Genomic DNA, 68,722 nt, shown 5'->3' with positions numbered 1-68,722 from the left:
ATAATGGAGGAAATTAGAAGAAAGAGAAATTTTGATTTTTATTTAGAGATAATTATTTTAGATATTATCTTAAAGATAGTTATATTTATTTTGAATAATTATCACTAGATAATTATTATTTTAATTGTTGATCATGTTTTTAATTTTCACATGTGCTAAAATAAAAATGGTGAGTGGGGGCTGAATATTTTTGTGGGTTTTTTTTTCAATACCTCGGAAAACTTATTTTCATGGTCTTTAGGTGTTAGTGTGGGAGATTTTCTTTTAAAAATTGATTTATTTTTTGTTAAGGGGGCGTTTGGTAGGAGCCTCGTTTGGTAGCCCCCTAAGGTTTCACTTAATTTAAGTGTCAAGGAAAAATTTAAATTGTCCCCTAATTCTTAAGAGAGTGGCGTGATCAGCTTAGGGCTTTGAGGGTAGAATTTTCATTCTTTTTCTCTCTTGACAGATGGTTGAATTAATTCTGAAATTTTGTATTTTAATACATATTTAAGTGATAAGAAAATTGAGTTTAGGTGATGATAAGTGATAAGATGAAGAAATAAAACTCTCTCCTATCTCCTAATGCTATGTGCATATCATGGGAGTTTTAGGGGCTAAACTTCTTCTTTTCAAATCCTATATATAGAGACCTCTATGATGAAGTTTTTCATTCAGAAATTTCATCTCATTCCTTTCTTCTTTGTGGCTGAATTTTCCTTTCCTTTCATTAGAGAAATTCTTCTGTTTTTCTTCCTTGTTCAAGAGCATCATCAAGGGTGAGTTTTTATGAAACTTTTCCTTCTTTCTTTTCTGATTCCATGAGCTGAGTGTTTTGGGTTGTAACTTGAGGTTTTAGAAAAATCATTTCATCATCTACTTCTTTCTTTTTGAAAATCATGAAATATGTTACTTTGAAAAATTGTTTCCTGAACCTTTCTTTCCCTATATTAGGCTGCAGGTTTTAAAAGGACCAAGTCTCTTGAGGTTGTTTTGTTGTGCATGGCATAATGCATTTGTAAGAGTTGATTTGAAGTGGCAATGTGATGGTTATTTGTCTCATGTAATTGTCCTATCTTACAAAGGTGTTTTGAATTGCAAGTGGTGATGGGACAATGGCTGGCCTGTCTTACGAGACATTTTGATCGATCCACTGTTGACAGTTGCATGTAGTTTGCACTCTAAGTTACTAACCATATCTTTGTTGATGATAACATGATTATATTTGAATATGATGCTTAACATGTATTTCTTGTTCTTTATTTGATTGTTTTATTTTATGAGTTAACTATTTTTTGTTTGTTGTAGGGTAGGAAGATGGAAAACCCTGGAGTCCATGATTTATTTCATATCTGAGACGGTACCAGGGGTGGTTGCTCATAGGATCAACGAGAAGCTTAAGGCGGTGAAGACGGAGATCTATCACTTCTTCTTCGACGTGAAAGCTACAGGCAACCCTGGTTGTTATCTAGTATTTTGGAATTTTAGTTTTCTTTTGGTTTTTTGAAGCACATGGCTACAAGATAACTAACTATTTTGAATTGCTATTATATCTATATAATTTGGGTACATTGTTATGGATATTGCTTTTAAATGTTGATTTTTGAAATTGATTTTATCAAACGAGCCATGGGAATATCTTGTTGATCTTGTGCATCTTGCCCCAACTCCCAACCTGTTTGCTACATCATTTCTGGGCTTCCCAGATATGATTTCCAGCTTGTGAAATTAGTTCACACTGTTTTGATTGGCTGCTGTTCTTTCACTTTGCTGCTTGGAATCGGGTCATTTCAGACCCTCCCTTAGCTCCGCTGCTGTGTCGTGATCTCTTTTTCAGGTTGGTGTGACAACTTGTCTGGATGTTGGTTTTAGTGGCTGGGGGCTTTCTTACTCTTGGTTTTAATTGGTTTGGCTGTATGTGGGGAAGGGGCAGTTGCTTCTTCTTCTGGTTTCTTCTATACCAGATGTTGTGTTAGGATTTTCTTTGTTTATGCTTGATCTTTTGTTAGTGTAATTCAAGTTAGCTTACTTGAGAGAGTTTATTCTCAAGATTATCTCTTTTTAATATATTTCTCTTTTCTAAAAAAATTTAAGAAAGTTATAAAAAATTATGTAAACAATTCATATTAGAGAATGTTATATGGGTTGGGATACTATGTGTCAATCTTTTTAATTATTCCAAATTATCTTTGAAAAATTCCATGTGACAACAATTCTCTTTAACCAATACTGACATACACCATCCTCGCCCATTTAGGTTATGTTTGTCAGGATTTTAGCTTAAAGTTTATTTAATTAACTTAAAGCTTATTTAATTAGCTTAAAAATTCTTTTAAAGTGTTTGGTAAAAAATCATCTTATTTCAGTAGTTTAAAGTTTTTTCAATAAGCTACTTTAAGAAGCTTATAACTTATTAAATTTATTTTCATTTTTATCCCTTATCTTTTTATTAAAAAAATTTCACTACCCTTTTTATTTTTATAAAAACACTTAACTATAATTTTTACATTTTCTTGTCATCATTATAAATAAAATTAAACTTGAAGATTATATGTAAAAATTGTTTGAAAGTTGCTTAGAGCATATGTGACTGTACAGACTCACGTAAATAGTGGTACGAATTAAAAATTAAGAACAAACATTGGAGATGCTATAAGTAATCTCCTCTTGTTGTGGAAATATATGAAGCATATCTTGCCAAATAGGTTAATACGGCAGCTGTCCTTAATTTATAGGAACAGAGTGTAGAGTGTAGGAAAACAATGTAGTCAACTTTTGGTTAAGCAGGGGTGATACTTCAGTTTAGATTATATTCTTATTCTTTATTGGTGATTATTCTGTGGTGGAATTTTAATTACACATTATCATACACTGCTGCTGCAGATAGTTATACATGCAATTGGACCCACTACCTCATCCAATTGAATTGCACCCTGACAGATTGATATAAGTTGTACGTGTTTAGATAAGTTAATGAAAATGTGTTGTCTAAAAGACCCATGAGAAAGTTTGAGTTAAATAACCCGTCATCCAGTCACATTGGAGTTAAGTGAGTTGGAATTTTTATATAATTATATGTGATTGGATGACAGGTTATTTAACCCAAACTTTCTCATGCCTCATTTATCCCCTAAGCGAGTTTATGATTTATTTATGTTTTTATGAGCTTATTTTGACAAGCATTTTTTTTATTATCGTATGAGTAAATATACATTTATAAACATTTTTTTAGTTTATTTTAATAAGCTTCTCAATAAATTTATAAAAAACATCTTACATGATTAGTGTTTGTTAACATAAGCGTTTAATTGAAACGTGTACTCAAACACATCAAAAACTTGTTTTTGAAATCAATGGTGGATATTTTTTTAGCCATAGGATGAACTCTATGAAATTATGATTTACATATTAGTATTTTGTTTCTAATAAGCTTCTCCATATTTTGTTTCTAATGATGGCCCCCGGCCCTGCAAGTCTCGTTCGTACACATTTCTGATTCAGTTATGCAGTTAAAGAATCTCGTGGTTGGTGGGCAGTGGGATCTGCAGCGTTGTAGCACCATGTTACCCGAGTAGGCCAAGGCGCAATTCAATAGGGTCTTGCCTGTGATTGTTCCCAATGAGGAGGACCTCTGGTGCTGGAGCCATGGTAATTCAGGATACTATACAGTAAGGGAGGGTTATTCTTGGCTAAGGAAAGAAACTATATAGCGACCCCGGGTGTTGACTGGAACTGGTTATGGAAGAGCATGGTACCGGAGAAGGTGAAAATGTTTATGTGGCTTTCCTTACATCAGGCTCTTCCGGTTAATTCGAACAGATTCAAATGCCACCTATCTCCTACCGAAAGTTGTTCGCGATGTTCAAATGCAAGGGAAGATTGCTTGCACTGTTTAAGAGACTGTCCTCATTCAAGGGAGTTGTGAATGAAGATAGGGGCATGGTCTTGGCCTGATTTCACTTCCATGGACCTGGTGCATTGGATTACTTCGCAAGCCTGAGGGAGGAATGGTGTTAAGTTTATGGCAGGAGCATGGGGAGTGTGGAAATGGAGGAATAATATGATCCTTGATGATAATCCTTGGCCTCTCCATGTAGCGTGGCAAAAGCTGGTTCGTGATCATGATGATTTTCTTCATGCGTTGCAACCTGACCAAGTTTGTCTGGGGGCAGGTTTGATGAGTAATGTTTGGAAACCTCCTATGGATGACTTTCTTAAGCTTAATACTGATGGGAGTTTTCGTGAACCTGAAAATTGTATGGGAGGTGGCGGTCCTCTGCGAGACAAGGCGGGCTGCTGGATAACTGGCTTCATTCTCTTGGAAACAGGTGGGGATCCGTTCAGGGCGGAAGCACTTGCTCTAAAGCAGGGTCTCCTCATGGCATGGAACCATGGTTATAGAAGGATCTCTTGCGACGTGGACTGTAAGGACCTAGTTTCTGTTTTGGAAGATGTCAGCTTGGACCGTGTGAATCACCATTCTCAGGCTCCAATCCTTCGAGAGATTGTTCACCTCATGGCTAGAAATTGGCAAGTAACGGTTAGTTGGTTGCACCGTGATGGTAATGCAGCTGCGGACTGGCTCTCTAAACAGGGATATAACTTAGCATCACCGGGGATCCAAGAGATTCAGCAGCCGGCAAGCGAGCTTCAGCTCATCCTCCTTAAGGACTCTCTAGCTGTGTCGTAGTTTGTTTTGTTGTTTCGTTAATTTTCCGATGTATAAAAAAAAAGTATTTTGTTTCGCTGCTCCCTTGTCTCCTTCACATTAACTTTCATAAAACACATTTGCACTTTCTCTTAACGGGAGGCTAGCTAAGCTCGACATAAGAGCATCTCCAATGCTAGATTTTAGAGGTGAGTTCTTAAGTTAAGAACTAAGAATCAAGTTCTTAAACGTTGGAGATGGTTGACTTGGAGTTCTTAATTCTTAAAAATAAGAACTAGTTCTTATATAAGAACCTTTGTTTTATGAGTTCTTAGTATAATTTTTCTCTCTCTCTCTCATCCAAATTGTTTTATTACTTTATGAGTTTTGTTTTATTGTTTTATGAAAATAAAAGGTATAAATAATGTGGTATTGAGACAAAATGAATAATGCTAAGAACTCAAACTTAAGAATTTGCTGTTGGAGTGAAATATGCAAAAATTACTTAAGAGTTGCTTAAGCATTTGTGACAGTATGAGCCCACATAAATAGTGTTTAAGAACTCACCTCTAAGAACTAGCATTGGAGATGCTCTAAGGGTGCTAATCAACACCTAGTAAACAAGTTTTACTTAAACCCGTTTGGTTAAGTCTTTCTGTTTTCATTAAGTATGTTAAGGGAGTTTAACGTTATTTTTTGTTTTTTATATCTTATTTGACTTTAAATTGTTGTTAATAAAAATGACATTATGAATATGAAATGTTATTTTTAAAAAACTAGGAATGCGATATCTCTTATGTTTAACTTCTCCTTGAAGTAAATCAAATATAAAATTATGAGTATTCATCTTTATTACGATCCACATTTATCTCATTTACGGATTTTTTTAGTAATTTTAATCTAAAACTACTCTTATTTTATTCTATCCAAAGAATATTGGTTTTTTTTAAACTTACCATTACATATCATTTTTAAACATAAATCGATCATTTTAAACTTTATTCTATTAAATTTCATTATATCAAGTATGTTGTTTTTTTTAAGTAAAATGATTTCATATCATTATGAAAAACATCGAGTCCCAAACAAGGGGGCAATCCAAATAAAAGAGGGGCCCAAGACGTTTACAAAGAAGAAGAACAGACGCCCACCAAAATAATACCCAACACATACCCCAACCCAAAAACAACCTATAAAGATTGCACAAAAAGAAGGCTTTGAGAGGAAACTAGCGAGCAAGACAACACACTAAGACACTAAGAAGAGAACATCATCCTAAGTTCTTCCTCCAATCCACGAATAGCTTCGTGATCACTGCCTGGGTACACAAGACCCAAAACTTTCCCAAGAAGCCATGCCTTTTTAGATCTAGTAAAATACCTTCCAACAAAACCCACATTTGAGGACCCAGGCTCTAGCACCTCTACAGAGATAGGAATGTCAAACAAACCATTCCCCCCTCCAACAAAGGCAACGGTCCAGCACCATCAAATGGAACCACCGCCATTGACCGAGAGTGCTGCCCTCTCTTTTGCTTCTTAAGTCGCCCATGAGGCCCCTAGTACACATATCAAGAATGCTTTTACCAAATAATTTTTTTTCGAACGATAATTTAAACGGACTCATGCACAGTAAAGGTTTGGATGTAGTGAGCAGATGAAGCTAATTTTCCCATCCCACCCACCCCAATTTCCACCCTACCTAGTACCTACAACTCAAAAACCCTAAATTATCCTCCTTCAAAATAAGATTCCCCCACCCTTCTTTGACTCCCCCCACCCACACCACACTCTCACTCTCACTCCGAGTCAACCTTTCCTCTTTATCTTCTTCCATCTTTATCATCTTCAACCTTCAAAACTCATTCCTCTTCAATCCTCAAGTAAGCTTCTTCCCTTTCCTTTTCATTTTGTTTGTTCTTAGCTCCCCTTTTCCCATCATTTCTGCTTGACGAAGCTTTCACTATTACAACAGAGCTTTCACAATCGTAACAGGATCTATATCCGGGGTAGATATTAATAAGAAATATATACCGAGTTTAAGCTCTCAATGTTATTTAGGTTATTTTCAAGATTTAGAACCAATAGTCTTGTCTTGTTTTATGCGTTTAGTTTTCGAGATTAAGCTCCCGATAGCCTTTAACTTCGTTTTTTGTGAGTTTCAACATTTAGATACATGTAACTATTTCACAATGATGTTTAGGTTATAGTTCTGCGATTTAGAAACTAGTAGCTTTGAACTCAGTAGCTATTTCATGATGATTAGGTTAGTTCCGAGATTTAAAACCCGATAGTTATGTCATTTGTTTATGTTAATTTAGAGATTTAGAACCCGATAGCATCACAATAATTCCAGTAATATTATGGCTAGGACACGAGGACCTTTAGCCCGAGGTGGTGGTCGCGAAGCACGGGGACGCATACAGTAAGTGTGGATGGGAACCTCGTTTAAAGGTGATGATGTGGCTTCATGAGGTGCTTCATGTGCTCGGAGGGAAGGGAGTAAGTAGATTTTTTGCCTAATATTTGCCTCTTGTATCAGTCAAACTTACTTATTTGACAATTATCCTATTCTTGCCTTCCCTACACCATTATACATTATTATCCCATTCTTGCATTCCTACATTATTTGACAATTAACCTACTAATCAATTCAAATGTGTTCAAGCATTATCCTCCTATTCTTGCATTCCCTACACCATAATACATAGGCAAATGCTAAAAAAGATAACTAGGAGCACTCCAAAAGAAAAATGCTCAAATGTATCAAACACAGCTTGGAATGTGGCACTAATAGATACACTAAATGCAAGAGTTGAAGCGAAATGCAGATCTCTACATTAAATCAATCAAAGCAATTGCTTGTACAAAATGGCATTGAATCAATCAAAACAATTGCTAGTCCACTATCATCAACCTAAACTAACTCTTTACCAAGCTTATAAGAGACAAAAGCATCAAGACAAGCATTTTCAATCTGGGTTGTAGTCAACTCATCTGATTTCCAAAGGCATGGCCTCTTCACATCAACTGACTTCTTGATACCAAGGTCCTTTGCCAAACAATGCAGTTCAGGTAGTGAATCATACTTCTCAGGCCATTTCGCCTTCGCCAACTTCGCTACATCAACATAATTAAAATCCACCAGCCCATAAAACTCAAGCGCACCCATAAACCTCTTGATTCCAACCCCAACAAATGTGAACTTCGTCACGAAATCCCGGATCAACATCGGCGAAATATCCTTGTGACGCATATGGTAGATCAAACACTTGTTGTCAACACAAAATTGCATCATCAACGTCGGCCCCATGTCGCAGCCGAACCCTATCACGCTCCCAGGGGCAAGCGTCGACGAGACTTGGTCAATCCATTTATCTACAATACTAGCTCTGTTTGTCAGCACTGTTTCAATTTCAGTTTCATTGAATTCTACCAAATAGGTCACAGATTTCAGAACCAATCTGTCTGGAGTAACAGCAGTTTCTGAATTAACATCGGAATTGGAAGTAGGTTCATCAGAGTCATCATCAGAATCAGAATCAGAATCATCTTCATACTCGCCTTTATCGGGGCCCCTAGGAAGGATTGAGAGACTGCCGGAGGCGGGTGCGGTGGCGATAGGACGAGGACCCGGAATCTTGTTTTCCAGAAAAGCTTTCTCAATCTCGACGGCGGTTAGGAACGGGGTGGTGCCGGTGGTGGGGGGGACGTTGTTGACGGCGTCTGGATCCGGCGATGCGGCGGAGGAAAAATTGGCATCGCGGCGGTGGCTCGGAGAAGATGAGAACCCAGAGACTTGATGAAGGAGCGGCGGGAAGGAGGAGAAGCAGCGAGAAGCAGAGGCGGTGAAGAGGCTCTTGCGGCGGAGAATGTGGCTCATCATCATCGAGAACGGAAATTGAGAACTAAACCCTAAACCCAGGTTTGTTTGGAATTGTGAAATTGACGAGTGAAGCTTTTGAAATGATTTAAGTAGGAATGGAAGTGGGTTTGATTGCCTACATGGACTCATGATATATTCTATGTTAGGCCCAAGTTATGTAAGACTAAATTAATAAATAAAGAAGATTAAATATAATTAACATTTTCCAAGAGAAAAACATAAAATTATTTAATTATTGTACATTTAATTTGTACTGTACCCCCTCTGTTCCAGAAAATTTGTTATTTTGGACATTTTTTCAATATTTCAAAATGTTTGTTGTTTTAGAAAGCCAATGCATTTTTTGGTAATTTTTTTCACATATACCCTCATTTAATACATTTTCTCTCACTTATCACATTTCATATTAACCAACTACAACTCTTCTCTACTAATTACATTCTTCTCTATCTAAGTATAATTTAATAGTTGCGCATCATACTAGTAAAATTAAATAAGAACAATCTAGTCAAATTATACTATCAATAATTAATTTCTTACTCTTTATGCCACAACCTTAAACTACAAATTTTCTGGAACGGAGGGAGTAATATCTAAAAATTATATATTCATTAACTTATTTATATATTTAAGCATGTTAGATTATGGCTATGTTTGGCATGTTTAGCTGATAAGCTAGCTGAAAGCTGAAAAACTAGCTGAAAGCTTATAAGCTAGCTGATAGCTAAAAGCTGATAAGCTAGCTGAAAGCCGATAGCTGAAAGCTGAAAAGCTACGTGATTGAAACAAAAGTGTTTGGTAGAACTAGCTGTTAAACAAGCTGAAATTGTAAAATGACATAAAAAGACATACTTGTATAATTATTTTTAGGCTTAATTCCAGTTTTGGCCCCTGATGTTTTATAAATGTGCGGTTTGCACCCCTTGTGTTTAAAATGTGCGGTCAAGCTCCCAAATCTATCTAAACTGTGAGATTGATGCACTTCCGTATATATCCGTTTGGTTCCCGTCAGTTGACCAAACGGATTTGCCTTCATTAAATGACGTGGCGTCCACGTGTAACTAATTTTTTTTTTTTGGAAAATAAAACAATGGGTGTTATTTAGTTTGTGATTAGTACAAAAAGAATCATATGAATCGCAGGATTTTACACATGATTACAACCCCATAAAAATCACGACCATTTGGCAAATTGATGGTTTTGAGCCCATAACCATCTTTTTAGAGATGCGGGTTCCAGAATTCCTGAAAATAGTTCCTTGATGCTTCTCCATGTAAAAAAAATTCAATTGTGAATTTTTAGAGATGTGTTTGCCATTAAAACGCTGGTGGGGATGATCCATTGCTGAATTGGTCTTCAAAACCTACAACAGGATCCGTATATGACCTTAGAGCATCTCTAATGGTATGAACTTATTTTGGGACTTAACTCAATTTTTGTGGACCCAAATTGCCACATAGGATTTAAGACACCCATAAGGTCTTCATGCATATTTCACTCTAGTGGTTGGGATCTTATTTTACTTTTGACTGGACCCACAATATCCAATATATTTATATTATTTATTTCCCTCCCTAATTTTCACTTTGGTTATGGTATTGAAGGAGAGAGAAAAAATATTATTTTATTTAAGATCCCACATTTGAGAGTACCTGAGCTAAGACACGGATCTTAGCTTTTGCTAAGATATCATGCCATGTAGGATAACTCCAATAGTGAGATCTAATAAGATCCAGATCTTATTTTAAGGTCCCAAAATAAGGTCTCCATTGGAGATGCTCTTAAACAAGGCTCTTAAACAAGGCAACCTGCTTGTAACTAAAATTTCTTTAAGCTTTTTTTTTCATTAAAATAATTCCCCCAATTGATAAACCTGATTCCCCCAATTTTTCCCCAAATTTAACCCTAATCAGAATGAAGAGAAGAGCAAGGAAGATGAAGAGATCAAGAGTTTCTCAAAACCGCTAACTTAAACTATTCCTCGTCATCGTCCGTCATCAGTGTTCGTTCACCGTCTCTGCATCGCTTGCATCATCGTCGTTCTTCTCCCTTTTTTCCTTCGATTTGAGCTTCAGGGTTGAGGTAGAAAAACCTCAGATCTGGTCTCTTAGGTTTGAGCTTTTGACTTTATCTCTTCTTAGATTTGCTTGAAAAATCTGGGATTGGCGGATTGTTGGGTGCATCAGGTTCGAAGGGTTCTGGGAATAAAGGTGTTGAAGCTGAAGTTGAAGGTTGCTAGGTTGAAGATTGCTTGGTTGGTTGAAGGTTGCATTTTTGAAGAAGAAGAAGAGAGGACGAAGAAGTGTTGAGGTTGAAGGTTGTCATATGCTAGTAGCCTGGTACTGCTTTTGCGCTTTTGCATCTTCATTCTTCTTTAACCTCTTCTTCTTCTTCCTTTCTAAACCACCTTCTTCCCCACCACCAACAATCACACCATCTCACCATCATTATCTCACCCTCAACATGTGACACAGTGACTCAAATCTGAACCCTCTGCAACAACATCATCTCACCATAACCCCAAATTTGTAACCCAACCATCATCCCCAATCTCTGTCCAGCCACCTCAAATCCCTGCAAACCAAATAAACCCTAAAAATTGAAGTTCTCAATTCAACAAAATGAAGAACTAGTACTGGTTGAGGAGGGAGAACGAGGTCAAACGGAAAAAAAATGTTTAAAGGATTAGATGTCTGTGCCCATAAGAAATCGCGGAGCCACCCATTAATAGTAATGGAACTTTGCGCAAAGTTTCCTCCTGTGATATGAGTTACTACCCCTTGATCGCTTATACTACCCCAAACATCCCCAAACATCTGACTGCATTTTTCAACTGAAATGGAATATTACTACTGAAATTGCATTGTACATCCAAAATAGTCGTTTTATTACACGTGGACGCCACATCATTTAATGAAGGCAGATCCGTTTGGTCAACTAACAGAACCAAACAGATATAGACGGAAGGGCATCAATCTCAGAGTTGAGATAGATTAGGGAGCTTGACCGCACATTTTAAACATAGGGGGTGCAAATCGCACATTTGTGAAACATCAGGGGCCCAAACTGGAATTAAGCCTTATTTTTATATTTAACATTACTTTATTTTCACATTAATACCAATATGATATTAATATTAAAACTATTATCACTTTAAATATTTTTATTAGCTACAGTTATATATCATCTTAAAAATATAATTTTTATTTTTATTTATTTTTATTAATATAATATTTATAATACTTGTGGTGCGCAGCGGTGTGGCGGGAATGGTGGCGGAAACTGCATACGTAAGTGTGAGGGGAAAATAAGTTTAGTGTTTTTATAAATATATAAGGGTAATGATAGAATTTTAATAAAATAATAAGGATAAAAATGAGAATAAATTTAATAAGCTATAAGCTTTAAGCTATAAGCTACCTGAGATAGCTTATAACTTAAAGCTTTAAGCTACTAAAATAAGCTCCTTCACCAAACACTTTTGAAGAGCTTTTAAGCTAGTCAAATAAGCTATAAGCTAGCTGAAATGGCATGCCAAACATAGCCTTATATAATCAGTTAAACATATAAACCTTTTAAGAACGCAGCTGATGACCTATTAACTTTTGAGTTAGACGATATAATAATATTAATAAATTTTAGCTTTTTAGCCTATGAGTTTGTTGATATGTATACAAATATATTATTTTGTCTACTTGCAGGTCTTATACTACTTTCGTTCCTTATTAACTATCCGTTTTATAGAAAAAAAATTATTCCTATATATCTTGTCAACTTAGAGTTTCAAGAAAACATTAAATGGTGTTTTTTTCCAAAAAATGTCCTTGCAGGATCAATAAATGAGGAAAGATAAAATATATTCTAAAGGGTGAAATAGGAAAACACATAATACTTTTATGAAAATTAACAAAATTAATTGCACTCATTAATATGTGTGTTTCTTCCCTCTCTAGACAATTACATAAGAACAGAGGTAATAGTAAATTAGGTCTTTAATATGCTAACATATCAAGCCAAGATTCCAAGCAAATCATGCTAAGACAAAAACAAAATTATAATAAATAATACATTTGGTTCAGATCTTGAATCTTTTAAAATATGTCAAACTTATTTAAGTAAAACTTAATCTAACTCATCCTATTTACATTCTTAGAAATGGATATTTTAGTCATGAGACACTTGTAGAAATAGATATTTTCGCTATCAATTTAATAATAGGAAGGGTACGAATATTGAGGTATCCATACCCATGAATAGTTACATGATATTTAAAATACGAAAAATACCTCATATATATATTTATATAGCAAGATATGCACATTGCGTTTATCTCTAATAACTTTGGAGTTATAATGCATACACATATCCACCTCTTTTCCACCTTCATTTTCTATCTATTTCTCTCTTCTTTATCAATTAAATCACATATCACATTTTTATTTTCTCTCTTTTTTCTTCCTATCTTTCTCTTCTTCCAACTCTCCACATCTAAAAAATGAAGTGTAAAGATAAAATTATTCAATAACTTTGTGCTTGAGCATTGGGTTGTAGTTCTCTCTCAAGTAAATCTGTAAAATGATATGTTAAAAAGAAGCCTTTAAACTCAAAAAAAGAGAAGGAAATAAGTATTCGCCTTCATGCAAGTGTTGTGGGGCGCGTTTACTATACACCACTTTTTAGTGGTGTAAGGTTGCACCACCCACTTTTGATCTGCTATTGCAGGTTTTCCCAGTTTGTTTTTTTAAATACATATTTATTAATCACAAAAATTAATTAGGGTTACTTATCTAATCCCTAAATTAAACCCTTCACCCTAAAAACAACAAGCCCAACCCAGAAATTCAACCTAACCCAAAACTTCAACCCCAAAACCCAAGAGCCACTGTAACTAATCTCCCTCCCCCAACCTTTTCTCCGACCACCACACAATCATCTTCCTGAAACTTCCGGCTACCACACAACCAAACTACCAGAAGAGAAAAAAACAGAACTTGAACAAGAGGCACAAAGGAAGATGGCGTGAGAACACAGAGGCTAAGAAGGCAACAACACAGTGTGAAGGAAATGGGTCTCTTGTGTCTCTTCGAAACAGGATTGCAGCAGCTCCATCACCATGCATGCGGAGCTGAAGATGAATCCGCTCAGAAACACCTTCCACCAAAAACATCTATGTTTCACAAGATCTGAAACCCAACCCCACTTCACCATCCTCCTCCTCAAATCTGGGTTAATCATCTTGAACATCTATGTTTAACCAACACAATAAACAACCTTAACCCCCAAATTTCTCACACTCCACAAACCCTAATTCGCAAACCCCAATTAACGCCACAACCCATGTCGGAAATCCTTGTTGATTTCCGCGCCCCGCCGCTGTCTCTGGCCGAAGATCCACGTTCGCAATGAAGGACCCGGTGTACAACACAGCACTAGAACTCGAGGTGGTGATTGTGAAGGCCACAAGCCACGTCGAAGATTCAGGAGGATGGAGATCGAACCACCTCCTTCCCGATTCACGGCAGCGAGAAGGTACAAGACCTCGATCCGCACCAGATCGAAGCATATTTGGCTACCTTCGAACTGATCAAAGCTTGTTGGATTTCCATCGACCGAAGAAGCAACCATGGGAGTCAAAATTTGATTTTGACGCTCGTAGCGAAGATGGGTGCAAAACTTGCATGGTGGTGGGTATGTGAGAGCGAAGGAGCCTAAGGCTTTGTTTGGATTGGAGGGAGTGATCCATTGTTTGTTTTATTTAAAATATGATGGAATGGAGTGGTAAGTAGTGGTCCGAGATCCATCAGGCTCCATTACTTTCCTTCAGATTTGCTCCCCCAAAATTGGGTAGAAAGGAAGGGAAAGAAAAACTGAACATTTAATTAAATTATGAAAATACTATTTTACTCATGGTAACCTCCATCTATAACTTCTCCAAGTTGTGGCCCTAATTTTCCCCTTACACGTTGGAAATTATTTGGTGAGAAACTCTTCCCGCTTTTACCTTGATATTACACACATAAGCTTAGAAGGTGGAGGATATCTGGGCCTTTGGATTTAACTTCAAATACTTAGGGCTTATGATACTTGTAAGTACACAATTTCTTGGGTTTTAGCCTGTCGTTTTCTTTTTCATTAGAGTTGTATGCTTCTCGTTATGTACTCATTAGAGTTGTATGCTTCTCGTTATGTACTGGTTGGAGAAGCAAAGTTGTGCTTTGGTAGTTTAGTAAAGGGATGTGCTCTGCGAAGGGTGAGGATCCTCTCATGTGGAGAAAAACTTCAGGAAATAATATGAGTAAATTTCAACCCTTCATTTCATTTAAAATAGATCAAAGGCTGAAATTAAAAGAAGATTAAATAGTGTGTTTTTATGTGTGATGTACCCAATCATTTCCTAGTGTGGATTAGATAAGGTTCTGTATGGTTAAGATTATTTCTTCTATTTCCTTCACCTGTTCTTTGTCGACGAGCACCGCACAGAACGATCACCGCACAACCCACGGTGGCCATGGATGCCGACGAGCAACTCGAATCATCCACGACAGCCAAGGACGCCGACGAGCACCGCACATCACCCACAGTGATCATGGATACCGACGAGCATCTCAAATCACTCACGACAGCCAAGGACGACAGGCACCACATATCAATCACGAAAGACACTAGGTACCAATTGTTCCTCAGTTTTCTTTGCTCCATGTCTGCAACGCTTTATATCTTGGGGTTTTAAGTTCTTTGTCATTGCGGGTTTGGGTTTTAAGTGCTTTGTTAATGACATTAAATGGTTGTTGCTTCTAACTTCTCATTGTTGATTGGTGGTGATCCCATGGGTTGTAGTGTATGGGTTGTAGTGTTTGTGGGTGGCGGGGGTTATCCGTTTGCTGACAGAAAGAGCTTGGTGGGCATGTGTGGGGTGCTGGCGTGAGTTTTCTGGTCATGTATAGGGTGGGTGCTGGTTTGGAATATCTAGTATCGAAATAGTTGGTATGGTGGTTTTAAATTTCAATTCTTATGTGTGCTGGGGATATGTAGTTTAATGAGGTGTGGAAGCTTCAGGTAAGCTTTTGGTCTTAATGAGTGGCACTTGTGTTGAGGGTGGGTGGATATAGAGTGGGGGGTTCAAGTGCTTATGGAATGGATGGTCCTTACAACTATTGTAAACTCTAGTTCCTTCCATGAGAGTGTTTTGTCTCATGGGTTTGATTAATAATATAATGTTCTCTTAAAAAAAAAACTAACTGATCCTATTGTACACTAACCAACATATTTATAATTTATGGTATATCTGTTTTATCATGCTTATTAAAGCTAGTTTTGTATTATTGTAAATTTTGATTTTTTTCAACAGAATGTCAAATGATTTTGTTGCTGCACAAAGAACTTCAAATAAGGATGATGAATGGAAGCCTCAAGTAGGCCTACTATTCAACACTTTAGAAGAGACATGGAAACTTTGGAATGGTTACGGTGGAAAAATTGGATTTAATGTTCGAAAGCAGTATTTTAACAAGAACAAAGATGGAATGATCTTGACTATTAGATATGTGTGCAGCAAAGAAGGAATTCGTAAACCCGATAAAAGGGATTGCTTGACAACTAACCATCGGCTTGAGACAAGAACCAATTGTCCTGCAAGGATATGACTCAAATGCATGAAAGAGATTGGAAAGTATCAAATTCATGATGTTGTCGATGAGCATAACCATTTTCTGCATCTTCCAGTGACGACTCACATGCTAAAATCTCAGCGAAAACTATCACAAGTTCAAGCTCAATAGATTGATTTAGCATATGATTCAGGCATAAAGCAAAGAGCTGTATTTGAACTAATGAGTAGGCAATTTGGCGGGAGAGAAAGCCATGGTTACACACGGTTAGATCAAAAGAATTATCTTCGTGGCAAAAGATTGAGAAACATGGCATATGGGGATGCTGGAAGCTTATTACGACACTTTCAACAAAAACATATAGAAAACCCATCTTCTATCATGGAGTCCAATTAGATGTTGATGAACAAATAACAAATATTTTTTGGACTGATGCGAGAATGATTATGGACTATGAGTACTTTGGTGATGTTGTCTCTCTTGACACTACATATAGTACTAATAATGCATATAGACCTTTGGCTGTATTTGCATGATTTAATCAATTTAGACAAGTGGTAAATTTTGGAGCCGCTCTTCTCTTTGATGAGACTACATAGTCATTTAAATGGTTATTTGAAGAGTTCCTTAAAGCACACAAAGGTAAGAGGCCTCAAACTGTTTTCACAGATCAAGACCATGCAATAGCTAAAGCTTTGCATGAGGTAATGCCTGAATCCTATCATGGTCTATGTTCTTGGCATTTAATGCAAAATGGCATAAAACATCTTGACATTTTATTGAAAGATGGTTCTCCTTTTCTGAAAGATTTTAAGTCTTGCATGTACAAATATACAGATGAAGTTGATTTCCGAAGTGCATGGGATAAAATGGTGGATGATTATAAAGTAAAAGAAAATAGGTGAATTTTGAATTTGTATAAAATAAAGAAGAAGTTGGCAAGATGTTATATGAAAAATGCTTTCACCATCGGTATGAAAAGCACACAACTTAGTGAAAACTTCAATTCAGATTTGAAATCTTGTTTGAAACCAGACTTGGATATAATCTAGTTTTTCAAACACTTTGATAGGGTTGTTGATGACAAAAGATACAATGAGCTCCAATGTGAATTTGAATCTAGGCAAAAATTACCAAGGTTGAAGATGGAACATTCGCCTTTATTGCAAACTAGTACTTTTGACCCGTGCGATGCACGGGGGATATGCTCATTTTTGTTTATAGGGTGAATATTTTTCAAATTTGTTTGTTTTTGTTACGTTTTTTTAAAAGAAAGTTTATAAATTAATGATGATTAATTTTAATATAAAATATAAATTTGAAAGTTTTTTGTAATGTGTGTTCTTTTACTTTGTAAAGCGTGATATTTTATTTCTTTTTATTTATCCAAAATGTTGTATTATTTAATTTAGTCTTTATATAATAATTAATAGTTTATTGCCAAGAGTTAAAGTGATATATATCATTTGGCAGGGTTATTAATTTTTGTTTATTGCGTGAAAGTTATGGATGTCACTCGTGAATACCCGCAGAAAAAACCCACGATAGATAACATTATCCGCACATATAAATACTAGTGAATATATTTAATGGTAATTTATGTACCCGTTAATTAATAGTGCAAGTACAGATATACCTATATTCGTACTCATCAATACATGATATCTAATATGTCCATCAATTTTTTTTTATGCCCATCAAAATATATATAATAAAACTTTCTAAATCTTGTAAATAATTAATAATTTTTTTGAAGGGTAAATAATTTATAATTCAATAAATGTATATATAATTTTTTTTGGTACATCGGAAAGATAAATTGCATCAGTCAGGAATCGATCCCTGGATCTCCCCCTACCCATCCCATATGTTCGCAGCTCTTACCACTTGAGCTAAGTTGGGAGCTGCTCATCAATGTGCACCGCTTCGGTTGCAGGGTCCTCCTTCTGAACTTGATCCCATCTTGGCTAGGGATCTGTTAGCCTTGTAATTTTCTTTTCTCTCTTTTACTTTTCCGATGTAACAAAAAACAATTCTTTTAGTTAAGTTTTCTTTATATATATATAAAGTTATGGAGCTGGTATGAGTGTAGTTTTTAACCGCAGAGTAGGTGACAAATATATATTATCTAGGCTCACTCGTACTGGCGTAGCCATTAACATGTGATTTGTTATATTAAATTGATTTTTTTTCTCTCTAATAACTAAAATCTTAATAAGCTTGTGAAAAACATTCATCCGTGTCCATTATATTTTTATGTAAGTTAGATTACATGGGACTTTCAAAAAGATTACATGAGACCCTTTTTATAAACAAAAGATAAAAAAAATTATTGTAATTGGTACTTGCTCTTATCTCCTTTCATTACGGTACTTAATTGCTTTAAAAAAAAAGGTACTTAATTACAATTTTGTTTTGGTCAAATACTTAATTACAATTGAAATTTCATGTATTTACAACTCTTAAAACCAACCTTTCATTACTGTTTACGCAACAGTTTTCATAATATTTTTTCTATCTATTATTTATACATTTTTTTTAAAAGATCTATTATTTATACATTGGTTGCACACAATTAAGTTCACCTCTCACCTGTTACAAATGAATCACTTTTATTGTCTTTTATCCATTACAAAATTGTTCATTTTTAATGTTTCTCACCAATACAAATTAATAACTTTTAATGTCCCACACTTGGTACAAATTATATAATGTTTCTTGATCATCTACCGTTATTATATCTCTTAGACTCACCTAGCATATATTTTAGTCCTAATTCCAAAAACTTTTTTTATTTGGTCTTTCATATGGGAAATTTGTGCTACATTTTTCCACATGATCCAATCACAACTCAACCAACAATGCATAAACAACGAACGAAAAATCATAATCGAACCTTGAAAACCATTATTGAATTGAAAGAAAAAGTGACTTCATTCTTATTGAAACCACGATGGATCTCAATCACAAAGGTGAAGTACAAAGAGAAATAAAAATCGGTATCATCACAAAAGGTAGGCGTGCACGGTTGATTTCATTAAAAATAATATTTACATGCTAATATTAATTCCAATACATAGTTATCACACGCACCGGCAGGATAGAATCCCACTGTTTTAATAGTTGGTTATTTGACGGTTTAAAAAGTAGTGAAAAATTCAGCCGGAAAAACAAATACTGAAAAGGGTAGGATACAATGAGGGTTTACATGCACTTTGGTTATGTGGTGTCTTGTTTTGCTTCATATGCCCATCATCTAAGTTAACATCACATATACAATGAGAGTCATGTTGAGTGTCTAGTGCATTGGTAATACAACTGCAGAAGAAATTAAGTTAACATTAGATCAGGTTCTAATGTTAATCACAGGTCTCCATAATAACAACATTCTAAACCCCTTCTTAAATTATCAAGCATCAGGTAGCCAAACAAACAAATCCCTTAAACTATATTCACAATCATCTTAGCACAAAAATAAAACTGGAAATCTGATTGCATAAACAGGTTTCTCGAAACAAAACTGAATTCTCAAAGTTCAAATTTAAGCTTGTAAATATTTTCTTTCTGATGGCAAGTTCACATGAGATCCTTGACTATCACCTCTAATTTCCCTCTAACAAATTTAAGCCAACACACAAACTGTTTAAACCATGAGAATTATCCATATAATTTGGTAATAAAATAATCTCAATAAATAACATCATCCCATTATATAAAACCACAATCCTTATAAGCAACAAAATTCTCTACAAATGTAAAGTAATTAAGAACACAAAATAGTAATGAAAATTAATAAAATATAAATAAAGGATATGATACCATCTATTCTTGTTGGCTTTCTTCTTTCATTATCTTTCCATTTGTATTTCTGTAATGAACATGCGTAACATCTTTTTGTTTACCCTCAAAACCTCTATCACAATAACCCACTTTTCAAAACTAACCTTCAACTACAGAGGGTAATACAGTAATAAAAGACAATTTTTGGAAACTGGGAAGGAAAGTAAAAATAAATAAACACATACAATAAAAATTAAAAAACAAAAAAAAAAGATAGAAAACATTTTCATTTCAGAGGATAAAAAGGATAAGAGATACTTATCCTACCTAATCAAGACGATATTGAACAGACAGTTATGGTTGTGGTCACCTCTGTGCGCCATAGCTCCTTCCCCTCTCTGATATCTCATACCTACAAAAGGGTAGCTCTAATTCAGAGTTCAATAGATATATAATTAGATAATTCAAAGTTCGAGGTGTCTGGCCACACATCCAAGAAAAATAAATAAATAAGAGTAATCTATGAAATATAGCTTAGCCACAAATCCTAGACATGCTACATGAGATGGTACTCCATTTATTAAAGAATAATTAATTCATAACCAATATACATAACACCTCAATTAATAATACTAAATAGACATAAAGCTAATGCTTAGTGGTTACATAACAAATAATGATGACCTTTAAACTCACTTAATGCTCATTAATGCATAATAACTCATGACCGTTCATTTTTGTAACTGTAGAACCTATGAATTCTAATTAAAAGTGACTATTTCGAAAAGTAACTCCTGTTTAAGTGGCTAAATATAGTTCTCAAAACAGAAGCCACAATGGTTAAATATGAATTGGAAAAGGGGACATCAAGGACCTGAATAATATCTTTGACCTCAAACAATTGAAGAGTTGAAGAGGAGAAGAACAATTGAAAGAGATGTAGAGAAGAGGATATGATAAAGAAATTGTCATTGAATCAAGAACTACAGCGTATGCTAAAAAAGCTTGAGCAGCAGCTATTGTGCCTAAACTGATTTACCCTAGACTCACCTCAGAGTACTGGATCAGATGTGAATCATGGTCACCAATTGGACCATCATATATGTGCTGCCCTCCCAAATTCAAAATTAGTATTTCCCATCAGCTTCACTGCCACAAAAAAACAGAATGATCGGAAGCAGAAATATTTATCGTGCTTTAAGATTCAAACTTATGTTCAAACAACATAAATGATTTACCCCTAATGCAGACCAACAAAAATAATAACAAAATAAATTTAAAAGATGATATCTAATTAGAATATCATGCTTCCCGGCTTCCCGCATTGAGTTGTGATGGGATGTTATGTGAAGCCAAGTGAGAGAGGAGAAAGGAGAGAAGCCAGGTGGGAGAGAAGAAATGAGAAAACATGATTATTCAATAAAAGAGGTGGGTAAGTATCTTTGTCATTCTATAGGGACCATATCACCTCAATAGTATGCAAGTAATTCAAGTACACATATATATCATTTCCAAAGGACTAAAAATAAAATTGACCAAAAAAGGAATATTATGAATCCAAGTTTATAAGGTTTACCATGAGCATGAAATCAATGTCAACACCAAAATAGATCATTTTTTTATGTTGACCATCTCAATCATAACAATGTTTAAAATCCAACCTTATGGAAAAGCCCAAATTGCAACCATGATGGAAAAGAGAAGTCACAGTAGGAATTGAAACCCTGAGCTTGAAAAGAAAGAAGATGGAGAGTTGAATGAGGTGAGATTGTCAAAAAGATGATGAGTAAGTGGAAGATGGATCAGAATGAGATTAGACTGAGGTAAAGAGGGTGTGGAAAAGAAAAAGAAACTGTAAAAAATACAAAGAAAAATAGAGAAGGAAAGAGGTGGTTTTTGTGTACGAATCAAATTAGCATAGAAGAACATACAACATGAGCAAGTAAGCATAAATCCTAAAATCAAACATCACGAACATCAGTAATTAAATGTACATAATCAACGAATAAACCAAGGCACCACGTATAACCTCAAAATTTTCTAAAGCAAAATGGCTAGATCCATAACCAAATTTTTTATTCAAGAAAGCTGCCAGGGAAAGAAAAAATGAGAAGAAGAAGAAGTAGAAATCAACACAATTTAAGTACTAAGAAATTCAACAAACTCTTTAGAAGTAAGACTGGAATAAAGGAAACAAAACCTGGTGCGCTGCCGCTATTAGTGTTGACGGCGACGATGTTTGCTCCGTCAATCCCAACATGTCACAGCCCCACCAACGCAACCTCAAGTCCACCTAAAGCTCCCGTTCTTCTAGCATCAGTCGTCGCATCGACATGTGTAAAGGACGCTTCCGATGAATGTAATCTGAAACATAAAATGAATTAGTAGAGATGGTGAAAACAGAAACTGCAAATGAATAGACACAAAGAAGCAACCAAAGTGTGGTTCTTGATATTAAGCCCTAGAACTTTTCAAAAGGATATAGCTACACAATTGATAAAGAGGAAATGATGAAAACACCATTGGTTTAAACAGTAAACCTCCTAGAGAATCAGAAAACACAATGCTTTAGATGAAAACGTAGCTTAAAACAACTACAGTAAAATAAATAAATTAAACACTCATACCTATTAGTCAAACTTCCAATCTCGTGGCTTATGTTCATGAAGGATGACAGACGCTCTGAAACGCAATAATTGAATCGAACTATCCAAACAGTTGAAAAATTCACCGAAAAATTCCATATCTGCACATAAACCGCAGTTCAAAAAGTTCAACAACAAAAAAATCCCGAAAACCCAGAAAACATAATGTCAAATACACACCTTTCCGCAAGTACGAAGGCAATCGCTATTCTCTTCCACCGCCATCATCAATCTACTGTGTCCACACTTCACCGCCCAATTCCCAAAACCTAAAAATCCATTTTTTATGCTGTTACAATGCTCACTATGAACTCGAACGATGAAAACCCTATGAAATTTAAGGAGTAAAAGCAGAGAGGGGAGAAATCAGAAATAAGAAAAAGGGATAGAAAAACGTCTTACTCACCAGAATGACCGATTCGGACACCAGAAAGAGTGGCAAACCTGAAACTTTGCAGAAAACTTTGGACAATGAAGATTAAATCTTTCAAACCTTATGGACAAATCTGAAGGCGTTAGAGTCATGGAAGCAAAGATGGAATCGAGAGTGATTTGGAGAAAGAGAGCGAAAGATCTGAATCGATGAGCGGAACGCAGAGAAGGAGAAAAAGGAACGGAAGATGAGCGTCTGATTCGTGAAACGCGTTTAAGATTGAATGGAATGGAAGAGTGAAACTGATGCTATTAAAAACCGAAATGCTTGTGAATCAATGGTTAAGATCCAATCTATCTTAGTGAAATAAAATGTTTTTTTACTAAAATATCCATGCCCACCTTTCATCATTTTTGGAATAAATTGTTGAACGACTTATTTACCCCTAAGGCTACAGAAGCTTTGGTTTTATATATAGTATAGATATAGATAGATAGATAGATAGATATAGATTGATAGATGGCTGCAAAAATATATACCTTGCCTATTTTTTATCTTTTCCAAAAAGACTGATAATTTTCTGCAGCTTATATAAAAGGAGTAAATGAAGGTGATCCAAATCATGATACTTGGTAAGTATGTACAATGGAGATTTTATGTTTAAAGTGTCATTTTGTCCTTCCATTGGCACAATTTCATGTAGTTGTAGAAAGTTTGAGACTTTTGGCATATTATGTTGCCATGCAATCAAGATTCTTGATGCAAAAGATATTAAATCAATACATGATCAGTATATTTTGAAAAGATGGACAAGGGGAGCAAAGAATGGAGTTGTGAAAGATACACATGAGAACAATGTTGAAAAATATTCTAATCTTGGTAACACACATTGGTATAGTGAGGTTTGTCCTAAGTTAGTAAGAATAGCTACACGTGCATCTCATTGTGAGGAAGCACGTACTTTTGTGGAGAAGGAAATTGAGGAGTTAAGTAAGAAAGTTGAGGATATTTGTGAGAAAAATTTGGAAATCGGAGATAACAAAGCTACTCCTTCTTCCTTTGTCCCAGGTCCCAATCATCTTTGCCCACAAGTAAAAGGCTTAAAAAGAAGAAATGATGTGAAGAATTTTAGAAAGCATCCAAAGAGTTGGATAGAGAACCAATCAAAGAAGGCAATAAGGGGTAAAAACAATTGTCCTACACAAAATGGAGAGGTTAATATAATTTCATTTTTATCTTTTTGTGTTTTAAAGCAATTTGTTTTAATTTCTCAATCTTACATCTTTTGCTTTACTGTGTTTGCATAGGAAAACACTTTCCCCAATAACAATTTTGGTGTTTCAAGTTCTCAAGAGCAACCAATCAATCATGGTGATTCAAGCTCCCAAGTTCTCACTAACAATCACGAGTTGCATAATATGATAACTCGTGAAAGCACTCATAGTTTTACTAGACTATTATCTGTAAGTTTTCTCTTTTATTCATGTGCTTTTATAGTATATATAGTTATTACCTTTTCATTTTAAAAATTTAACTTTAACTATATTTTCTTCTTTTTATAATATAGGAACCGCTTGATGACACATTTCTCCAATCACGAAGTTTTGACTTGAATCAAGTATCAAGTCATTTGCCAGGGTGGCTTCCTCAACATGATGGGTGTTAGATATGAAGAACGAACTTACATGATAACATTTTTTTGTAATTGTTAACACCATGGTGTTAAATATAACAAACTGTTTTTTTAATTGTTTACATCAACCATATGAGATATTCGATATGGTAGAAAGTATTGATAATTTTTTTTTTGTTGTTGCTCAGGTGTTAAGACATCAATTATTAACTGATACGACATCATTTTTTTTTGTAATTGTTAAGTTTTAATATTGAGATTATAAGAAGACGAAATAGTGTGAAGTAGAATTATCTACTATTTTTTTGTTTTTTTTTTTGTAGTAAGAGATGACAAGAAGTGGAATTGAGATAAGATATGTTAGAAAACATTTATTGGTTCCAAAAAAAATATTCTGAAAATGGAAGTCAGAAACTCAAAATACATGAATTTTGAAATGCCATATAAAGTTGGTTCCGGAATAAAAATAAAAGCATATAGAAAAGAAAAGAGTAAATTTTGGAGTTTGGCTGTTAACACTATTTACAAACTACATGAAAATGATTGGAGTTTGGCTGTGTTAATTTTATAGTATGAGGATTGGGTATAAAAGCTCTCTAAGAAATGATTGGGTACATCACACATAAAAAAGATTATTTAATCTTCTCTTAGTTTCGGCCTTGATTTGTTTTAAAAAAAATGAAGGGTTGAGATCTACTAACATTATTTCCTCAAGTTTTTCTCCACTTGAGAGAATCCCCAACCTGCTCTATGAAGCATTGGTTGTCCAAGGTATCGCATTGAATGCGCTCTCGTGTACAGTACAACAATACAAGTCATGTTATGCAGGATAACGATAACTTTTTTGAAGTAAGGGTAATATAGGGGGAAAAAATAATAACTCATACCACTCCGTCCATCACGCAAACAATAGAGTGGTAATTTTCCTCCACTCCATCATAAAATACCCAAACAATGGAATACAAATTTTACTCTGTACCATTCCACTCCATTCCGTTCCATCGTGTTTCATTCTGCTCCGTTCCATTATGTTCCATCAATCCAAACATACCCTAAAGAAGGTGAATTCATGGAAGAATGAATAGAGTTAAAGAGAAGCATTGTTATGAAGATAGGGTGAAGGGTTTAATTTAGGGATTATATAATTAATTAAAGATTAAGAAAATATATTTTTTGTTTTTTTAAATATTCCATTGTGGGTCAAAAGGGAGTGGTGCAACTTTGCACCACTTTTTAGTGGTCCATAATAAATTATTCCAGGGTTGTGAGTGTAATCTTGAATTTAATTTTAATTTAATTTTATTTGGTGAAATATATGTGAATCCATATATGTCCATGCATACCCGTGGATATCTATGGATCTTTAAAATCCACTTAATGGTTATCAATGTGGGTATGAGACAGATACATGTACATGTTTTTACCCGCGAAGCGGGTGGTGGATATATACTACACATGCTCACTCGTACCCATTGAAATCCATACTATGGGCCCAATAGTACAACACATGGAGACTTTATTCTTCATTTTCCGGATGAATGGTAAGTTTGGTACCTTAAGTTGTCTCTCGTTCTTTAGTTGGTAACCAAACTTACGAAATGGCCCCCATGGGCCCAATGTGGGCAAAACACCAAAATTTCTAGTTGAGCTACAAAATCAATTGATAAATATCTGAACAGAGTTATATTTATCTCATACTTCTTCATCATCCTTCTTCTTCATCTTCATCTTCATCTTCATCTTCATCTGGCTCACTATCATCATCAACATCGTCTTCTTCAGAATCAATACATCAGACTTGGAACAAAAAATCAATAATCTATCATCTTCATCCTCTAGTTCTTCTTCAATCTAGAACCTGATAAGTGTCATTTTTACATATATTAGTATATCATTTTAGACTCTTATTTGACATATATGCTTGATTTATTCATCATTTTAACCCTCAAAGTAATTACTTTAGTAAATACTTAGTTATAGCCTAGAAATAGTGCAAATGTTATTTATTTCATGTGTTTAACTTGGACTTTTGATATAGGGTCATGAAAATCCAAGTTTAAAGTAAAAATTGCATTTTTAGAGAGGTTAAGTGCTGAGCACCAATCTGACATGCTAAGCGCCCCAAGGTTGCTGGAAAACCCTGTGTTGAAGGAAAGTGTGGCGCTGAGCGAAATTCAGGGGGCGCTGAGGGGAATTTAGGGGGCGCTAAGCGCCTGTGGCCGCCTGAAACACCTATAAAATGTCATAAATCATATTTTAGAAGTATATTTCCATATTTCTTCGAATTTTATCCCCAAAACAGAGCATAGGGAGTTGAGCACGGCTTTGGAGGATCCCTACGCCTAGGATTGATGGAGTGGAGCTCTAGAGCGTGGCAACAACTCTGAGAGGATCGTGACAACCTCTCGTCACCGTTCCTCTGGGTTTCATCTCTTCTTACCCTATGCCTTGTATATGTTCTTTAAAAATCGGCTCAAAACTCAAAAATCAGCCCCAAACTAAAAAATCGGCTCAAAAGTAAAAATCAACCCTAAACCCAAAAATCAGTCTCCAAAACCGTAAAATCGGCTAAAAACTCAAAAGTCGACCCCAAACCCTAAAATCGGCTCAAAACTCAAAAATTAACCCCAAACCCAAAAATCAGCTAAAAACTAAAAAATCGGTTCAAAAGTAAAAAATGGACCCTAAACTCAAAAATCGACCCCAAAACTAAAAAATTGACCCTAATCCAGAAACCGATCCCTAAAATTTTAAACACTAACGTTTTTAACGAGTGAAGCTTTTGAAATGATTTAAGTAGGAATGGAAGTGGGTTAGGTTGCCTACATGGACTCATGATATATTCTATATTAGGCCCAAGTTATGTAAGACTGAATTAAATAAATGGCTTAACTGGTCCCCGAACTTTATCAAATGTGTGATTTTTGTCCTTATTAAAAAAAGGTTAAATATTCTTTCCGTCCCTAAACTATAGCGAATTTTTTATTTCCGTCCCTGAACTAAAATTACGATGGTTTCCATCCCTGTACTTAGTAAACCGTTTGTTTTTTACCCTTTGACCATGTTGACTGCTCATGTGTGATTCCAACGTGTAGGTCAGTGCTGATGTGGAGGTAATTATGCCGGTTTAGCCGGTTTTTCAATTTTATTTTTAATTTTTATTAATAGAAAATCCTTTTTTACTAAGTAAAAACATTTCAACGTTTAATTTTACTTTTTAAAGGTCAGAAATGTTCATCATCCTTTCTTCTCTTTTCTTCTACTGAAGCCGTAGCTCCACTCTCGCCGCCGTAGCTCCACTGTGTGGTTGTTCTCATCATCTCACCGCCGCTGTCGCCGGGTTTAGGTTCGCAACAGGTAAGTACTTGATCCCTTCTTTTTTTGATTAGGTTTCGATATCCCCAATGTCCCTTCTTAATCGCGAATTTAGGTTCTCACCATATGCGATTGATACCTAACCTTAATCACGAATTTGTTGTTGATTTAGGGTTGGGAAACAATATCATAACTATTGGGTAGCAGTTTCGATTATGTATGGACCAAATCCATACTGTAAATTGCTAGTTTGTTGTTGCTAGTATGTAAACTAATGCATACTGTCGTTATCAATTTGATTGTTGCTAGAGTTAGTTACAAAAGATCAATTGATTTCAAAACATATAAGAACATTTTCTACAGAAATATTGCTCTTACATGACCTTAATGAAGTATCAATTCATGAACTCATTTTCCTACTACTGTATACTCCATATATGTATTTTATTTACTTTTGTTTTTGAACTCATATGGATTATGTATGGACCAAATCCATACTGTCAATTTGCTGTTGCTAGTTTCTAAATTTGGGCCTTCTAAATTTGATTTATGTATGCGTAGTAACAAAATAAATGTGTGTGTGCTGTAGGAAAAAATGACATTCACTGCCAAATTTCATCACAGTGGTGGATTTGTGTATATCCCTGGGCCTGTGTATGAGGGTAAACTCACTACATTCGAAGACTTAGATAGTGACAGATGGTCTTATTTTGAGATTGTTGACATGGTAAAGGAATTAGGATACACTGGTGGGTTTCAAATGTGGTGGAAAAGGAATGAAGATGATATTGATACTGGATTGAAGCCGATTACGAAGGATGTTGAAGCAATGGAGGTTTCAAAATATGCTGAGAAGAATATGTGTGATGTCCACGTGTATAATATTAATGATGAGCCTAATGTACATAATGCAGCTAATGAGGTGGTTGCTGAGGTTCAAGTCAATGAGCCTATGGTTGGTGAAGGGGGGAAAGGAGATGATTCTGGGAAAGGAAAGAAGGTTGGTGAAAGGGGGAAATAAAGTGCTTCTAGGAAAGGTAAGAAGGTTGCTGAAGGAGGCAAAGAAAGTGCTTCTGGAAAAGGTAAGAAGGTTGCTGAAGGAGGGAAAGAAAGTGCTGGTGGGAAAGGGAAGAAGGTTGCTGGTGGTGTGAAGAATGTTAAGCCAAGGAGGAGGAGTAACAGAATTATGAGTGGTGCTGTGAAATCTGGTGTGAAGAGGCCTGCTGAGACTATTGTTATTGAGGGTAGCAGCAGTGATGAGTCACTTCAAGGTGTTCATTTGAGTGACAGCGAGGAGGAGAGAGATCTTGCCATGGATGATGGATTTAATATGCCTGAGAATGATGACATTCTGCACAACATCTATGAAAACACTTTTGGTATGAACTTTAATTTGCTTACACTTAGTCTTTTTTTTTTACTTTCCTTTTTGAGTTTCTAACCTATTTCTGTTTCACTTACAGGGACTCAAACTTCTCATGGTGTGGGTGTAGAACCTGAGAGGGAGGAGGGGAATAATGAGGATCATGACATGGAATATGAGTACTTTTTTGAAGAGCTTGACAGTGCCTCTGATGCTGATGATGAGATTGAGGATGGACCTAGGGAAAGGAACCTTGTATTTAGAGAAGGAGAGCTGTCTAAGGAATTTAAATTCAAAGCTGGCATGGAGTTTCTGTCTCTTGATCAGTTCAAACAAGCAGTCAAGGTACACTCTGTGTATATTGGGAGAGAGGTTTACTTTCCAAAAAATGATTCTATTAGGGCGAGAGCTGTGTGCAGAAAGAAGTGTGGATATTTCATCCTTTGTAGCAAGGTGGGGGGGAAGGAGACTTACATGATCAAGACCATTTGTTCTAAGCATAAATGTGGAAGGTTGTTTAACAATAAGAATGCAACTGCAAGGTGGGTTGGCAAGGTTGTTGCTAAGAAGCTTCAAAACCACCAAAAAATCAAGATTAATGAGATTGTTGCTGATATCCAACAAGACTATTGCACTGGGATCACAACATATAGGGCTTGGAAGGCTAGACAAATTGCAAAGAACATAGTTGATGGGGAGGCAGCAAAGCAATACACCCTGCTATGGGCATACAGTGCAGAATTAAGGAAAGCCAATGCTGGCAACACTTGTAAGATAAACATGTACAGACCTTCACTGGCTGTGCAACCTAGATTTGAAAGGTTCTACATGTGTCTGGATGGCTGTAAGAGGGGATTCAGAGCCTCCAGACCATTTATTGGTGTTGACGGTTGTCATTTGAAGACACAGTATGGTGGGATATTGTTAATTGCTGTAGGGAGGGACCCCAATGACCAGTATTTTCCCTTAGCTTTTGGTGTAGTAGAGATGGAAACCAAAGACAGTTGGAAGTGGTTCTTGGACCTTTTGTTGAGGGATATTGGGGAGTCTAGGTGGGTGTTCATATCTGACCAACAAAAGGTATGAATTTTAATTTGCTAACACTAAGTTTTTTTTCTACTTTCCTTTTGAGTTGCTAACACCTATTTCTGTTTCACTTTACAGGGACTCATACCATGCTTCGAGGAAATGTTGAATGGTGTGGAACACAGATTTTGTGTGAGACACTTGTATGCAAACTTGAAGAAGAAGTTTGGTGGAGGGACTGTCATCCGGGACCTTATGATGGGAGCTGCAAAAGCAACACATCATCGGGAATGGCATACAAAGATGCAACAACTAAAGGAAATTAATGAGCTTGCATTCAATCGGTTAGCTGCAATCCCAACCAGATCCTGGTGTAAACATGCAATGAGCTTCTACCCCAGATGTGATGTCATCATCAACAACCTGTCTGAATCCTTCAACAGCACAATTTTGGTGGCTAGAGATAAGCCTATATTGACAATGTTTGAGTGGATAAGGACTTACTTGATGAACAGATTTGCTGTCTTGAATGAGAAGATGTCAAAATGGAATGGAAATGTTTGTCCTAAGCCTAGAAAGAGGCTGGATGGAGAGATGCTATATGCTGGAAACTAGATCCCTAAGTGGAATGCTGAGGGTGTGTTTGAAGTTCAACACTACATAAACACAGGTGATAGGTTTGTTGTGGACTTGAACAAGTTTGAATGTAGTTGTAGGTTCTGGCAGCTAGTTGGGATACCCTGTAGACATGCATTGGCTGGAATCAATACTAGAGGAGAGAATGCAGAGACATATGTCCATATGTACTACAAGCGAGAGGCTTATGCACAGTGTTATGGTAACACAATTACACCAATTAATGGTGTGAACCAGTGGGAACCTTGTGCTGAGACAGTTGAAATGCTGCCACCAACTTACAAGAAAGGGCCAGGGAGACCAAAAAAGCTGAGGAGGAGGGATCCAATAGTGGAGGGGAACACAACAAGAGTCAGCAGAGAAAGAACAAAAATGAAGTGCTCAAGGTGTCAGCAATATGGCCACAATACCAGAACATGCAAGAACCCACCAGCTCCAAACAACCCATTACCGAAAAAAACCAAAGGGAAGGGAAAGGTGAGAAGTCATAATTTCTACCTACTTGTGGTTGTTATAATTTCTATATGGATGTCATAATTTCTACATACTTGTGGTTGTTACAGAAGTCATCAGCAGCAGCAGGAGATGGAGTAAATGAAGCTGGATCTTCTTCTCGAGCACCACAAGCTGCACATGGACCACAAGCTGCACCTGCACCACAAGCTGGAAATCAGAGAAGAAGAGGACCAGGGATAACTATTGGCACATCGTCTGGATCTGCAGCACCACAATCTGTACCTGCACCATCTCAAGCTGGATCTGGAATAACTCAACCTGAATCATTGCCAGCTCAAGCTGGACAGGGTGGGACAAGCTCTCAGGTTAATGATAAGCTAAGGCATTTGCATAATTTTGACATGCAGTTCAATGGAATGAAAATTGTTGTAATTGATTTGTATTTTATGTTTCAAGCTCCAAGGAACACTACCAAGGCTCCCAGGAAGAATAAGGGAAAGAGTGTTGCATCTCAAGAAGCTACTGGACCAGTGGTGGGGACTAGAGATGTTGTGGCTGCAACACAAGAGAGTGTGGTGAAAAAGACTTGAAGACTAGTTAATGTTATGTTCACTTTTTTGGTACCAGACAAGGGTTTCTGTTTGATGTATGTAAGGGCAATTTAAATTAAAAGTATGTGGGGACATGGTGCACTAGTTGCACATGGGAATATTTTGGTACAAGTGAAACAATGACACTTTAACTTTAGGGTCTTAACTTTATGTTGTTGATGTTGATCAATTTGACATTATGTAACTATTTTATAATCAAATGCACATGGTTTGTGATGTTTCAGCAACGGGTCAACATATTTATATGGTTATGAATGTTTACATGTCAAGAACTAACAGGTGCAAGGAAAAAATAGGATTAAAATCTCATAACTAAGTTATCCTTCATTAGTTTTGTGAAATGAGAAAGGGTAACCCAATGAGAAACTTGCATAAACAAAGGCTTTGTGGAACCATTTTGTTGGATAGACTTGTAAGGACAGTTGAGTGCTCTTTGAATCTCTTCTTATAAACTGATAAAAATACATAATGAGCAGGAGTTGTTATGTGCTGGTTTTTGCTCTTGTACTTCTACTTGGTCTGTCATCTACAATTTCAGCTACATCACCTACAAGTGAGTGCAACAATGTCTAAACAAAACTAGTTCCTTCATGAAAACAGTAAGAAATTGGAGCAGAAGTCAACTTAAAATTCAACTTGAAATTCCATGAGTAAAATACCATTTCATTTGATCAATACGCATTACAAACACCAATTAGCTTCAGATCAAACTAGAACCAAACAAACCCCAAAACTTAACTAACCTACACACAATTCTACCTATACTTAACTAACACCAATTCCATCACAACCCATTACATGAAGGTGGATATCACAAGAATTGTGGCCAACACAATAATCAATATCCATGACAACCCTAATCCCAAAATCAGATATTTGATCAATGCCTTATCTTCCATCTGCTTCTGCTGAACTTCAAGTTGTTTCTTCTGCAACTTCACCACTTTCTTCTGGGCTTCCATGAGTTCATGTTGGCAGAGAGAATGGGGATTGGCTTCATATTTTGCAGATTGGTTTAATTCAATAGCCTCATCCAGCCACTTGAAATAATCAGAACCCGAGGGAATCTGAAAAAAAATGTCTCACAATCAACAAGCTAAATTGCCCTGGACCTTGTCGAAGACGACGATGTTCCTTCGTGCTTCATTCTGGTTCGTGTCTTCCTTGTCTACCTCGAGTCGTGTCTTCCTTCCTCTTCGACGCCCTTCGATCTGAGCACGCCACAACCTTCACAACCTTCACAATCTTCGTCTGCCAATCTCCTCTCTTCCTTGTCTGCCTCGATCCCTTACCCCAACTCTTAAAACCCTAAATTGATGATGAGAACAACCACACAGTGGAGCGGCGGCGAGAGTGGAGCTACGGCGGCGAGAGTGGAGCTACGGCTTCAGTAGAAGAAAAGAGAAGAAAGGATGATGAACATTTCTGACCTAGGTTAAAAAGTAAAATTAAACGTTGAAATGTTTTTACTTAGTAAAAAAGGATTTTCTATTAATAAAAATTAAAAAAAATTCGAAAAACCGGCTAAACCGGCATAATTACCTCCACATCAGCACTGACCTACACGCTGGAATCACACATGAGCAGTCAACATGGTCAAAGGGTAAAAAACAAACGGTTTACTAAGTACAGGGATGGAAACCATCGTAATTTTAGTTCAGGGACGGAAATCAAAAATTCGCTATAGTTTAGGGACGGAAAGAATATTTAACCCTCAAAAAAATTAGCAGCTATCGTCCCCACCTCTACTACCGTTTGCAATTTTGGTTTTCCGTCCAACTTCTATTAAAAAATTAACGTTTTGAGCTTTAAAAAATTAATTAACAAAAAAAAAACTAGAAACATATGATCTTAATCTTCTTCCTCTTTGTTATCTTCATATCTTCAAACCCAAAATTCTAAAAAAAACAAAACAAAAAAACACCCAGATTCAAGAATCTCATATACAGATAAACTAAAACTAAAAAAATCAACTTTTTTTAATAATCTCAACATCAACTTAATATCATATATAAGTATATAACACAACTTATGGGGATAAGAGGAAACTGGATAAATATCATACGAGTACCAATTCATCAGGAAAAAAATTAGGAACCAGGTAAGGTAGAGATTGAAATCAGCACAATTTATTTTTTCTAACCCAAAGTTGATAACAATATAAGAAATCTAAACCCAGAAATCGAAAGAATATGTGAAATCCTAGGAATCAATCTCACACCATCTCCCACACAGTGGTTTTGTGGTAGAGAAATTGGATGGAAGAGTTCATGTAATCAGGTTAACACAAGATGAGCCTTGAATTGTCCAGGTCACACATGAAGATTGACGACATCAATGCAAGGCGTGTGGTGAAATCACATATGCATTAGTTGGCATGGATGAGGTTTGTGGTGATAGTGCATAGCATTGGCTGATATTGATGTAAGGTGCGTAGTGATACCAATGAACATTGACTAACATTGATACAAGGCGTGTGATGGCAGCACACAAGCATTGATTGACCGACTTGAGATCCTCTCCAGCCCTTCAGCAGTGCAGCCCCTCACAATTAACCATTTCATCACTTATTAAATCACCAATTACTTTCTCGTCATAAGCAATCTTATCCCTTGATTACAAGATCTATGGCCAATATTTTGCAGAAGATATGCCGGAGAGAGGGCCAATTGGAGAGCATCCAAATCTTTGATCAACACTGATGCAGGGTCTGTGATAACGGTTTCAGTATAGTAACTTATTAATTTGATCAATAGCTCAATATCCTTGCCAAGTTAAAGGTTTGATCTTTCTTTTGTCTAATTACTAGGGTAATATACTCTTTCTCAACTTCTTGAGAATTTTGTTCTCAAGTTTAGTTGGTTGAATAATATGGATGGTAGTGTATACGGAAGGTGGGTCTATGGGCTTTAGTTGGAACAGTTAATTTATCCAATTTGGTAATCAATAATGTTATCTTCACACCTCTCTTTGAGGTGGAGAGAGGTGGAATGAAGAGAGAGATAGGAAGAAAAAAAAAAGTAAGAGAGAGAAAGTATTAGATGTGATAGATGATAAGAGGAGAGAAATAGAAATAAAAAGAGGTGAAAATGAAGTGTTTCAAAAATGAGGTGTGTATATATCATTACTCATTTGGTAATTCCCTTCTTGAGGAGTGCCCCTTTAATGAAATATCTATTCTGTTTGTCAAAATAACAAAAATAACATTGATTATTTGGCACTGGCAATTGTATTAATAGTATAATACTTTGCATGAAGCAAGATTCTCAAATTTAATAAGCACAAAGTAGAAGAGCACAAACATATGGAACATCATTGGCAGGTTCAGTTAAAGACCCTGTTAGTGTTCTGCTGCATGATTTCTTATATGAAGCTCACAAAAACTGAGGATAACTCATCTTGATGATTTCTGAATGCATGATCAGCTCCTTCAATGATATGCAACCTGTGGTTTTGTATGATCTTGGAAAACTCATGTGCGATAATTTCGTCGGAAGAACCAAGTATTGTTAAGACCCTGCCATGTATATATGATGTGATTCGACATTAGCACATGTACAACTCAATAATTTCATAAACTTCATCAAGTATTGTCATGTAACATCAAAACACATGCTTGATCAACGAAGAAATGCAGCAAGAGACGAAAGGCTTAGAAGAAGAGGCCAGCCAGACAACTTTTCTGCCTACCTGCATTCTTTGTCAATATGAAGGCATGCTTCATGCATATTTGTACCCAAGCGATCCATCAAAATTTCCTCAGTAACACGGAAATCAAAACTTCCTGCAATATTAGATATAATAAATAGCAAATTATCTGGTGTGTGACAGACAGAAATGAAAAATGTTGTTTCATGTACCATTTCATTATCCATGATGGCCCTCATGCCTATTGAAATCTATTTACAGTTCTAAACTCAAGTCAATAAGCAATTATTGAACAAGATTGTTAACTATTAGTGCCTAGATTATACTTTATCTTCCTTTTTCCATATTGGGTTTGTTTTGTAATTACAGATAATACATTTAAAAGAACGAACTGTGGCAAAAAAGACCATCAGCTTGAATTTTGTACTTGTACTATAGAATCACCAATTATGAAATCTAAATTTTAGGATAATATTAGGATCTAATTGCAAGGTATGAGACTTGAGTCTCACATAGAAAGTATGGGACTCTGTTGTGGGGTTTATTATTAGGCCTTGAGCTCTCTAACTAAATTAGCTAACTTTTGTAGTGTGGTTCTCACAAACAAATGCTCTTATTAATTGGTATCAGAGCCTTTCACGACATCTCTCTTACGCAAATGAGCATGCTCAAGTTCTTGACATTGTGTCTCAAAGCTTCTATGACCACGAGATCAAGAGTTTGATCGTCACCATTGTTCTTTATAATTACATTAAAACCCAACACAAGGTAAAATTGCGAGGTCCATGCTTTAAATGAGCACAGAAAATGACGTATCACAATGGGGGGATTGAGAAATAAGCTGGAGTAAATGGCAGGTTACCTGACCTCTTCTTTTTCATATCAATGAAGCCAACATTCCTAATTCTTTCCAAATAATCTTTTCCAACGAGTTCTTGAATGCCTGCCTTTAGATCATAACGCCCAGAGAGGTTGATAACTGTATCAATGTCATTATATTTTGAAGCATATAGAAGCACAATGTCACCTCCTGCATCAAAATACATAAATAATTAAAAGATAGAAGAAAATTTGAGATGATGTACTGGTCAGAAACTATACTAATAAGTTGGGTTTCATCAGCCATAAATGAAATGCAATGACCACCCAAATAAAATAGGATTTTACATCAACCTTACTCCATATGAGATGAGAAGTTTTATTGAGGAGGAAAGGTGAATGGCAAGTACATAAGTACATTGGCTCAGTTGGGAGAAATTGGCTACCCTGAAAAGGCTTGGGGGCTAGGCATTAGAAGTTTAAAGCTTTCAATGATGCTTTTCTTGTATACTCTAGTGGTGAAGAGTGCCCATGGTTGAAAACTCTGATGTCAAGTAGTCTTGAAAGCAAGGTATTCAGGGTCCTGGCTAGCTAAACTTAAACAAGCTTCTAGAGGGTAAAATGCAAGTTTACACATGGACCAGTATTTTTTCAACTAGATGGGTAATTGATGATGACACCATGTGGAAAATTGGTGATGCAAGAAACATTAGTATATTGGATGGAAAATGGATTTCTAATGTTGCAGGTGGTAAAAATGCTGACCCCAAAACCATTTGTGAAGGATTGACAACACTGAGGACTGGAACCACACTAATATTCATTTGTTGTTTTCATCCTATGAGACAAGTAAAGTTATCCAAATTCCTTTGAGCAGGAGACAACTAGTGACATGCTCATCTGGCAACATACAAAGGATGGAGTCTATTATGTTAAGTTTCGGTATAATTTAACCGTAAACAGCCACGGGGTGAAAACTACGAACACAGCTCATCTGATCACAATTTGGTATTTGGACGAATATAGGGTCAGAAAGTGTCAAGTCATCCCAATGTGCAAAGAACTAAATTTGCCGGCTTTCAGTGAAATCAGTGACCTAGAAGATGAAAGGAAATACATGAATTAAATGCGAAGGCACAAACCTGACCTCTAAAAGCTATAGCCAAACTGCCATCATAGCTCATTGATGCCCCATTGTTAACATGATTGTGTTCACATCAAGAAGGCATTGCTTAATGGAAGCAAAAATCAACCAACAATTATAGCTGCCGGAATCAAAACTCTATATTGTCATCAAGATTACAGAACTCATAACAGAGAAATAGAAATCATAATTTGGAAAAAATTAAGGAAACAAACTTTTAAACAGTGAGTTCTATAACTGCACAAACTACTCCAATTTTGGCGACGTTTCCAACATAGTGACAATGGAATTGCATCAGGTGGACTGAACTTAAATACAAGTTCTACAATATTCAAGTTATATATTAGAGAACTAAACCATTAACCACCTAATCTAATGCATGATTGTGAATTACAAAAAGCAGAATACATGACGAAAGAAACAACAAATCTAACTGAAATTAACATATCGGTTTCTCAAGTTGCAGATTCTGTCAACTTTCAATTAACCATGATCACAAAGTAATAAGAACGAACATAAAATGAAAACATGTAAGGTCAAGTTAATTGATTGAAGGACTCTTCAAACATAGCATCTACATCCTAAAATCAAAAACAAGGTGATATCAAACTTTCTACACAGACATATGTGACCATCAAATCTTCAGTGTATTGAATTTGGGGAATTCCAAAACTGTTGTCTCTAAAATTGTAAAGACATATGGTTTCCGAGTCCTCCAACAGCACTTCATCATCAGAAATATGAAGTGGATTGGCGAATAGGTGTTCGTCCAGGCTAGGAACACTGAACAATTTAGTCCAAGACTCTTTATTTCCATACTCCATCATAAGCCAAATATCACAAAGACCGAAAGAATGCACAAGCAATCCCTCAACACACCCAAAGTCAAACCCCCATTTCACCATCATGCCCATAATCATCAGGCTGCAAAATCTTTTGATAACACTCATTCCCCAAATCCAGAGAAATAATACTCTTAGTATATGCACACCAGTCATTATCAGTTGCCAACCAATTAAGCCTGCCACTTACAAATTTTCCTGATTCAACAGGGAAACAAGAAGGCAACCCTTGAATCCTCCTCCAACAATTTGTACCCAAAGTATGAACCTTCACTTGTGTTCGGTGGTAAAACCAAACTTCACCACCTTCAAAGCAGAAAACTGCAACTACTTTATAACTGTCAGCAAAATAATCATAACCGAAACCATATACTGTGTAACCAAGTATATTTGGATTTTCCAAAGGTGGGGATTTTTTGAATCTCCGAGTAAAAGGGTTCCAGAAAAGAGTAAAGTTTTGATGGTTGGCAACACAGACAATGCCATTGCAAGAGCCAACAATTTGATCAATATTTATTTTATATTTTTTCAGAGGGTACTCAAGCTGAGCGGCGGTGGCGGGCACGGTGTCGAAAACAGAGAGGAGCGGGTGAGCCTTGAGACGGAGCTGGCGTGAGTCGTTGAGGTAGCTTGCGATGAGGTGGTGGCGGGTGAAGTTCGCCGGTGAACAATGGAGGTGCTTTTTGGCAAATTTGGGATCAGAGATTAGAGAATTCCAAGATTTGCATACGCAGCGGAATTGCAAGAGTGACTTTACCGGGAGTCTGCAGAGGATTTCCACCACGAGGTCGAACGGAATGGGTGGAAGCGGCGGCGCGTGAGGGGAGTCGCCGATGAATGAAAGCTTTCTCTCCTTCATCCCTAGTGTGCCAAGAGAAAAGGAAATAACAATTTTATATATTTTTGCATTTTCTGTTTTATTTGATAAATGGGTTTACATTAAAAAGGACAATACAATAAACAGAGACTTACATTTTCATGTTTAGTGACTGTTACAGTTTTAGTGTTGTTTGCTTTCCTGCTAGTTTGACGATGTATCAAAGAAGATATTTTATGATGGAATGTAGTCAAATATTTTACTCCATTGTTTAGATAATAAAAAGAACAAATTTAATTATAACTTCTTTATTCCTATATTAGTGTAAAACTAGAGTATATGTGAAGTAAATTATTTGTAAAACTATTATTATCATTATTATTATAGAAAAATATCATACGGTGACCACTTGCCAAAACTTATGCAAAAACATAAGCAAAATGTTGGTAAAGAGGGTTTAGAACTTTGGTAATCTAGGGGTTTAAGGACAAAACCGATTAGTAGTTACCAATGTTTTCATTCGATCATTTTCCATCTAAATTGGGGGTATGAAATCTAGGGGTCTAAGGACAAAACCGATTAGTAGTTACCAATTCTTAAGTCAAAATCAATTTACTATAGACATTTTATACCACAGAATTGATTATGTGTAAAGATAAGTTAATCCAAATATACTATCAATTACTACTGTCCGAAATACTATTTGTTTCTTTTATGGATCATGATCTTTTTATCATATCAGCATCTGCATCTATTTTTCTATGAAGCATATTTTGCAAGTAAGTAACCTCTATATGAGCTCCCATAGCTTAATTTAACAAGTTTAGCAGCCAAAGCAATACGCTTATACATGTTGAGCAGAGTATGATTGGTTATAATGTCATTAAATATGCACACATGTTGATGACATAATCGGTTCGTAAAAATAATAATACATCTTACAAGAAAAGCTAATTTGAAGGAATTAAAATCAGGCAGTGGTAAGCAGCATCATGTTCTTAAATTCCTGGAAATCAAGCCTTCCATCCAAATTGGTATCATAGAACCGAATCATGCTCCTGCAATCCTTGCAACTCGTTTGGTTCCACAACCCAAGCCTCTTCAAAACGCACTCCAGCTCTTGGCTCGTGATGAATCCATCTCCATCCAAGTCAAACACCTTGAACGTCTTCACAAGATCGCTCTCCAAAACTTCATCGTCTTTGTCATCGTCATCGTCGTGGTCATCATCATCACCTCCTCTGTTTTCTCCATTGTTCTGCTTCGATATGGAGTTGTAGAAGAACAAAAACTCGCTGAAGTCGAGGCGATTCTTCTCCACAATCGATTCGAGCTCTTCCAACCCGAATTGGGGGATGTTAATTGTCTTCTGGAGAAGCCAATTTAGCTCCTCAAGGGTCACGAATCCGTCACCATTCACGTCCAGGTTCTGAAAAATCCGCTGCAAGTCACTAGGAGATAAGAGACACATATTTGCAAAACTAAACATATATGGTATGATACAATGAATATTGTTGATTAGTCTCTGCTCTTGTTTTTTATGCTTCTTATTTGTCCTCAAACCTTGTAAGTTGCAATACCATGGAGTTAGTTATATACACATCGTTTGGGAAGTAAATGACAAATATATTAAATTTCTATGACACATAACAAATATCAGCAGAGTATTTTTAAAACAGTAATCCCTGCAAAAATAAACTACATTTCGTGTTTATCAGCGATTTTCAAACGTTGACTGCACCTGTATGTGTGCATCACTCAATGGCGGATCCAGGAGGGTAGGGGTTCAAATTTTTTAAATGAACACACCAGTAAGAATATAATTTAAAACAACTTTAATATGTTTTATATATGATAAATTATACAAGTCATAGTTGTGCAAATAAGTGAGTCTTTGGTGTAAATAGGTGCAAAACTTAGTCTACTAGTATAATTTAAAATTTTCAAGGGATTAAAAAAAAATTATATAGAAAATTAAGTGCAATTTTTTTGGTTCATGGGGTTCAGATGAACCCCCTCACCACAACATTGGTCCGCCCCTGACATCAGTGCATGTTCGGTTAGTGTTAAAATTAATGCAAACATGATTTTACATATTTCAATGCACTAATATGAAAGTTAGAATTTATCACGTTGTATCTAGCATAGTTCGGAGAAGCAATAATCTTTTTTTTTTCTTTTGATAGACAAATGTTAGTTGTTATAAATGTTAATAAATTAGTCTCCCAACCTTTTACCCTTCATCCTAATCAACCCTTGTGTTTCCTAACTCTTACCACTTGAGCTAACCCTCGGGACGGAAAACAATCTTTAACTTGAATCTCAATAGAAATTCAAAGACATACATAAGTATAAGGCCGGCCCCTCAAAGAAAAATATATGCGTGGATCTCGTGAGAAGTAATTAAGGGTATATTAAATGAGGATTTGTCCTTCGTGTACGGGAAGAGCACATAGGATATTGACGAGAATATGGTCTACGGCTGAAGCAATTTACAGGAAGTTTCGCAATTTACGAAATGAAAGCAAACTTCATTCATACTAGGTTGTTACAATATTGGAGATGTGTCGTATTAATAATCATATGGTCTTGAATCTTTTGTAGAAAAGTTTATTGATGTTTGTTGAGTGCAAGTATTAATTTAAAATAATTAAGGTGTCACTTGAGTTGGATCAGGAGTGTAGTCAACATAAATAAATCTAATCCAGCTTGATCTAAGTCGGTTTTTCAAAATGTAAGCCCAGTTACTCGTAATTTCTTGTTGTTTATTTTTTATTTGGAATCAAACTAGATCTGAGAATATTCAATAGGTTTCAAATATGACCGTTAAATGTGAGTGTTTGAATCTTAAGTCGAAAGTTCAATTTCTAAAAACTATTTTCATACAGGGATATTTAACCATCGCTACACCATACACTCGAATCAAATTGTAAAACATTTCTTAAAAAAAACTGATCCGCAAATGACTCTTCCTTTATCTCATGGGGCACATTGTAATTTAGTGGCCGTTTCTTTCTGTTAGGTCGGTTGATTTGGTTTGTAAATTAAGGATGCAATTGCTGCGTAAGTTATTGGGAATAAACTAAAAAGTGTATTCAACTGCGTGTTCAGTGCGTGTATGCGGTGCACGTGTCAAAGGCTAGAAGAGTCTTTTTCGTGTGGAGCACGTGTCAATGGGCTACTAGAATTCTTATTGAGGTCCTACTCTTTTTATTGAATTGAATTTGGAGAGGACTTGTGGTTCCATAAGAAAAATCATAATTTGGTCAAAAGTTATGAGAGAGAAAGAAAAAACAAATACTTTTAATCAAATCAAATTATGTTTTGTAACGTTTTAAATGCAAAATTAAACTATAAAATAATGTGCATACGTTTCTGACCAACAATCCATGCTACGACCCTCCTTAATCCTGACAAAATGCTTAGCTCAACCTTTAGACACGTCTTTGTGATTCTCATAATATGTCATATACTATTCTGGCTTGGTTTCAAAGTCTATTCATTTTGCTTGGCTTCATTGTAACCATACGAGTTTCCAAATGTGCACTAAATGTCCTTGGTAGTTGGTATGTTTAGCTTGCGACACAACAAATTAGAAAAAAGCTATTGAGATCAAGGCAAATGTTTTTTTTTGTATCCAACTTTAGCATAAACATTGAGTCAAATTTATTTGAATATTATTAGATGCATGCCTCACCTTGTCTTCACATGCAAGTGAACTAATTAATCTGTGCTTAAATTCCAACCAACACCAAATACAAATGGGCTCAGATTCTTTACACCTTGCAAACTAGTTGCAAGAATAATTTCCCTAATCAGAGTGGGGACCGAGCTTATGAACAAAATAATACAATTACTCCCACTCTAACGAGTAAAAAGGCAAAACAAAAAGAGGAGGGGGGTACAAAATTTTGAGGTCACTGCTTAGAACATGTTATTACTAGAAAGGCAATCCCAAAGCCAGTTTATAAGACACGTTACAAAAGAGGCAAAGAATAAGGAATCAGGCATTGAAGTGGAATTTGCCAGGTTCAGAATATTTCTTCTCCACCTGCTCAACTTTGTTAAATTTAAAACCCCTGATTCTCAATGCTTCAGGCTCCGAGGTATCCTTGTGATCAATAGTTTCAAGGCTCCAGCCATTGTTTTGAACTGAACCACCCACCTTTACCTATTTAACATTAAAAAAAATTGCCACATTAGTTTAATTCAAAACATACAATCAAAGACTAGCATGTGCATTTATAGTCAATGGGAAATGTTTCATGCTTTAATAACTATAAAAGAGAGTAGTGGCGAGTGGGGTTTAGTTATAAGAGTAATTAAAAATAACAATGGAATATCTATAGCATGTGCAATTATTAAGAGTATGAAATTATTATTTAGGAATTTAGTACTTAGAAGACTCACTAAGAAACTAAAAAATCTACCTTTGGATGGCTTGGTTATTTAGTATTCGTTTGGTTCCCCATACACAAACGGGGAAACACACATCCAATACATCAGTGGAGAATCAAGACTTTGGCATGTTAACTTAAATCCAGTCAGTCTCCACTATTTTTATGGATTGCTATGTACTTTTAGTTCTCAATCTATGCTACGACCTTGAAACCTGAAACTATGTCTTCCTTAATTATCTTGAGTTCTGAGCGATGTTATTTTAGGCACCTCATTTCTGCACCCAAGTGTTATCAACAAATCTTAAAAATTGTTTTTTTTTACTATTCTACAAAAATTATCATCTAACCTACCACACCTATTAGAAGATGACGATAAGATTAGGTAAAATATTAAAGTACCGGATGACCGTACCACATTCAAAAACATGACACGTGTACAGACTCAAATTCATGTAGCTGGCAATTATAGTAACCAGGTCCCAAGCAGTTAATATGCAAATGCAAATGCAAATGCAAAACAGGAAACAGTCAACATGCATGATAAAACACCGATAAGTTGTCTTGCCATACCTCTGCATTATCAACTGCCTCAATTATAAGAGCCCCATCTAAGGAAAGGTTTTCAATAAAAATTTGTTGACCTTTAATGGCCAGTGTAGACCTCTGGGAAATGGAGCAATGTCCACTGACTTTGCTCTTGATCAGAGAGAAAGTCAAACCCCATTTTGGCTTCCATGTGATGCGGGGCCAAACTTCAACCTCTTGCCCATTGAAAATTTGCACTACTGGATCTGCTACTTGGAAACCAGCCTGTAAGGGGAGAATGCAGAAAGAATCTATTACAATCTGAACTATAGATTATAATTTTAGCAACTGGCATCTAGGTTAGTCAGAACAAAAGCACAAAGAGAAGGGGTGAGATACACTGCGTATGAATTCCAAAACCTATCCTTGGGCATATATTCATAAGCTAAGGTAACATTTGGTAGACAAGTGAGAACAAGACAGAACAGAACATATGAGTTTTATTTTATTCTTTCAAAAAAAAAAGAGTTTTATTTTTATATATCGTACATATTAAAAGTAGAATAGAATATTAACAAAATATATAATAACAGTGGTATATGTTATTTCTACTAAAAATGACGGAATCAAATAGAACAGAACAATACTGAACTTAAGGAGTATCTAAATTTGAATATAGAAAACCCTTTTATTGGCAAATTAGAGCTTTCTTGGAAGTAATCAATCTTCTAGAACACAGTCTATATAGCATTTTAACATAAATCTAGGGTCTGTTTGATTGCAGTTTTAGGGCCTGTTTGATAACTGTTTCCAAAACGTTTTAAAAACAGTTTGGTAAGACCTGTTTTCAAAAACAGCTTTTGAAAACAGTTCTCATTTTCAGTTTTTAAAACTAAAAAACTAAAACAGGTAAAAGATGTTTTCAGTTTCAATTTTTAGTTTTCAGATATCAGTTTTCTAAATGTTCGAAAACATGTCATTCAAACTGTTTTCTTTTTCTGAAAACTGTTTTTAAGAATTGTTTCTGAAAACTATTTTAAAAACTGAAAACTAAAACGGCTATCAAAAGTTTTCAGTTTTTTAAATAATTTTCATAAACAATTTTTAAAAACAGTTTTCAGAAGAAGAAAACAGTTTGAATGACATGTTTTCCAACATTTAGAAAACTGATATCTGAAAACTAAAAACAGAAACTGAAAACATCTTTTAGCTGTTTTGGTTTTTTAGTTTTAAAAACTGAAAATGAGAACTGTTAACAGGTCGTGCCAAACGGGTTTTCAGTTTTTAAAAATTGAAAACTATTTTGAAAACAGCAAACAAACAGGCCCCTAATCTACCATAAATATTTTAACATTATCGAATGTTAGATATCTTGTAAATAAATATGATATCTTTTATTTATGGTTATTTGGTAACATAATCACATAATTAGAGAAGTAATCATGTAAAAAGGAAAATAGGATATTCCTATGATATTTTGTATTTATTGCACCTTTATGGTGCCTATTATAAATAATGACCCCCCGTAGTGTAGTTTAGACACACGGATTAAACCTAATATTGCCTCTCAGATTCTTCTAATTTTAGATAAAAGAATAAAAAAAAAGCAAGTATTTTCCAAAAAAAACAATTCCTACGGAGATTACAACAATATATAGTCAGGGATGTCTTGGGTAAAGGATTTCACTTGGATAATGTATTTGTTGAGAAGATTTTAAATGATTTAGTGCAAGATGCAATGCTTGGGAGTCAAAAGAAAGATTTAAAAAAAAAACAGATAACTTTCTACCACAAAATAAATGATTATAAATTCCATCTTCATTTTATAGGATTTATCCAAACAACATATTTTATAACTGCTACTTCTTAAAAACATCAAATAAATTTTCCTGAATTTTTAAAGAACTCATCCAAATACAAGGTAAAAGAAATTAAATCATAATTGAAGCAAACTAAACACCTAGTCATGGCATTCAAGAGATTTACAAGGGAAGAAGGACTATATTACCTTTCTAAGAATGAGGCAGTTTGCTCGATAGATGGCCATTTCTCCAGAGGTTGCACTGTGGTATGGATTTCCTTTTGGCACCTTCAGTAATTTTATAATAATAGTAAAATATAAGAAACTGTCTTCAAGACCTTTTAGCAAGTTAAGATACCAATATTCAAAATCTTCTACCAATAAAATATAAATCATTTATGTGTTTTCAGTCACACAGCACCTTAAGCTTTTGGATAGTTGGTTCATGACATGGTACTGGAGCTTCTACAACTAAGTCATTTTGAGTTCTATCCTTATTCCCCCCCCCCCCCCCACCCCAATTGTTTCGATTTTTTGTGTTTCACCTAACAGTAACACCCAAAGCCTTTGGATAGTTGATTCATGACATGGTATCATAGCTTCTACAACTAGGTGACTTTGAGTTGTATCCTTATTGCCCCCAATATTTCCATGAAAAAGAATGACATAAACACTTTAAAAGGAAATCAAGAACTTCAAAGCTTATATTGTGATAGGGAGGGACCCAGCAGATTCTGGGCAGCGAGGAGCAGCGGCAGCCAACACGGCACGTAGGAACAGTGTGTGTGAAGCCGTGAACAGTAGCACGCATGAAGAGTACTCGTGAACAGTAGCAGTTAGGAAGTTACTATTTAATTATTAGTTGGGTAGTTAATTATTACAGCAGTTAGTAACTGCTATAGTTTGAATTTAAATTAGATAGTAGTTATATATTAGGGGTTGGGTCAGAACTGAAGGATATTCAGAAGTTGTGTTTTAGGAGAGGGACTGGACTCTCGAATTCCAGTATTAGGAGAGGCTGGCTCTCGAAAACCAGAGTTGTATATTATCTCTATCATAATAAATTCTGTTCCTATCATATTGCCTCTATGTATGAACTTCTGCATTAGAATTTAAATGGAACCTTTGCAGCATCCTCAGCGTTATTCTTCACAGGTGCATAAGCGAGCCATGTTTCCATTACCTGCATAATTACATAGAACCAGTGAGGTAGCACCTAGCATAACAACCCATGAAGTGGCATCAGCATGAACTGACTCATCTATAACTTGAAAAAGATAATTTACCGTGAACCCAACCCTGGCCGATGGAGGCAATGTTTTTGGATAGTCTTGCATCATACATTCCAAACGAGTTGAGGACTTAAATGAAGTTTTGCTGGCATCTTTATATCTGCAGGGAGGAAATATAGTATGATATGATATATCAGAATAAAACATACCCATAAAATGGAATGTGAAATGATATTACATTTCATCATCTAGATTGTTTAATATCAAGATAAAATGGGATAGAATATGATGGAACTCATTTCATTTCATCCATTCCCACTTTTCCTTCCCCTCCATTTAGAATGGTAGAGGATGGGTTGGGCATTTGTTTCCATTAAATTAAAAGATATCCAAACAATGAAATGGTAACTTTATCCCATCCCATTATATTGTCCAACATATGTGTGCAAATATAGGATTGAACTCATTGAAGTGTAACAGCAGTTCCTAAAATATAAACCCAACAAATTAATATTTTGATACTTTAAAACACTGTCCAAATCAATTTCAACATACTATTTTAAATTGAACTTTGGGATGCTAGACAGACTGTTCAACTATTAATAGCGTGTTAAGTTTCATGTTTGTGAAACCAAAATCACTTTCATTTTATCGCAAACATTATTTCATGACAAATTTGATGTTCAGTTGTTATAAGTAACAATTGATCGTGTCCAAATCTAGGTTTAGCAGAAAAGATAAAGAGCAGCACAAGTTTTACTACAAACTTACTTTTAAGTGAAAAGTGTCCAAATTTGAATCACTTCACTTCAAACTCAATTTTAACCCAAACCAATTTTACAAAATTAAGTTAATCCACAGTCAATTTTACAGATGCTCATCCAAACACAAAGGAACTTCCAGCAAAAAGTGAAAATGGTATATCATGCCGTCATAAATTAATCATTTGTGCAAGTTTTTCTATTAAAATTTAAATAAGTGAGAGAAACCTAAACCAAGATACATTTTTCCTCAAATTATTCATAAAAAGTTTCTCATAAAATAATGCTAATTCTACTACAAACTAAATGGAATAACTCAAACTTTTCAGAATAACATTGATCAATCTAAAGACAGAAAAGACGAGGAAAATAAAAAGAAGTCTAATGCAACAACAAAGCATAGAATATAATCAAAGAAAATTGAAGCAAGCAAAACCAGATTGATGGAAATAGTAATATAGTAGTGACTATTAAAAGAAGAATTACTTTGGGTTAACGAACTCTTGTATGGCACCTCCTGTTTTTGAGAGCTCTTCAATGTAAGGACCAAGTTCTAAAATCAACTGTTAATATAAAATTTTGTCACTATGCAATTGTAGCATAATCATGATGCAGTTCAACTATATAAAGACATGCTGTCACATAATAATAATGATTAATGATGATAATTACAATTGAACTTATCACAGTCTAATGTTTCAAGTATTCCGAACATAATGAATGATGAATTGAGAGCTTAGCTTACACCATATGAAATGAAAATAATGCAGATAAAGAGACAAACCAACCCACCCAAGAATAAATATTTAAAAGGAAAACTTCACTTGGAAGTGTGGCGGAGGGGTGGGGAACAGGGACAAGAAGGATGTTATTATGAAAGAGGATTACTTGGTTTATATTTCCTGGATATGGGGAGTAGCCAGTCTCACAATTGACATCGCCATCAGGGTATCCACTTGCTCTAAGAAGAGGATCTAACTGATTGTATTCCACATTTATCACCATAGACCTCCCTGTGGTTATGTATTCAAACTAATAATCAAATGCTAAAATTATTAATACAGGTAAATCCATAAAAAAATGACATTGACATAATGCATTCGAGATAAAGATAAAGTATTTCTATAATTTTCATATATTAGAATAAAGCTGCCGAGCATGGAAGAATATAAGTATTTACTTAAGGGTTCAAAATTCTCATAATTAAATGCCTTATTATACAGCACAGACAAATGTTCTGGATTTCAAATTGAACTCGCTCAGAAAGGATTTATTCCATAACCATGGACTTGAACTTTGTAGCTTTTTCAATCATTTAGAGAGTGAAAAAAGAGAGGGACACACAGGGAGAGAAAAGAAAAAGTTGTGCGGCACATTTAGTCAATAATTTGAATTGTCTCAGTTCAAAATTATGAACACCTATGTGTTAACAAGATATTCTAACAATGCATAACAATTATAAGTTTTCAATTTTTGTATAAAATCTCCTGGCAGTTTGCCTGACGTGCCCTACATTCCCTACATGAATATCAGAGGATGAAGTTCAATCATTTAAAACATTTCACCTCCACAAAGTTTCATAGAATCGTAGTCTATTAGCTACCCATTAATCAACATAATGATAACAAAGAACCAAAATTTACAGCTTTAAATCACTTTACATGTACAGAAGAAGTTCTATCCAAGGTAAACATACAGCAAAAGCAAGTTCATCAATCTCACCCAGGTTAATATAACATATACAAGTCCAGAATCAGCACTATTTTAAGAAACAATCAGCTTACCATCAGTGTGAGTGAGTCTGGTGATTCCACCAATAGCTTCTTTTGCTTTCCGAGGTACTGCAAGAGAATTGACATGGTACTGTTTGGAAGCACTGACACCAAGTGCTGATGGAATTGCCTGTTTATTTAATCAAATTACTAAGCAATGAATATTTATTATATACAGATGGGTAAATGAGAAAAGAGTGCTGAAAGTACAAAATGCTAAAGAAAGTAACCTTGAAGAGAAGTCCATTTGTATCTTGAAAAAAGAGAACCCATTTCAACCCAGCATCATACCTAACAAGTGTTTCTATTTATAATCAAAGCATCTTGAAGAAACAGAGATCCGTTTACTCTTCTAATTTCTAGTGTTTCTATAACACAATCCCATCAATTTACAGAGAAAACAACCAATATTTGTCATCACCGCTTTTTTGTTCCATACATATTCAGAACATACATAAAATTACTTGGAAACATGTACAGAACAAATTTATCAAATGTCTACACTCTACATACATCAGAAAAACAAAATTGAAGATATATAAATTGATCTTAAAAGATAAAAACACTGATCTCATACCATTTTTTCAGAATACCGCTGGAATAAAGAAGTGCATGCACATCACCATGTCCATGAGGTTTTGTCTATCCAAAGAGAAATGGTTAATAGATTGCACTTTGTACAAGAATCCAATATATGATGTTAATAACTTAATAAATCGCACTTCATTCATTCCTTTTGCCAAAAAAACTTCTCAATAATTCTTGTGCCCTGCACAACAATACCTGAATTCTGTATCTGTTTTGCGGATCCAATGCAAGCCTGGCTTCATTATCGTCTAAGCATGCAACTTTTTCCTGAATTATAAAAAAAAAATTAGGAATTTAAAAATTTAAAGCCAAATTGACCTTGCTGGGAGACACTAAAAGACATACCTGCTTTAAAAGTGTTACTTGTGTGCTTTGCATGCCAAAGTAAGAATTTGATTCTAATAACTCTAAGGTACGTCCATGGGTGTCATCAGAGGTCATAATAACCAAAGGAATATGTGTCTGGCTTCCACCTGAAAGTTGAAAATCACACCCATCACAACAAAGAACTTTGAAATATTATAGTTAGCATTAATAACCACTAAATAGTGGTTTGAAAGAGAGACAGAAGAAAAAGAAAATAAAAAACTAGTTTTTCTTTCTCAGAGAAAGATTTAAAGAGCAAACCACATTTCTGTATGGAATCATAAATTATCAAATATTCAAAAAAATAATATTACGTGCTACACATGAAAGATAAATTCACACTTTCATAAGAGAAACATGATATTTCATTCATTCTTACTGCTTAGGGTGCATTCATGATTACCAAAACATCCATCTAGAAAATATATGCTATTTCTGGTGCTAGGTGTGGGGAAAAAAATATGGAAACCATTTTCCTTTGTCAAAAGCGAAAAGGTATTTTTAATAAACTCCTATGTTTGGTGTGACAGTCAACTGTTCCAAGTCCAACCCCATTTTAGGAGGGAAAATTACATATCCTTCACAGATACTTTTCACAGAACAGATCCATTTCTGTAAATAAAAGTTACAGTTTAAAATATTAAAAAAACACATTCACCAGAATATCTTTTTAAGCAATCTATGCTCAACTAATTTCTTTTTTCCAAAGTTGTTTCCTGCATAAATTTCAGCACAAAAGGTTTATTTTCCATACAATTTGGGTATAATTTAAACAGGACGTCTATGGTTTCTGTATTTACCACATAAGTAACCAACTCTGGAGGATAAATTTAATCTTAATTCTCTATAACAAAGGCAACTAACCTTCTGAGCTTGCTTCTTGAAGTGCCAGTATAGATTCAATGTAATGCTGTAAGAAACATGCTCCAGTAGTGGTTTCCGCAGGAAGAGCAAGCTGCAAGAAGCAGATGTCATGGTTAAGAATCAGTAGTTGATCCCTTCCAATGCAGGGATTTTCCACACAAAAATCCATTTACAGGGTGTCGAAACTAATGCTATAACTATGAAAAGGCATGGAAGATTCATTAGTAACCAAGGACAATGAAAATCATGACCCAAAGTTATGAGCAAAACTGCAGCAATGACTCCATTAGTCTTTTATACCAGTATCGGAGTTTGAACTTTGAGTTTCTTAGACATACTTGCGTTTACATACGCACCTGTACCCCACACAAAACTGCGTTATAATCACCATATCTTTCGATATTTACAGATACTTGTAAACGGAAGCAAAGCTACGTAGTGATTGGAGGAGTAGCTCCCCAAAACTTATAGAAACATTATCCATAAGAGAATAGAATCCTCCCATTCAAACAGAGAAGGCCGACAAAAAAGATGAAATTGAAATGCTTGAATCATGAAAAGTTGAATGGAAGCTGAACATTGTGTACTAAGGCTACTTTATGCCTGGATTTTGGATTGATTGATATTTGATATTAAATTGATTTTGGATTGATTGATAGTTCTTCTCTAGATAACATAATGACATAACTATCAATGTGTTTGCCAATTAGATCCCTCATAGCAAATCTTAATTTCATCAAGCTCTCATAAAAGTTAATTTCAGTAAACTCCACAAAAAATATCCATTATGTATTAGACATTTACTTTGGCTCCCTCCATAGTTTATTTTAAGCTCCAACAGGGATGGAAAATAGAGGTTTTTGAAGTCCATAATTTTGCTTCTTGTCCAGAAATTCAAATTGATAAAATCGAAGGGATCATCAAACACCTAAAAATATAATGGAGTTGATCTTGACTAAACAGCAACAGCCTTGGTCCCCAACCCAAAACTGAAATCTGTATATACACAAGATGTCCCCCCAACAGAACAAAAGATGACATAGAATGAAAAAGGTATACCTTAATCCCGCTGTATCCTAGACGCTCCCCAAGACCTCCAGCAACAAGAACAAAAGCAGCTTTTCGAGCTTCGCGCACACCCGTCTCCTCAAACTGGGTGAAGTTCTCATCACCAAAAGTCAATGTCTCACCCGTTGGAACCTGAAAAATCATTACCAAACAGTCATACACATCATTCCACCCCCATATCATACCATAGATACATTTGAATTTAGCTTAGTGTGTATTTGGTTCCCCATTGAGAAACCTCAGAGTCAATCCACATTGAGTAAAATCACTTTTTGAATGAGGATTTTGACCCCAAAATCAATTCCGCAGAGAAGCTAAAGAGAGTAGCTTCTGCGAGATTGAACAAACGTTTTTCACAACATTACCCTACAAAAATCACATTTTTCATAAATGTATCCAAGCATAATTCATTCACAACTCAGTTCAACTCACTTTTTCCATAATCAATTTTATTCAAAATCAATTGTGACTATTAGAATATAATATAAAACCAGTCATGTGACTCATACCCAACCGCTTAAGCTTTTGAGATGATAATTGATTACTTGACATGGTATGAGAGCAATGCCCTTACCCAACCGCTTAAGCTTTTGGGATAATTGGTTACTTGACAGTAACAACATTGATCCTTAATTACATTGGCTTGTCGTTATATATGCAAAGAATCAAATCACATAGCAAAAAATTGAACAAAACTCACGGAAGGTGTGAAGCCATCAAAAGGATTCTTGCCAGCTTTGGAATCAGCCAAGAGCCGTTTAGCATTTTTGATGTACGCTCCCAAGCCACCAGGGTAGCTCCAATCGAGCCGAATCAGCTAATCAAAAAAACAAAACGCAGTGGCGTTTAGGAACGAAGAAGCAGATCCAAAAGTGACTGAATGAATAAATGGAATTTGAATGAAAATGAAAACAAAAACAACGAAACCTGGTCGAAGAACGCTTTCTTCTCGTCGTCGTCGACGCCGGGACCTGGCCAATCGCGAAACAGGTGGTCTTGGCCATTTTCCGACAGAATCTTCACCAGCTCTTGCTGTAATTCAATTCACCGAATCAGAATCAGAATCAGAAGCGTTTGTAATTGAGAATTGAAAAGTTCAGAGAGAGAGAGAAGGAACCTGTGGAGGAGAGAGATGGTTGTAGTTGTCGCCGAGAGCGGAAGCCATGGAAGTTGACGGTGGAGAATGAGAAGAACGAAGAACGTGGAGAATTGAAAATGGTAGTGAAGTTCCAAGTGTTAATTATATGATTATAGTAATAATTATTATTTTTATATTAAATGGTGGCGATGAATATGCGGATCTCATACTCATGTGATTCTGGTACGACGTTGGTTTCAATTTCAGTTAAACTACTTCTCAGCTGAAGCCACGGGTCTCGATCGGTTACCACTTACCAATCTTTGTCCAACCCCATGTCACGTGCCTTCATCCCCTTAAAAGTTAAAACACCCAAAAAAAATCTCCTTTATGCATTTTTGTTTTCTTTTTATACGAAAATGAGCTCGTTTGATGATCTGGATATGATAAAGAGTTGAACAGAATAAAATTGGATAAGAGCTCATAAATTTTTATCATATATTGTGTTTGAGGTGACTATAATATTAATAGAATATGATATAAATAGTAAAAAAATAAACAAATTTACCTTTAAAAAAATACATAATATTTATTAAAATTAAAATTTATAAATATCTTTTACAAAGTGATTATTGTATTAAGCCACAAAGTGATTATTGTATTAAGTTTAATGTGTCTATGTTTTGAAATTAACTAAAGTTAAATTAATTTTTATTATTTAGTATTTTTAAGGGAGTCTATTTTAATTAAAAATATATCGGTAACCAATTGGTTTTAATTTAGTAGTGGCACAGATAAATAATTAAATTAAAAAAATATTATTAGAAATATAATTTTTCAAAATTACTTTATATATAAATTATAATTATTAGAGTATATACACCGTATATGAGTTATCAACTTGGGTTCAATGTAATGTACAACAGCCATGTACAGCTGTCAGTAGCTTGTAGCATAAGCCAGTCGCTGCTGCACTCGTCGGCGCAAGCGGTGCATGCAGTTCCACTCGCGTGGTCGCATCCTTCGTCGCTCATGTCCTTGAGCACGTTGTCTCACGCGATCATCGAGAAGCTTGATGATAAAAAAATTATGTTGTGGAAGCAACAGGTTGATCATGTGGTCACTTCACACAACTTGCAATCGTTCTTCGTAAATCCAACGATTCCACCAAACTTCTTAACATAGGTGGATCAAATCACAAAGCTGGTAAATCCTGCGTATGCAACTTGGGAAAAGCAAGATGCATTTCTTCTTGTGTGGCTTCAATCTTCTCTCACGCGTCCTGTGCACGAAGAATCATTAGAGTGGGTAATCAAGAACCTGAAAATAATAATAAACTTAATTAGAGTAAATAATCAAAAACCATGCCAAACAAAGTCAATTAAGCACGAAGAATCATCAATAATGACAAATTAAGGTTATTAATAGTTGGTAAAATATTGCTCATCAAACACCTCCAGACTTAACATTTTGCACTCCTGGGCCAAATAAAGAAATAAGACTATGAAAATCAATTTGTACCAAAAAGTGAGTCATGTAAGTAATGCAAACACCTAAAAGATCACATACTTCACAATGAATCCTAGGAAATGCAGAGAAGTGAGCAAAATCAAACACACAAAGGGTTAAAGAATCAAAGAGTCAAGAAATCCATGAACATCATCCAACATTCAAGCATGCAAAGTACCTAATCAAACAAAGAGGTGAGAAAAAAGAAGATAGAACCTCACAAGATATCCTCTAAAGGTACTCAAGTGTTTAAGATTGTTAGTGTTTGCACTCAAGGCACTTCATGAAAACAAACACAACCATAGGCTTGACAAGCTGCTAACATCAACACTCAAACACATTCACATAAAGATCAAAAGGACTTTTAAAGGTTGTAACGGAGTCAAGGACAAGATAGGATAAAACATGGGATAAGTAGCTAAAATCAAAAGGAATAGAGGAGCAATGGGGAATAAGTAAAAGGTATGTCAAAGTCAAACCAATATAGCAGCATAAGAATTAAAACCTTAAATTCCTCCTCTAATTCCACACTCTAAACCTTTTATTCATTTTTTTCCCTCTTGGCCACCTTTATGTTTCTTCTTCTTCTTTATTTTTCCTTTTTTTCAATTTTTTTCAATTTCTTTTTTTTCAACTGAAAAGAAGGGAAAGAAACAAAACTGAAAAGAAGACAATACCACACTTATGTACAACCAACGAAGCATAACCGATAATTACAAGAAATAACGAACAATGCACCCTTACTTACTTAGTACTCATTCCCAAAATAATTCCAAAGCTCCAAAATTCCCTAAGGTTAGGTCGAACATGGTTTTCACTTATAAGCTTGTAATGAGCTAAAGAAATGGGGTGAAAAGGCTCAAAGGGGCTATCAAAGGATAATTTCATTCAAGGTAGACTTAAATGGTTAGTCACTTATTCAAAGAAAATGCCTAAATCACTTCAATATGTGCATACGAATATCAATTAAGCATCAACAAGCGTCAAGTCAAGTTCTAAAGTGCAAGTAATCGAGAGGGCAATCACACAGGAAAAAGAATTAGAGATGGCATACAACAGTCCATCTACAGTTAAGGCTATAAATATCTCACATGGGATAAGTCTATCACAATGCTTAAACATCTCAAATATCAAAAGTAACATGACACACATAAATGCAAGGATTCACATCACAAGATATCATGACTCAACTCAGTTAAAATAAAGAAAATGCCCAAAATCTAAGCAAAACCTAAGAAATCAAAGAAAAGTATGCATCAATCATACTCTAATCTAGTCTATGTAACACCCCGATTTCCAGGTGTCACTTTAGTAACCAAAAAAAATCTTTACGTGGAAAACAGGTAATTTTTTTTTTTTCGTTTTCTTTCCTTTAAATCAAAACGATAAGGAAGTAAAGACAAAACCCAACTACTAAACTAACCAACATACATCAAATATAAACATGTACAGCCTCAGCTGCACTCCCACGTCACGCGCACTCGCAGTGACTCCAAAGCAGTGTGCCCGTAGGCAAATATCTACAGACCCAGAAGTGTAAGTGAGAAAATTAAAATTACAAACCACTAGGAGAAAGTCGGCCTCAATATGGCCTAAGCAAAGACCCCTATGGTCCAACTGACTCACTGTGATCCCTCAGTAAGAGAACCACACGAAAAGTCATGCGTCGGAAACCTACCCGATCCCAAAAGCAAAACGAATCAGAGCTCTACACAAAACATGACGCCTGCCCAAACCTAACCTCCCAGTGCCAAACCCACAACGATCTGAAGTCGGCAAGTTGAAGCTCAACTCTATGCGCCATAGAACTCCTTTCGTCAGACGTCCACGCTCGTCAGTCCGGTCCTCCATGACCCTTCCCCGATACGTCGCCCGGTGACCCGCTACATCGATCACCCAAGCGGTGGGGGCATCCCGATCCAGCAGCTCATATCTGATCCCCCCCGAGGGAGAGACCGTCGAGAACCAGTCGACCATCGACATCTGGCAGCAGGCCGACCGCCCAAACACAAACATACAAACAAAGCCAAGGCGCTAGGGTCAACTCACAGCAATAAGTACATATACACTCAACATGTGACGGGGTATATATATAAGTTGTTATATAAGCATATAAGTAATCCTAGCATGTTATGGCTCTAACATTGCTTCAATAAACAAACAGCACACAGTCTCAGTCAGCATGAATGTATGCGTGAAATGCACAATATGAATCCGGATTTGTGACGCGTTCCCGTTCGCCACAAGTGAAGCATTCCCGTTCTTCACTATGGATGGACCATTCCCGTTATCCATCCTGGATGAAATCCATCCTGGATGAACCATTCCCGTTATTCATCCTTGGTGAACCATTCCCGTTATTCACCGTATGATGAACCATTCCCGTTATTCATCATTTATGCAAGGTGAACCATTCCCGTTATTCACCATGATATTCACAGGTGAACCATTCCCGTTATTCACCCGATTGAATGCAATGTGGTTAGCCAAACAACGAATCGCCCTTACCACGAAAGTGTTTAGCTCACAACCCAATCTCAACAAACCCATGAGTTAGTGTCGGTCAATACAACACAACTCGGAGTAAGTGTCGGTCAATACAACACAGCTCCACCAACAAGAATACACAAGGGTCTAGTGTCGGTCAATACAACACAGCCCAAACAACAAGAGCGCTAAGTGTCGGTCAATACAACACCGCTCCAACAACAAGAGAACCCAAGGGATTAATGTCGGTCAATACAACACAACCCCATCAACAAGAGTACGTAAAGTACTCGGTGACTTTCAGTCATCACCATAGCTCACCTTAGTGGCTTTCCCCAATTCCAATAACTCACAACAAAGGTCGACTTTTCCCCGTCTTTCGTAAATATTTTCCCCTTCAGTTTTCCTATACTTAAACATTAATAAAAATGATTTCAATTCAGATTAGTCAGGTTATGAGTTTATTTCTCAAAATCTAGGTTTCCCAAGTCTTTAGTTTACAAAATTCTATTCATTCTAGGTTTTCCGAAAACCAACCACCCAAAAGAAGTTTCCCGGGGAAAGTCTAAGTAAACCAACAAATACCAACCAGGCTAGGTCTCAAACCCCTCGTTTGGACTTGCCTAGGGTTGCTCATCCAACCCAAAATATCAAAGATCACCAGATCAATGAATCTCCACTCCGAAGTCGCGTCAAAACGCTCAATTCAACACAACATCACATCATAAGTTATGAAAACATTCATAACAATAAACCATCATCATAATCAATATCATAGCAAAGCATAAGTCGAATGTATCGACGCCTATCATGCAATCATAGCTAATATATATGTAAGTTGCCCTAACCTCGAGCTGTTCCAGCTTCGCAAACAAAGTTCTCCTCAAACAATTGCTCTGAGTCTTCCAAAGTTCCCTCAACTGAACCTCGGAGAAAAACAAAGCAGAATCCAAACAAAATCGATTAGTTCGATCGCAAAACAATACATAAACGATAGACAAAGCATTAAAGCTTCAGAATAGGACAATCAGGTACGAAAAGACAAGTTTTCGAAAACGAAAAACTCCCCCCCCTTAGGAAATAGCCCACGGCCATAAGGAGAAAAGAGCTTCGGCTCTTTTTCTTCGATCAAATCAGTTTACAAGGTAGTTTTAGGGTAAAACTAAGGCAAAGAAACTGTCAGAACAATTTTCGGACAATCAGGCCGAAATACAACTATCCAGGGGCATTTTGGTCCAAAATAAAGGCTCAAAACTTCAAAGTTATCAGTTCTGAAAACAAATTTGACAGCAATGATCCTCATGACATCCGTGACAACAAATCCTAAAGGCACGAAGTCAGATTAAGTCTTTTCGACAATAAAGTTTCGAAATGTGAGACAAAAAGGGTTTTGAAACAGTTTTTCAGATCCTGGACAACTGGATCACAATCAGCGTTTACTGACAGAGGTTTTAGACTCAGGGGAACGTAAGGAACATAACCCAACCAAGAAATCGAAGAAATCTAACCATTTTAGAAAAAGCTCAAAACTGTGAGCACAGAAACGACTTTAGAAACGCAACAGAAACAACAATCAGAGGTAGGAATCGTGTTAGTTACCTCGATACCTAGAAGTAGGGACGAACTGCGCGAAGATTGGTCAAGTTTTCGCGAAAATCTCCTCCCCCCTTGCTCTCCACGAAATTCAGCCACAATAGGAAGAAAATGAAGGAATTTTTTGCTTTTTGAGCTATTTATAGGCAGGCGAAATCGCGGGAAAATGAAAATTTCGCGATTCCGATTTTTGCAGCACGATCACCGTGGAATTCTAAGAGAGATTCTGGCGTCAGAATTCCAGAACTCAAAACAAATATCTAAGATTTAGGAAAAACGATATCCAAAACGCCAAAAACGGTGTAAGTTAGTCTGTCCCGAAAAACTACTTTTTGCTGTGATGCTCAGACGACAAAACTTCCAACAGAAGAAAGATTGGAAATGTCGAAACAAGTTTGGCATCGCGGACGGAATCTTCGTTAGAAGTCCCGAATAGAAAAAGTCTTCATCCTTCGCTCAAAACTAAGGTTTCGAAGCAAAGAAATTAGCGTCGGCGGACATCCGAAAAGTGAAACCTATCGTGCGTACAGTCCAGAGTTCCGAAATGAAACGCTGGTCGATGGAAAAATAAAGAGAATCTTTAAATTTTCCGAGAGTTCGAAATCTCACTCAAAACGTTGCTTTAAGAGCGAAATAGCCTATTCTGGACACGCTCGCCATAAGGCAGGTGTGCAGACGACTCGCACTAACTCCGAAAACAACTACGCAACATTCCTCAAGCAATTCCTGAACTTTCTTCTTCATTAATCTTTCTCAAATGTCAAACTCCTGTCACGCTTACACTGATTCTACGTGTGAGTCGGAAACTTAACTTGTTCTGAAAATCCAGGTCTTACAGTCTACCTACTCTAGTCTCCCTCCCCCCCCCCCCACACTTAAACTACACATTGTTCCAATGTAGCACAATCAGAAAATCCAAACATACATAACATTCAATGGAATTGAACACGTGAAATAAAAGCAGAGAAGGAGAAAAAAGAAAGCTCTCTGATTTATGGCGTGAGTAAAGCGGGCTCAACCAAGGAAACGTCTTCCACAATGGCCTCCACAAGAGAAGGATGTGTCAGGAAATGCTTGAGGCAGTGTCCATTAACCTTGAAGCTCTTATCTATGGATTCACTTTTGATCTCTACAGCACCATATGGAAACACATTAGTAACAACAAAAGGGTCAATCCACTTAGAACGAAGCTTACCGCTCATAAGTCTATCATAATTGCTTCAACCTCTCAAATATCAAAAGTAACATGACACACAGAAATGCAAGGATTCACATCACAAGATATCATGACTCAACTCAATTAAAATAAAGAAAATGGCCAAAATCCAAGCAAGACCTAAGGAATCAAAGAAAAGCATGCATCAATCCTACTCTAATCTAGTCTACCTGCTCTAGTGTCCCCGCCCCCGCCCCCACCCCCCAACACTTAAACTACACATTGTTCCAATGTAGCACAATCAGAAAATCCAAACATACACAACATTCGATGGAAATGAACTAGTGAAATAAAAGCAGAGAAGGAGAAAAAAGAAACCTCCTTGATTTATGGCGTGAGTAAAGCGGGCTCAACCAACGAAACATCTTCCACAGTGGCCTCCACAAGAGAAGGATTTGTTAGGAAATGCTTGAGGCAATGTCCATTAACCTTGAAGCTCTTATCTTTGGATTCACTTTTGATCTCTACAACACCATAAGGAAACACATTAGTAATAACAAAAGGGTCAATCCACTTAGAACGAAGCTTACCGCTCATTAGTCCAAGCCTAGAGTTATACAACAACACTTGTTGTCCAATCAAAAATTCTTTTCTTGAAATCAAGCTATCATGGAATCTTTTGGTCTTCTATTTGTAGAACTTAGAGTTATAATAGGCTTCTAAGCAGTTCTCATCTAGCTCACTCAGTTGGAGCTTCCTTTCTTCACCGGCTTGATCAATAGCCAAGTTGCAAGTCTTCACATCCTAATAAGCACGGTGCTCTATCTCAATAGGAAGATGACATGCTTTACCAAACACAATGCGATAATGAAACATTCCTATGGGTGCTTTGTAAGCAGTACGATGTCCCCAAAGAGCACCCTCAAGTTTGTTGCTCTAATCCTTTATGTTATGATGCACCATCTTCTCCAAAATCCACTTTATCTTTCTATTAGAAATCTCAGCTTGCCTAATTGTTTGGGGGTGATACGGTGTGGAAACTCTATGAACAACCTCGTACTTCTTCAACAAAGCTTGCATGGATCTATTGCAGAAGTGGGTGCCTTGGTCACTAATAATGGCTCTGGGAATGCCAAACCTGCAAAAAATGTGAGACCTAACAAAATCCACAACAACCCGAGCATCATTAGTCCAAGTGACCTTAGCTTCGACCCATTTAGAAACATAATCGACAACAAGCAAGATATAATAAAAACCAAAAGAAACAGGAAAATGACCCATAAAATCGATGCTCCAAACATCAAAAAAACCTCACAAAACAGCATAGGCTGTTGAGGCATCTCTTTTCCAAGAAATGGTATCGCCTTCTCTCTGACACGGCTCACAAGTGCTACAAATTCTCGACGCATCTTTGAAGATGGCGGGCCAATAAAATCCAGAATTAAGCACCTTTGGTGTTGTACTTTGGGTACCAAGATGGCCACCCACTACAGAGGCGTGACAAAACTAAAGGACTGACTCAATCGGATGATCTGGGATGCATCTTCTAATCAACAGGTCAGTACAAAATCTCCACAAATAGGGGTCATTCTAAAAATAGTACTTAGCATCACTCTTAAGTTTATCAATTTTAGCTCTAGATGCAAACGAAGGAACAACACATGCAACCAAATAATTGACAAACCAAGGGGTAGGAAGAGAAACATAAATACTAAAAAGCTGTTCATCAGGATAATCATCCCTAATAGGTCGAATATTAGCAGTCCTCTCAATTCTTCTCAAGTGATCAACTACCAAATTTTGTGCTTCACTCCTATCTCGAATCTCCAAATCAAACTCTTGGAGCAAGAGCATCCATCTAATTAACCTTGGCTTAGACTCAGATTTGTTCAACATGAACTTTAAAGATGCATGGTCAGTGTAAACAACAATTCTAGAACAATGCAAATAAGATCTAAATTTATCAAGAGCAAATACAATAGCTAAAATCTCTTTCTCAGTGGTGGTATAGTTTGCTTGTGCATCATCTAAATTCCTAAAAGCTTAATAAATTATCCTAGGCACCTTGTCAACTTTTTGAGCAAGGACAACCCCTACCGCACAACTAGAAGCATCACACATCAGCTCGATAAGGGACTGTCCAATCAGGTGCCTGAATAATATGAGCGATGGTCAAGGATTTCTTGAGGCAATCAAACGCCTCTTTGCATCTCTCATCAAAATCAAACATCACTTCCTTTTGCAACAAGTTAGATAGTGGAAGGGCTTTCTTGCTAAAATCCTAAAAGAACCTGCGATAGAAACATCTATCTTGGCAGGATCTACCTCTATACCCTTATTAGAGATCACATGACCTAAAACTATGCCCTGCTCTACCATAAAAGGACACTTCTCATAATTAAGAACAAGGTTAGTTTCAATGCATCTATGCACAAAATTATCCATATTATCCAAACATGCATCAAATGAAGATCCATAAACAATAAAATCATTCATAAATACGACCCTCTAAGAAATCACTAAAAATGCTTACCATGCACCGCTTGAATGTACCAGGAGAATTGCATAGGCCATTGAAGAAGTTTTCATCTACTAACTACTATCAAATCCCTTTCAAGACTCAATCGTAATATAGTATCGGTTTTGTCGTCTCCACAGGGATTGTGTTGCTATATATTAATCTCACTAGCTAGATGTTGGATGAGCAGTTTAAAAAGTGAAATATGTGTTTATTTAAATAAAGGAAAATAGTAAGTAAAGCAGTAAAAGAAGTTTACATATGCAAGCAAAGAAGAAAGTGTATTTGGAAAATGAGTTCACTTGATTTACAACTTATTCTCAACCAATATGCTCTTATAAGATGAAATTACCATTTAAGATGTCGATAAGAGGTATTCACCTACTAATACCTTAACTAAGTGAATCAACCAATTAAGAACTTAACATTAATTCCTTAAGCCCTAGTGAACATAAAAGGAGCATTATAACACATACCTACTCGATAAGACATTCCCAAGCTTTGTTCCTAACCCAAGAAGTTCATATCGTAGTGGACAGAATCTCTGACTGTCACTCAAGAAATCCTAACAGTTTAGAGGTGAGTATCCCGACTTGTCACTCGGTTTAGACCTCATTCTCAACTCATGATATTCATACCTAAGAGTTAATGTCTCCTATTGTCACCTAGAACACCTCCACCCAACCTAAGACAAGTCTTTCTTAAGATGACTAACGCAAGGGTGGTTCCTCTCATTAATTAAACTCACACCAACTTCTCAATTTTCATGCGAATGCTAAAAAATCATCACATAGTGGATAGATACATGAACGTGCAAAGAAAATTATTATACCTAAGATATAGGTGTTTTTCCCCTTTATATAAACTAAACATACATCAATTCATATCAATTTCTCAATTTATTTATGAATTAGTATAAACCCTTAAAATTATCAATCGGTCAATAGAAGCATTAAGCGTAGAGAGAAACACCAAATAATGAAACTCATACTTATAATTGCATTAACGTATATTGAACAAGAAAGAAAATTAAATTAAATCATCTCAAATACTAAAAGAGAGTCAAAACACAAAAATAGGTAAAGAGGAAAGTGGAACCCAAGATAGAACGAAGTCATGGACGTCCGGAGAAGCTGTCACCTTCCTCCATGGCCCTGACACCGGCCTTCAAGGGCCTAACCTTCCTCTCCACCAAGAAATTTCCTCCAAGAGTCTCCCAAAAATGTTTATTAGGTTTTGAAGAAGAGAAAGATGAAATCATATTCAAAAAATAGGTTAAAAACTGATTTTATAATGATTTTTCGTATTATGTGCGTTTTGTCTTTTCTGGTGAAGCTGACGATCTGGTACGATCACACGCATCGTAAAAAGGTGCACCCTCGCGAATATGGAACGTTAGATGTGGTGTGTCTGGTGTATGATTCACGGTGAACCACAGCGCACCATAGCAAAGCCCCATGGATTTGTGCTTTATCTTCCAAAGTTGGACACGTGTCGCGATCCCACCGTAAGCTCGTGCACTTGCGCTACACAAGATTCCAGCATCCAGAATTCTTTTTTAATTCCATATTTTCTATCTTTTCTAAATTTTCTCCTAAAATAACAATAAAGATAGGAAAAAATAATTAAACGGTAATAAAAGAAAATCTATAAAAGAAAAAATAAAATCTAATCCTAAATTAAAGTAAATAAATCCTAATAATATCTAGAAAAATAATTGAAAATGTAGAAAAATAATAAAACCAAATAAAAACATTAAAATGCATGAAATAAGCATAAAATGTCCTAAAAAGACTGAAATATCTTAAAATTATACTAAACTACATGCAAATAAACTAGGAAAATAGCCTTAAATCTCGAGTCATCAACATCCTTCTATAAGCAAAAGTACTGAAGGGGAAAGTGAATGTGGTCTTCTCTTGGTCCTCAGGAGTAATATGAATATGAAAATACCCAGAAAAACACTTTCAAGAAAACAATAGTGACTTTAACCTGCTAAGCGCTCAAGCATCTGATGAATAAAAGGCAAAGGGTAGTAATCCTTTCTGGTTGCTTGATTGAGCCTCCAATAATCAATACAAACTCTCCAACTATTTTGCACTCTAGTAGGAATAAGATAGTCACTCTCATTCTTCACTATAGTAAGTCATGTCTTCTTTGAGACCACCTGAATCGAGCTCAGCCAAGGGCTGTCAAAAATCGGATACATAATTCCAGCTTGCAGAAGCTTTGTAAAATCCTTCTTCAGAACATCAAGGATCACTGGATTGAGCCTCCTCTATGGTTGCCTCACTTGTTTAGCTTCGTCTTCCAAGAGTATCCTATACATGCACGTGGATGGACTAACACCAGGAATGTCAGCTAGAGTCCAACCAATGGCTTTCTTGTGCTTCTTCAGTACTTGCAGCAGCGTTTCCTCTTGATCAGCTTGAAGGAGAACGGAAACAATGACATGGAGCTTCTCATCATTCTCCAAGTAAGCGTACTTGAGGTTATCCGGTAAATGTTTAAGCTCCAATACAGGTTCCTGCAAAACATATGGAACCAAACTAGCAAACACATATTCTGCAGCCTACACCTCAACAATTGGGTTAGTGCAATATGAATTTATAACATCTGATTCAACTACAGTGTCCAAAAATTGATCAATACAAGAACTACACATTTCAGAATCAGTGCATGCATGAGAACTGTATGAGTCTGTCAGTGAGGGAAATCAAAATCATGTAGAAAATCAGACACATGCTCATCAAACAATTCATCAATCACATCAATATGAAAAACAGAATGGTCCTCGGATGGATGTTTCATAGCATAAAAAATATTTAGCCGGACCACAATATCACCAAATTCCATAAAAAAGTATTCCAACATAAACATCTATCTTGGTTCAGACTATCTTTAAAAATGGTCTCCCCAAAATGATAAGAACTATGTTACGGGAGGATCCTTCTTCCATTTCGAGCACGTAAAAATTAGCACGAAAAAATAGTTTACCAACCCGAACCAAGACATCCTTTATCCAACCAACAGGGTTTGCAGTACTCCTATTTGCTAATTGAATGACAATACACGTAGGTTTCAAAGGTCCTATTGAAAGAGATTAAAAATAGACATAGGCATAACATTAATTGAAGCTCCTAAATCTAGCATGACATTCTCCAATTTCCTATTACCTATGATGCAGGGCACAAAAAATGTCACTGGATCTTCACACTTTTTAGAAATATGAGGAACAAGTTTATCTAGTGCACAAACATTTCTCCCCCATGCAGATCCTCTCATTACCTTTCAGTTTCCTTTTGTGGGTGCGCAATTCCTTTAGAAACTTCGCACACCTTGGAATCTGCTTGATTGCATCGAGTAGAGGTATGTTCACCTCCACTTTTCTGAAAGTCTCAGAGATCTCCTTGTCTAACTCTTCCATCTTTTTGCTTGGCATGGCCTTTGGAGGGAATGGAAGAGGAATGGAGGGCGGTTGTTGTCTAGCAGCTCGTGCACTTGAAGAACTATCTCTTCCATGAATTTTTGTGCTAATGTTCTAAGTCTCCTTCCCAGGATTTGATGCATTATCAGTTAGTTTTTGTAAATACGTAATTTTTTCATAATCACTTAGTTTTTGGAACTGTGAGTTGATTTTCTCTTAGTTAATTAATTCGCACGAATTAATTCCTTCTTATTAATTCCCTAATTCGTGAGAATTAATCAACTAAGAGAAAATCAATTAACAATTTCAAAAACTAAGCTCTTATGAAACAGTTACAAAATTACAAAAACTAAGCGATCATGCATCAAATCCTAAGGGGACTGAGAACATTAGTACAAAAATTCATGCAAGCGAACCTTCTTCAAGTGCACGAGCTGCTAGATAACAACTGCCTTCCATTCCCTCCAAAGGTCATGCCGAGCAAAAAGATGGAAGAGGTAGACAAGCATATCTTGGAGACATTCAGAAAAGTGGAGGTGAACATACCTCTACTCAATGCAATCAAGCAGATTCCAAGGTATGCGAAGTTTCTGAAGGAATTGTGCACCCACAAAAGGAAGCTGAAAGGTAATGAGATCTGCATGGGGAGAAATGTTTCTGCACTCATAGGTAAACTTGTTCCTCATATTCCTGAAAAGTGTGAAGATCCAGGTACATCTTTTGTGCCCTGCGTCATAGGTAATAGAAAATTTGAGAATGTCATGCTAGATTTAGGAGCTTCAATTAATGTTATGCATATGTTTGTTTTTAAATCTCTTTCACAAGGACCTTTAAAACCTATGAATATTGTCATTCAGTTAGCAAATAGTTGTACTACAACCCTGCTTGTTGGATAGAGGATGTCTGGGTTCGAGTTGGTGAACTTATTATTCCTGCTGATTTTTACGTGCTCGAAATGGAAGAATGATCCTCTTGTAACACAGTTCCTATCATTTTGGGGATACCATTTTTAAGGACAACCCGAGGCAAGATAGATGTCTATGCTGAAACACTTTATATGGAATTTGGTGATATTGTGGTCGAGTTAAATATTTTTGATGTTATAAAACATTCATCCGAGGACCATTCTGTTTTTCATATTGATGTGATTGATGAATTGTTTGATGAGCATGTGTCTGATTTTCTACATAATTTTGATTTCCCCTCACTGATAGACTCATACACTTGTCATGCATGCACTGATTCTGACATGTGTAGTTATTGTATTGATCATATTTTGGACATTGTAGTCGAATCATATGTTATAAATTCAGATTGCACTAACCCAATTGTTGAGGTGCAGCCTGCAAAATCTGTGCGTGCTAGTTTGATTCCATCTGTTTTCCAAAAACTAAGCGATTATGAAACAGTTACTGATTTACAAAACTAAACGATCATGCGTCAACCCTTATTTCTAAAACAATGAAATTAAGCAAACCATAAATCAGAAACGGAGATGAAGAAAATTAATAAAGAAAGAGTTTTGCATTAAGAATAATATATACCTGGAGAGTGCGATATGCTTTCAAAGGGATTCAGTCCAGGAAGTTAGCCTTCGATGGACGGAAGAACAAAAGCAGTGAAAGTAATAGAGAAAATAAATGAGAGAATAGCAAACCCTAGCAGAGACCTAATAATAAACTGAAATATAAAATTATATTGCAAAACTAAAAGGTGTCTCAAGTTGTTTCAGCACAAATCCTTATATAGGGCTGAAATCATATCCTAAATAAAAATTAAATCCTAAAATCAAATCTTAAAGATAAAATCCGAAAATAACAAACGAAAATAAAATAGAATCCTAAAAATAACAAACAAAAATATAATCTAAAATACAATCTTCACTCTAGCACAAATAAATTTTTCATTTTACAGTGTCCGAAATGCCCTTAATGTCAAATATAACCTGGAAATAATAATAAACTTAATTGGAGTAAATAATAAAAAACCATACAAAAAAAAGTCAATAAAACACGGAAAATCATCCATAATAATAGGTTATTAATACACTTTTAGGGATATCACAGTATCACTTATTTCATTAAATTATTAACAAAATTCTAAGAACAAATTTGTCATTAACTCATTATCAACGGTCCGTCCAGATAGTGTAAGCCGTTGGAACATACTGACGGACCACACCGTCGCTAATTTACCCACGTTCTTAACCGTCACTGAATTACCGACGGCGTAAACTGCCAGAATATTACCGATCCTTAAGAAGAAAATATATGTTATCTTAAGTACTCTCAGAACTGTACTGCTATGGCAATCTATGTTAGCAAGCTCATATTTTTTTAAGTAAGGGAAA

At 35.9% G+C, this 68,722-nt stretch overlaps 7 protein-coding genes and 1 long non-coding RNA gene across 9 annotated transcripts; 2 read left to right on the top strand and 6 right to left on the bottom strand.

Annotated features, from left to right (window-relative positions):
• Positions 1-7,441: 7,441 nt before the first annotated feature.
• Positions 7,442-8,589, bottom strand: LOC130739325 (uncharacterized). Its single transcript, XM_057591594.1, has one exon. The coding sequence runs from the start codon at positions 8,513-8,515 to the stop codon at positions 7,544-7,546; it is 972 nt and encodes a 323-aa protein (XP_057447577.1). The 5' UTR covers positions 8,516-8,589; the 3' UTR covers positions 7,442-7,543.
• A 6,026-nt stretch (positions 8,590-14,615) lies between these two features.
• On the top strand, positions 14,616-16,973 carry LOC130739302 (uncharacterized). Its single transcript, XM_057591564.1, has 2 exons — positions 14,616-15,178; positions 15,861-16,973. Exons 1-2 carry the CDS (start codon positions 15,021-15,023, stop codon positions 16,153-16,155), a joined length of 453 nt encoding a protein of 150 aa, XP_057447547.1. The 5' UTR covers positions 14,616-15,020; the 3' UTR covers positions 16,156-16,973.
• Positions 16,974-19,006: 2,033 nt separating this feature from the next.
• Positions 19,007-23,213, bottom strand: LOC130739298 (uncharacterized). Its single transcript, XR_009019828.1, has 7 exons — positions 22,951-23,213; positions 22,725-22,813; positions 22,527-22,645; positions 22,100-22,263; positions 20,950-21,048; positions 20,227-20,311; positions 19,007-19,437 (listed from the first exon to the last, which is right to left on the bottom strand). It is a non-coding gene; the product is annotated as an uncharacterized LOC130739298 (long non-coding RNA).
• Positions 23,214-29,045: 5,832 nt separating this feature from the next.
• LOC130739283 (uncharacterized) lies at positions 29,046-32,180 on the top strand. Of its 2 annotated transcripts, XM_057591538.1 has the most exons (5): positions 29,046-29,244; positions 29,329-30,308; positions 30,393-31,367; positions 31,454-31,711; positions 31,803-32,180. In XM_057591538.1, exons 1-3 carry the CDS (start codon positions 29,052-29,054, stop codon positions 30,867-30,869), a joined length of 1,650 nt encoding a protein of 549 aa, XP_057447521.1. In that variant the 5' UTR covers positions 29,046-29,051; the 3' UTR covers positions 30,870-31,367; positions 31,454-31,711; positions 31,803-32,180. The 2 variants fall into 2 exon arrangements, with proteins under 2 accessions (XP_057447521.1, XP_057447529.1); XM_057591546.1 differs by having other exon boundaries at positions 31,454-32,180.
• A 407-nt stretch (positions 32,181-32,587) lies between these two features.
• LOC130739274 (uncharacterized) lies at positions 32,588-38,150 on the bottom strand. Its single transcript, XM_057591528.1, has 4 exons — positions 37,572-38,150; positions 36,468-36,635; positions 35,648-35,741; positions 32,588-35,474 (listed from the first exon to the last, which is right to left on the bottom strand). The coding sequence occupies exons 1-4, from the start codon at positions 37,606-37,608 to the stop codon at positions 35,321-35,323; spliced, it is 453 nt and encodes a 150-aa protein (XP_057447511.1). The 5' UTR covers positions 37,609-38,150; the 3' UTR covers positions 32,588-35,320.
• Positions 38,151-38,314: 164 nt separating this feature from the next.
• On the bottom strand, positions 38,315-39,947 carry LOC130739253 (F-box/kelch-repeat protein At3g23880-like). The gene is made up of 2 exons (XM_057591509.1): positions 39,383-39,947; positions 38,315-39,271 (listed from the first exon to the last, which is right to left on the bottom strand). Exon 2 carries the CDS (start codon positions 39,267-39,269, stop codon positions 38,454-38,456), a length of 816 nt encoding a protein of 271 aa, XP_057447492.1. The 5' UTR covers positions 39,270-39,271; positions 39,383-39,947; the 3' UTR covers positions 38,315-38,453.
• Positions 39,948-40,080: 133 nt separating this feature from the next.
• On the bottom strand, positions 40,081-40,812 carry LOC130739263 (probable calcium-binding protein CML44). The gene has a single exon (XM_057591518.1). It carries the CDS (start codon positions 40,714-40,716, stop codon positions 40,198-40,200), a length of 519 nt encoding a protein of 172 aa, XP_057447501.1. The 5' UTR covers positions 40,717-40,812; the 3' UTR covers positions 40,081-40,197.
• A 2,130-nt stretch (positions 40,813-42,942) lies between these two features.
• Positions 42,943-53,882, bottom strand: LOC130739242 (UDP-sugar pyrophospharylase). Its single transcript, XM_057591499.1, has 17 exons — positions 53,722-53,882; positions 53,532-53,636; positions 53,305-53,421; positions 52,596-52,736; positions 51,537-51,627; positions 50,652-50,779; positions 50,502-50,573; positions 50,296-50,360; positions 49,949-50,009; positions 49,731-49,848; positions 48,835-48,959; positions 48,433-48,509; positions 47,240-47,345; positions 47,077-47,136; positions 46,161-46,241; positions 44,198-44,437; positions 42,943-43,398 (listed from the first exon to the last, which is right to left on the bottom strand). Exons 1-17 carry the CDS (start codon positions 53,767-53,769, stop codon positions 43,231-43,233), a joined length of 1,803 nt encoding a protein of 600 aa, XP_057447482.1. The 5' UTR covers positions 53,770-53,882; the 3' UTR covers positions 42,943-43,230.
• Positions 53,883-68,722: the final 14,840 nt, after the last annotated feature.

The sequence above is a fragment of the Lotus japonicus genome, chromosome 1 (genome assembly GCF_012489685.1).
Source record: "Lotus japonicus ecotype B-129 chromosome 1, LjGifu_v1.2".
NCBI classification, from domain to species: Eukaryota; Viridiplantae; Streptophyta; class Magnoliopsida; order Fabales; family Fabaceae; genus Lotus; species Lotus japonicus.
This window is presented reverse-complemented; position numbering and strand designations above follow the sequence as displayed.

Excerpts from the sequence above, each read along its gene's own strand:
- LOC130739325 (XM_057591594.1), bottom strand. The coding sequence starts at position 8,515 with ATGATGATGAGCCACATTCTCCGCCGCAAGAGCCTCTTCACCGCCTCT.
- LOC130739302 (XM_057591564.1), top strand. The coding sequence starts at position 15,021 with ATGGATGCCGACGAGCAACTCGAATCATCCACGACAGCCAAGGACGCC. Across the intron at positions 15,179-15,860 it reads TCAATCACGAAAGACACTAG|AATGTCAAATGATTTTGTTG; the intron begins GTACCAATTGTT and ends TTTTTTCAACAG.
- LOC130739283 (XM_057591538.1), top strand. The coding sequence starts at position 29,052 with ATGAGTGGTGCTGTGAAATCTGGTGTGAAGAGGCCTGCTGAGACTATT. Across the intron at positions 29,245-29,328 it reads CATCTATGAAAACACTTTTG|GGACTCAAACTTCTCATGGT; the intron begins GTATGAACTTTA and ends TTTCACTTACAG. Across the intron at positions 30,309-30,392 it reads TCATATCTGACCAACAAAAG|GGACTCATACCATGCTTCGA; the intron begins GTATGAATTTTA and ends TTCACTTTACAG.
- LOC130739274 (XM_057591528.1), bottom strand. The coding sequence starts at position 37,608 with ATGAGCTATGATGGCAGTTTGGCTATAGCTTTTAGAG. Across the intron at positions 36,636-37,571 it reads TTTGGCTATAGCTTTTAGAG|GAGGTGACATTGTGCTTCTA; the intron begins GTCAGGTTTGTG and ends ATTTTGATGCAG. Across the intron at positions 35,742-36,467 it reads TATGAAAAAGAAGAGGTCAG|GAAGTTTTGATTTCCGTGTT; the intron begins GTAACCTGCCAT and ends CTAATATTGCAG.
- LOC130739253 (XM_057591509.1), bottom strand. The coding sequence starts at position 39,269 with ATGAAGGAGAGAAAGCTTTCATTCATCGGCGACTCCCCTCACGCGCCG.
- LOC130739263 (XM_057591518.1), bottom strand. The coding sequence starts at position 40,716 with ATGTTTAGTTTTGCAAATATGTGTCTCTTATCTCCTAGTGACTTGCAG.
- LOC130739242 (XM_057591499.1), bottom strand. The coding sequence starts at position 53,769 with ATGGCTTCCGCTCTCGGCGACAACTACAACCATCTCTCTCCTCCACAG. Across the intron at positions 48,510-48,834 it reads ATCCAGGAAATATAAACCAA|TTGATTTTAGAACTTGGTCC; the intron begins GTAATCCTCTTT and ends TTATATTAACAG. Across the intron at positions 44,438-46,160 it reads ACTGCCTCATTCTTAGAAAG|GCTGGTTTCCAAGTAGCAGA; the intron begins GTAATATAGTCC and ends CTCCCCTTACAG.